Raw genomic sequence first — 72,089 nt, forward strand, 5'->3', positions numbered from 1 at the left:
GTTTACGCAGTGCCAGAGGAGATCTGGGATGGGTGACTCCCGGGAAGTCCTAGTTACCGAGTGCAAGCCCTGGAAGTGATGATTGACGCTATGTGATTCATTTCACTAGTTTCAATCCCACTTCTTCACCCCTGTGAGCATCACCCGATGCAATGAGTGCTAAGTGAACAATTCAAAAATCATGAGAAATTAGTCATTACGACTACCTCTCATGGAAATGGTCATACGTTAATGACTTACTTAACGCAGTTGAATCCCAAAATGATATCTAAAATAATTATCTTGTTATTTTATTTATATTAGATGTTGTATATTCTACTTTGATGGATATTTAATAAGTATAATAACGTTCTTAATTTGTATGGATGTATGTTTCACTAAAAATTCTTTATAAATGTTATCCTATAAAATATTTTAAATTCATTGATATTATGTATAATCATATAACTTATTTAAGATACATGATATATTTAACTGATTAAATTGAAATAAAACATATTAATTTAACTGTGTGCAAAACAATAATAATTTTTTGGAAGAAAAACTAGAAGCCAAATAAGAATCCAAACTGGACATATATCTTGGTGCTAAACCGGGAGTTATTCCTACGATTGGAAGCAAAAAAAGAAGAAACAATTGAAGCCAAATTGGAACCCACACTAGAAGCAAAACTAGAAGCAAAATTGGATGCCACGCTAGAAGCAAAATTGGAAGCCACATTGGAAGCAAAATTGGAAGCCACACTAGAAGCAAAATTGGAAGCCACACTGGAAGAAAAATTGGAAGCCATACTAGAAGCAAAATGGGAAGCCACACTAGAAGCAAAATTAGAAGCCACACTAGAAGCAAATGAGAAGCAAAATTGGACATTAAACTGGAAGCCAAACCAGGAGCCAAATTGGAAGCAAGTCTTGGTGCTATTTTTGATGCTCAAATGGCATTATTCCAATCCTATCTATTTACAGTTTTATTCCTAGTACTACTGACGACATTATTTCTAGTGCCACATACAACGCAACTCCAAGAAAATTGTGGGGCACTATTTCGGGAGTTATTTATGGTGCTATTTTTTCAACGCTATTCCCAACACAATTTATATGTTGTTTCTGGAGAAATTTATGGCGCAAAATTTGGCTTTATGATAAGCATACTTGGTCGCACCCATTTTTGTGCCGGGAAAGGTGTCCAGTTTGTGAACTGAAAAACACTAAATTTTAGTGATAATTCCTTGTTCTATTATAGTGATAGGTGACTATTATTAAATAAAGACATGTTTTGGCTTTATACTGCACATGCTTGGATTTCCATATAGAAATCTTCATTGACAAATTTTGTGTTGCACAATAGAAGAAGTTATGTAATCATAGAGAAACCATGTAATTTATAATGCAAATGGCTCTCTTCTAGTAAACTTTACCCACATTTGAAGAACATTTTTAAACAATTTTGTTAATCTAGCATAAAAATGACATATAATTGGGTTTTCTTTATATTTGCATGGAATTTATCACACTTGTTGAATGTCTTTATGTAGTTTGAAATTACAGTTCTTAATCCATTTTCTTTCAAATACAATTTCGATTTGACAGATTTTGAAGTTGCTTACGAATCACTATAACCTCCATAATGGCCTCCTTGGAAACTTATCTTAGATAGATATTTTATTGACTAATTATTAAGAATCCTCCTAGGAGCCAATCTTCCCACATAAAGAGGCACAAAGAAATGGAATTCCAAATTTGTAGGTACAGTCATAATGTGTTGAAATTTATGAAGTCTCTTTATTCTTTGGATCATTAAACCTAACACAACCAATGCAAAGATAACACATATCCTAGCATGAATAAAGCTTATATGCAAAAAAGAAATTATCTATACAAATGTAAAGAGAAAAATGTTCCCATGAATCCCAAAAAAATATAGGAGGATTGTTTATGAAGCCATGAAGGGATTTCCTCCACATCCTTGGTGCACCTATTAATTTGTGACCACCTCTTAATCACAAAAGGACCAATATTGTGACCCGTCAACTGCTATATAATATTCATAAAAATTTAGGCCAAGATTGACACTTATCGAGCAATTTCACTCCTTGTATTTCACTTTGACCAATACGAATGTGTTAGAGTCATGATTGAGTATGCACTAAGAAGCATATGTTTATTTATTTTTTTCCACCATCTTGGCTAATTAGCTAAAACATTGATATAAGCCTATGATTCTACAAGTATTTTCTCTAGATTACATGGTATATGAAATTTAGATAGAAAAAATCATCGATGTTTAGATAGGAAGCAAAGATAGATATAAGAGATATAACTAAATTTTGGCCAATGCTCTTCCATTCCAAAATATTTAAATAATGTGTGGGAGGTTAGATCCATGAGGCACCCATTTCGTGCTTTTTCTATTCTTATCACATGAAGGAGAATCTACTCTCTTAGTTTGTCTTTGCTTATTTTTCTCAGTAAACCCAATGATTCCATGAACACAAATCCACTAGAAATTTCCTTTTTTTTTTCCCTATCAAGTCTAGATTGAATACAAGATTACCCCAAGAGTAAAGAGTGGTAAAATTCATGTCAGTGAGATGTTTTTTTCCACAAAGAAAGGTTGTTGAAATTAGTAAAATATGTGGCTTCACACAGTTTTCCCAAAGAGTAAGGAAGCCCTTACCTTGTTTACCAAAAATTCCTTTAAGTGTTTTAGTTGTCTTACCAAACTTTGATGTGCACTTACATGTGAATAAAATTTTAATAGAAAGTAACAAAAAATAAAAGATGGAATTTAGTTAAAAATAAAAACATATACAACCTAAATCAAATAGTAGATGTGTGTAGGGAGCAATAATTTTACTCTTTGCAAAATTTGCAAACATCAAAATATATTCTTGTTAGGCCCTAGAATTGTCATCAAGGAAAATTTTAGGGGCTAATATTCGCAAATGGGCTAATTTTACATGATTTTTCCAAAAAAAAGATTTGCGAATTCCCAATTTTTCCTAAAAATGATTATCCAAAATTTTATAAGAGAAAAAAAAATTATCTTAAAAATCGTCAAAACTTTATATATACTATATAAAATCATTAGAAGTTTGAATATTTTTACTAAAATATCACCAAGCATTTTATAGTTTGCATATTATGGATTAGTAAGATTCGCCAAGGTTTCTAATCTTTAAGATAAATTTCCATTCTTAAAATTTTCCATGATTGTCATTTTTAATTCACATTCTCACCATATGCTTAGTTATGGTTTTCATTGTTATTACTATCATTTTGCACAATTGTTGGGCTAGTAACTTAAACTTGGAGCACGATCACATAAGTGTTCATTATTTAATCTATTTCTTTTATTTCAATAAGGTTTGCATCCAAATGATTATTGATGATGGTGCTTGTGTTGCTTCAGGAGTGCATATGAAATAACGATCAAAGATAGACATGCATCAACAATTAATTGCACTTAGTTCTGTTCATGCACCAACACTCCTACACTAGTATTCCTACATTAGAGAGCAACCAATTTGGGGCTTCGATATTTCAGCACGCTTCCGAGGAAAACCAAGGAATTTTATTGTCCAAAATGATGTTCTAACACCTTCCCATGAGTTGGATTGCACCCAGGTCGCACATGTGGGTCTCTAGAAGAAAATCAACAAATCTGCTCAAGATCCGCACAGTTTTCAAACTGCCAAGTTTGACCTCGATTTGCATGCAACTGGAGGTGAATCTGGAAAATTTGAGCAAATGGGTTTTTTAAAAAATATAAAATATTATCTATAACTGAAACTGTTTCTCAATATTCGTTTTTTTCTCAAAAATTAGACGTGGGTCTTTAGGGAGTTTCATAAAAAAACAATGTTTTTCCAAAATTCTAGAATCTTGTAAAAAGAGCCAAACAGCCAACTTCAGGCATGTTTCCTAGGATATGGAGTTGAATGAGACAAATATAAGAGAGTTTTTTATTGAAAATATGACAAATTAGGTTGCTTCCAAACCGTTTTCCAAAAGAATCCATGGTTATGAAGATATGCAAATATCTTTGAGGCCAATTTGTTAAAAATATGCAATTTTCCAGAATTAAGGAAAATCATTGTTAGAGTCAAAATTCGCCTTGTAAATTTTATAAATGGATTAGCCATGGTCTGTGTGAAGGGAGGATATGTTAGTATAGCTTCATATTGTTGGTTTGGAGTTGGAGCATATGGCTTGGGATGTAAAGAACTGATTCAATTTTAATAAAAGACTTCTAATGCCAAGTTTCTTTCTCTAAATCTATTGTTTTTAATGATCATTTTCATTTTGTAATTTGATTTGATTTTAAGAGAGTGAGAGTTGGATGGTTTGGGCCCAACCAACCAAGCTCAACATCCCTCACTTTAGATTAGTTTTCAATTGTTAGAAATTAGCAAAAGTTGTGTTGAATGATGATTTTTCGTGTATGAATAGTTTCTTTGATATACTTGCATGACTCAGAACATTCAAAGATTGTTTCCTTTTAGATTTGAGTAATGATCTCATCATGAATCGTTAAGGACTACATTAATGAAGCATAAAGGATGTTTGAATGTGAATTCTTAAACCAATTTTATTTAAATTGTATAATCTTGCATTTCGTAATTATGCAGAGTTATTATGTACTTAGATAGGTTTTATAATATCATGTTTTATATGAATGTCCAGCAATAATATGACGAGATGTTAATGGTTGTAGCTTAGTTAGAGTTGAAGTATGGTTGGATTGAGAGTTGTAGGTTAATGTTTTTCATGGAATATGCTTTCTAAGTTTATTTGTTGTTGTTTTAAATTAGAATAAAGTTTGATTTTTAAATGTGTGAGAACATTAATTTGAAGTTTTTAGTTTCCTTTTGAGTGTTTGAGAGTTTAATGTTAGGAAAGATAAAAGACTAGTTTGAATTCTTGTTGGATTGCATCCTCAGACTTAGACTTGGTGATTAGATTTGGTTTTGTTGGATTGTTTATTTTCCTTAAGTCTAGAATCTCTTGAATTAGAATTAGTTTTGTTTAAGATTGAATTTAGAATAATCTTGATATTGAATGATAATTAGTTTTGTTTGATTTCAGATTTCTAAAGTTTATTGTTTGAATTGTAGTTAAGTTTTACTTGCATTGAGATTAAGTTTGATTGATTTACTTTACTTAGATTGAGATTAAAATTGTTTATTTGCATTTTGTACTTAATTTAGAAATATGAATTTGATTTTAATTTAGGTTAGATGTTTTGATTCTGCATTACCTACGCTTGTGCCTCTAAGTCTTACGACCTCAGATTGATAATTTAATGTTGGAATTATAACACATATATGATTTTCCCAACAATTATATGAGTGAAATGTTATTAATATCTAGGACTCAAACACAATAGACTCGATTTTATTCAAAAAAATCTTTGTTAGTTTTTTTAAGACTGCATTTTGTAGATAGTAGTTTTCCTGTTTGATATGTATCCACTTCCACATTAATTAAATTTTGTCCTCATAACAACCTCAAATGCAATTATTGTTGAGTTTTTTTTTCATTTCTATATGGTCTATTAATCTCTTTTAATTGTTTAGCTATAAAAACGTTTAGAAGTAATTTGAATATCCCCCAACTACATTGAAAAATTTATGAAATTATGTTCCAACATTTACATTTCCTCTTTTTCATATTTTTTTATAATATATTAAATAATATAGACTAAGACCAATGATAGAAACAAATCAATTCTCTCTCTCCCCTTTTGTCTTGCAATTAATATACATAACTTTCGGTTCACTGTTAATTTTCATCATATCCAAATTATCAATGTTCTTCCTTCTAGTAAAATTTCATAACATGCATGATAATGATGTTCTTCATTCTAGTAAAATTTCATAACATGCATGATAATGGTACAATTTAGTAGAGACAATATCGTTTCAACTCTTTCATGTTGCATTATTATTACGTCGGTTTTGATTTGCATTTTCCAATTTATTATTAACACCTCAATTATAATTTTTGTTTTATTATGCTTGTGGTTAAGTTTTTTTTGTTTTAGTTAAAGCAAAGCTTTCTTAAATATAAATATGAAAAATATTTCAATAAAATTAAATTAATCACTTAATTAAATAATGTATTTAATTTATACAAATTTTGTAACATTGCAACATAAATAATAATTAAATTTAAAAATATGTTATTTTTGTAAAAAATAAAGATTATATATACATTATCAAAATAAATAAGACATTTATAATAGAAAACATAAAATGATTATGACATTACTCACTTTCAAACTGAAATCACATATTTATAAGTAGTATGCAATTACTCTAAAAATATTCATATTTATTAGTGTGCAATTACTCTAAAAATATTCATAACAAAATATTTTTTTTCCGTAAAAATTTCAAAAACCCCTTTTCATCCCCTTAAAAATATGCTAAGCTTACTCTTTAATTAAATTTAAAAATATAGTATTTTTATAAAAAACAAAAAATTATATATACATTATCAAAATAAATAAAAAATTTATAGTACAAAACATAATATAATATATTATGACATTACTTACTTTCAAACAAAATTCACATATTTATAAGTAATGTGCAATTACTCTAAAAATATTCATAACAAAATATTTTTTATTTTCTCTGTAAAAACTTTAAAAACCCCTTTTCATCACCCTTAAAAATGTGCTAAGCTTATTCTTAAAGCTTTCGGCACTCCCTCTCCTTATACATTTCTTACTTTGTAATTTTCCACTGGACATAATGGGCTAAGCTTATTTTTAAAGCTTTCAGCACCCCCTCTCTCTTTACAATATATTTTAAATTAAAAGTGTTAAATAATTTATGATATGTAATTGAAACTTTAATTTTCTCATTCATATATAATATTATTATTATTATTATTTACAATAATTTTATTTTTATTTTTTTAAATTGATATGCGTTGGTATTATGATATAGTAAAAATTTGATATGTATTTCTGATTGTTTATGATAATGTTTATTATTTAGTTTTTATTATGTATTTTCTAATTTAATATAGAAGAAATGTTGTAATGTTTTAGTATGTTATATAATGTTATCCACTGTGATGTCGAAAATTAAAATTATTAAAATAAAATTAGTAATATTAGTTATTAATTATTAATGTATAAAAATAAAAATCCTACATTATGTAATGTTATATATTATTTTTGAATGTATATGAATTCATTTTTGAATTTATATGATGTTTCATTAATATTTGTTGAGTAGTTTAGGTAAATTTGACTCTTTCAAGTTACCTATTGTTTTTTAGCTCCAGGTTTTTAAGAAACCATGGTATTCATCTAGAATGTAACTAATTTAGACTGGAAAAGACTCCAAATAAATGTGTCATTTGGTGTCTTTTGGTAAAAAAATCAAAATTTATAAAAAAAAATTATGTTTTGGTGGGTAATCTTTTAAAACTCATGATAATAATTTTTTTCATATTATATATTTAAAAATGAAAATTATATCATTTTAATTTTACACTTTATTTACAGAAATTAAACCACTCCATATCCATTAAGTTTGAATCTATCAAGAACGAGAGGGAACAAATCTGTCCAGGTACAAACCTTTCCTTAAATTTTACAATCAAAATAGAGATTTGCACTTCATGAAATTTGATCTCTCTTGGCTCTCGATAGATCAAAAATTAAAATGAATCTAGACTGATTTATTTTTATTTATCAAAAATTATTTATACACAAAAGAATGTTGTAAATACATAAAAATAAAATTGATATCCTATATATAAATTTTAAGTATAATATTTGTATATTTACGATTTCTTTATATAAATATCAAAACTTGATGCCTACTACTTGTATTTGTATGTATGTTATGTTGACATTTACTTTGAAAAGTGCATGAATTTCCTATGCCAATACTTAGTATTTATGTATATCAATATCGTTATACATTTTTTTTAATTGTAATTGGTATATTTATGTGTTTGCATGTTTGCAAAATTATAAGGTCTTAATAAATATTTAAATATAATAATTAATATTTGATATATTGTATTTGTATGCTTATATTTGTGTATTGCAATATTTTTTTTTGTGTAATGATAAAAATTAAAGTGTATTTATAATTATAAGTAACAATATTTATTTTTATATATTATTTTATGTGTATTTTTAATGAATGCGTATGACATATTTCTATATAGTACGAGTTAAAATGGCTAAAATTATTCAATTATATTTTTATAATATACTGTTTATTTGAAATATTTGTACATGTACAAATTTTGTATTATCTATGTATTCATAAAAAAATTTTAGGTTGTATTCAAATTTGATATTTATTTGTAGTTGTACATAACAATATTTGTTGTTTAGGTTTTATTGTTATGTATGTATTTACAATGAATGATTATGACATGTTGATTTACACTTTAAAATCAAATAGAAAGACAAAGTTGAGGAAGTAATGAGTGTAGAGTATTTATAATTAGGAGTATAATTATAAGTTGGAAGTGAAAGGGAGAAGTCAAATAAGGTTTTACCTTAGAAAATATATGATTCTTGAAATTAAGGAAAACATTTTTAAATAAAAATATTAATTTATTCAATTAATTATTAATTTATTTATTTTTACATTATATTTATTTTTTCAATATATAAATTAAAATCAACAAATTATGAATCTAATACATCAATATTAAAACTCCAAACTCCTACTCGTTAATGGTCAATAACCATAAAACAATATATAACATACAGAGTTTTTATTTTCAATTAACAAATATTTATATTTAAATTGAACATCATAACTTAATTTATGGAGAGAAAGAGGGAGCTATTTTGTTGAAACTATTAAAATTTAATTTAATTTAATAGATCTTAAAAAAAAAAAATCTACTATCACATTATAGATTTATTAAATTTATTTATTAATTAAAATAGGTTGTTATAATATCTATGAAAATGAAAGATGTATAGAAAATCATGTGTTGCAATTCTTATTCATATGAGATTCACAAATACATAAATTCATGATCCTTGGTTTAATCTTCCAAGAGGTCTTTTGTACTTTTCATGACTATCGAAATTCATTTACAGATTTTTTCCTTCTTCTCAAGTGAATAATACAATTTATATAATCCCTAAGGATTACATTTCCAACATTCCCTCCTTAATCCAAAGGGGTGTATGCTAGTCCAAGAGAGCTTAAATATAGAGGTGTATAGTAGCCAATGGTTAGATGTGCTCTTTGAATATGGTGGCTTAAGGAAGACCACAACCAAATAGGTATTAGAAGTCGAAGTCTTCTACTAGAGATGGTTTAGGGATGACTACCATGTCTAGAAATTGACTCAAAGTAGTTCCTAGAACAATTTCAAATTTGTCTAGAATTGATGTATTTTGCTAAATGGAAGTACTCCTTGAGGATGGTTTAAATATGCCCACAAATTTTTGAAATGGTGGCTTAAAGATGACCACAAACTGTTGTCTAGAAAAAACGTAAATCTTCTACTAAGTGGCGATTTAAGGACATCCACAAATGGAATGATGCTCATGGAATATGAATCTTGCTATATTTAAAGTATTGAGTCTAGCTCGAAGTTTTGGCTACTAGCTCTAGTTTGTGTTATGGCTCAGGGTATCTTGAGACGACTTCGAAATTAGTAGTTGACTATCCACACCCCCATTATCAAATACAATTTGAGAATACGAATGTCTTCATTACAAGATGTGTCAATACTTAAGAATTAATTCTATGGTATGATCGATATATCTTCTTGGTTGTTGAAGACCATTTCCAATCCAAAATGATTTTTTTCTATTGCAAGGTTCTTGTGATTGGAACATTGATGTGAATAATGATTTTTTTTTTTTTTTTTTTACAATGCTCACAAGGGTGAAGATCCAAACACTAAGATTTCATGTGGCCGACTCAATGACAATGTTGGAATTTGATAATTTGATGTAGATGTGGACCGGGTGAATTTGAGCATCTTGAAGAAACCCAACATTGAAACTACATTGATTTTGAATTGTATGGTAGGTGAAAGTTCACTTCCTTTTCATATCCAAGATCATTTTTTTGCTTGTTGTTGATGACTTCTTCCCAAAGATTGATGATGGGCTTGGGAAGTGCAGGAAGAAATTCTTCTTCATCTTCATTTGAATCTACTTTTGTGTGTTGAAATGTGTAACAAGTTCTGGTCTTCATAGTGTCTAATGTAATCATGATTTGATTAAAATAGAAAAAGAACTTTTATTATTATTATTTTGAAGCATGGGTTTCATGCTAAAGGTTATTTTATTTATAGGTCAAGCACCCATTGAGTGCTTCTATGGTTTTGTCATAAAGTCTAGGAGTCAATTGAGTCATTGTAATATGTAAGACCCCTTTAGGTATCTTTTATTATGTAAAAGAAATTTATTTGAGTCATAAGAGACCTTCCAAGATAAGTCAACCTAGCTACAACAAGTTGGCCTAGATGAAAGATCAAGTCGACCTCATGGAGGAAATTCATACCCTTGGAAAGCCTATATATAAGAGGCATTCAATTTGAAGGACACATTCAAGACATTCGAAGAAGAAAAAGAAGTTCGATCTCAAAAAGAACTCCTAAGGTAAGTGAAGTTTAAGGAGGAAGCTAGAACCGAAGTTCTTGGGTCTCTCTCTCTCTCATGTGCAACTAAATTATGAAATTGTTGGGGTCGAAGTTAGAATTTGTTGGAATCGAAGTTGTTGGGATCGAAGTTACTGGAAAAGTTGTTGGGGTCAAAGTTGTTGGAGATGTTGTTGGGGTAAAAGTTGTTGGAAAATTTGTTGGGATCGAAGTTGGTGGAAAATATGTTGGGGTCGAAGTTGTTGGAAAAGTTGTTGGGGTCAAAGTTGTTGGAAATTTTTTCAGGGTGGACGTTACTAGAAAATTTTTTGGGGTTGAAATTGCTGGAGAAGTTGTTAAAAGTTCGAAGTTTGTTGTTGCAAGAGGAAATCTCATCAAGAAGGAAGGCTTACTTGGTCTTGGATGGGCCTTGGTCAAGGGTAATAGGTCCTAGAATTCATCATTTGAAGTTATATAAGAAGAGAAGACATATTGTGGCTTTTCCTCTCAAGAGGAGAGGTTTTATAGCATGTATCTTGTTTCCTCTTTGTTGAATAATGTGTAGCTAGGTTTGGTCTTCATAAATATGAAATGTAATTTTAATTCTTGTATATTGTAAAATGAAAGGAAAAATATTATTATTGTTTTTGGAGCATGAATTTACATTTTCATTGTCTTTTATTTTAGAGGTCAAGCATCCATTGAGTGCTTTTAGGGTTCATCCTAGACCAGGAAGTCAAAAGAGTCATTTTCATAAGTTGAATACCCCATAGAGCACATTGTAACTTGTATATACAATTATTATTATCATTAAAAGTATCAAAATATCCTTCAATACCAAGTTGGCTTGGAAGCTGGAAAGTAGGCCTAAATTGAGGAGCCACATCCACATTAAGAAGCCTATATAAAGGAGGGAACTCGACCTCCTTGGAAGACATTTTTTTCACTCACTCATCCAAGTGAAGAAGAAGATAAAGAAATGCAGTGAAGAAGGAAGAGGATGAATAAATATTGTTCTGGGCTATTTCTCTCACACACATGCAAAGGAAGGTTAGGGTTTCTATTGCTAGACTAGGGTTTTTCTTCTGCATGTTTGATCTTGAAGAAGGAAGAGAAAGAAGGTCCGCAAAGGTCACATTGAGTCATCCTAAAGCACTAGAAAAAAGGAGAAAATCCAATTGAATGTATGAGGATGCCTTGGAAGGAAAGAACAAGATCACACGTCTGGCAACAACTGCTGTTGAGGGGGTGAAATTTCAGACTTGCAATAGAGGCCGAAATTATGAAGCTGGAGGTTGAAGTTGTGTTGGTTGAAGAGATTTGACTAGGTTTTACTTGATATAAGGAAGAACATCATCTGAAAGGGTTGGACTTGGTCTTGCAGTGTATTGGTCTTGGTCTAGAGGTTGTGGAATTTTTCAATTGAATAATATATAAGAAGAGAAGGGATTTACAAGTTTTCCTCTCAAGTGGAGAGGTTTTGGCCCTGGCTTGCAGTCTATATTCTGTGTTCTTGTGTACTATTATTCTTATTGTTTTGGATGTTTGATGATACAAAAACATAATAATAAGTGAAAAAGCTAATAAGTAATAAAAATTGAAAGGAAATCACAAGCAGCTATCAAGAGAATATAAATCACTCTAATCATTACCCTCTAGATTTCTCAACATGGTATCAGGGCTAAGGTTGGCTAAGGGCATTATGAAGATCTCTACCACACTAAAGAAGGTTCTAAAGAAGTGTTCAAAGGTAGCAAGCCGTATCAATAACAGCTTAAAAGAAGTATGGAATATTCTATTTACTCCAAAGAAGGAAGTAATCAAGACAAAGGGTGAAGGATTGTTCTCAACACTCACTGGCACATTTCAAGATGAGAGAATTTGGGTGCTCGATAGTGGTGCATCAAGACATATGACCGTCCATCAAAAGAAACTAAAAATACTATCAAAAGGAAATTCCTCTTACTTTGTAGATCTCGGTGATAATAAGAGCTATCATGTGAGAGGAATTGGATCAACCTCACTAGAGTTGGAGAATGGAGGAAATATTCATCTCAACAACATCCTATTTATTCTAGGTTTGCATAAGAATTTACTTTCCATTTCAAGTCTAGAAGATAACGGTGATAGAGTGGATTTCATTGATGGAAAAGTTATACTATGGGGTAAAAACTCAAGCATAGAAAATGCAAGAATGATTGGGATTCGTGGTGGATTCGTGAAGGAAGACTTTACAGGCTACTAACTTCCCTTGTTCAAGCATTAGTTCACATTGAAATCAGCCCATGTGAACTTTGGCATAGAAGGTTCGTTCATCTCCACTTAAAAATCCATCCAACCCTACATTCAGTAGTAGATGGAATCCCCGAACTAAAAGAAGAAAGGAGTATGGTGTTGATTTTGGGGTAGCATTGGATGTGCTCTAGTTCTGAAATTTTGTGGAGGGGCTAGAATACATGAGATCTCCAAAACCCAGAAATTGTTTGGAGAAATTCCACTCGAATTGAGAGTTATTGAAATAATTAATATTTTTAATAAGGTTCCTAAGTTTAAACTTAGGAAAATAAAAATATTAATGGGTATTAGTAAAAATATGGGTGAGAATATTCTAAGAGGAGAGGATCAAGTCTATTTTAATATTAGCCATTAATTAGGGACTTAATCTAGGTCATTGATTCATCAACAAGAAAAGTATAAGAGTAGGTTTGAGGGTCAATTGGAGATACACCATATTGATCAGTCAGTTCGATTGTTTTGGGGTGAGGTTTGCTGAGAAAGTCGAACAGGTGATCTAAGTTGCAGTAGAGGGGCAGGGATATTTGGGGTTGGAGGATCTTCTCCGAGAACCAAAATACTCAACAAAGAGAGGTATAGATATGCTAGAGGAGGTAGCGCATACCAAGGGAGGCTAATGTTGGGCTAGGAGGGCCCACGCATTGCTTGATGCAGTGCTAGCGTAGGGGGAGATTTGCCCTCCTGCAGAAGTATGAATTCAGTCGGGAAGCAGCAGGATGAACCAAGAAGGCTGGTGTCAGAGCTCCAGGAGGTAGAGGAGGCAGCGCAGAGCTGACGCGGAGTCTCAGAGTGCTCCACACGAGCCCATGCAGCTACTACGAAGGGGCAGCATAGTTATAGCCAGGGATAATCAATCCAGTTGTCGGATCAAAGGGATTTTTCTGGGTGAAGTGAGGTAATCTCACTTAGGTTTCTACTAGTATATTTTATCTCTATAACTAGATAGTTGAGAGGGCATCAAGAGTTATATTCGGAACCACTGCTTAATAATAGAAAACCCTTAGAGTTGTTGCACCGGTTTTCCCGCATTGAGTTTTTCCAAGGACTTTTATCCAAAAATAATGGTGTCCCTTGTGTGTTTGTCTCATGTCTATTTCATTTTATGATCTGTATGTTAGTGTAGTCTGCTGTAGTATTTTTCATCAGTGTTTAAATAATTAAATAGCTTGTTGAATGTAAAAACAAGTAGGAGATGATAAACTAGTGATTACAGTAGGATTTCTGATGTGTAGATTAAGAAATTTTCACATGGTATCAGAGCATTGCATATCATAGGACACTGAAGCCATCATCTAGGAGATCCAATGAAAATTGTTGCAGAGAAGTAGTTGTCCTGAGTGACAGCATTGTTTCAAAGCCATAGGAGTAGCTGAAGGAGTGACGCAGAGGCTGACGCAGTGCTTGTATCAGCATTTCGATCATGTAGAGGGTGACGCAGTACTCGAGAGGATCTCACGTAGTGACTACATCAGCTCTCTGGGCCAATGCAAAGCCTGAGAGGCTCAGGTCAGTTAGTTGTTGGGGTAGGAGAAGTAGTGTAGTTTCGATCTGTAGTGTTGGTGGGACGTTATTGTTATTGGTGAAAAATAGTGTCTGAGGAGATAGATCCGAGGTAGAGGGATTCACTGCCTTGACATATTTCTGGCCAAAGAAATCTAGATTTGAGTTGATGAGCAGCAACAAAGGAGGATTGGAGACGAGTGATTCGACATTTGGCGGGAGGATTTCTGTGAAGGAAATCAAGACTCAGAGGGATTCTTGAAAGAACTTGTTCCTTAGAGGATTTCTAGCACCAAAGAAATTCAGATCTGAGTCTTGTTGGGGTAGGAGTAAGAGAGGGAGAAGAGAACCTATTTTGTCATCTAGAAGGTCAAGATCCTAGCAATTCTAGACAAGAATCACATCAAGGACTATGTTTTGAAGGTAGTTTTTGTTCCACTCAATGTTGAACCATTGAAGAAGTACGAGGAGCCCCAGGCGAAGGAAAAATGCATGATTCTAGACGAGGTCAAAGATCATGTGGTCCCACATATTGCTGAGAAGGAAATAATAAGGGAGATGTGGGAGACGTTGACCACCTTGTACCAGGGGACTTCCATTCAATGGAAGATGTTATTGGAGAATTAACTGAGATAGTACCCGATGTAGAAGGGAGAAGAGATTGAGCCCTTCCTCCTCAGGTTGCAAGGGATTTGAGACCAGCTGACTTCCGTGGGCTCTACACCAGATCCTAATTTCATGGTTACAACTACCCTAAATGTAGTCACCAAATACTAGGAGACATTTTTCCAGAGTATCTTAGGCAAAGCTTCTAACCCGAGTTGGGAGGAGATGTGGGCATCTCTTCGACAGGAATAGATCAAGAGCTTGACGAAGGCAGTGAGTAGCAGTAGAGGAGCTTGGTAAAAGAAGGAGGAGGAGGAGGATGCATCTCTCGCATCATCGGGATAGCATGGACAAAAAAAAAAGGAAGAAAAAGGATATATCCAAAGTCAAATTCTTCAGGTGTGGGGAACTAAAACATTTTTCCACTAAGTGCCACCAGAAGAAGGGCAAGGAAGATACTTCTGACTCAAAAGTTTCTCGAACAAAAGCTGATAAGGAGGATGATGACAAAGATTGTGCCATGAGTGCTCATGCACCTATGGAGGAGAGGTGCAACGACATCAAGCTATGGTCAGGAGGAATACACAAATGGGGAAGGATCCTTGAGGTGCCCAAACTCTTGGATCACATACGGCTATGGGAGCCCTTAATGACAATAGCATAATGATGGGAGTCGGTTGGTACAAGGGATGATGGAGAAACAATGGTAGAGCTAGAGTGCTAGAGTCTGAAGCAGCGCAGTGGAGGTTGCAATGGTGCGGGAGGCACAAAGAATATTGCAGCAGCGCGGTAATAGCAGAGGGTCAGCACAGATTAGCAGTAGAGGTAGCTTCAGCATCACGAGGTAGCCAAATTGACCAGTATGTTAGATTTTGGGTGGATTTTTAGTTACTTACTTCTTAGCAACTGAGTTGCAGTGCAATAGTTAGCAGTGGCAATGTTATGGGTAGCATGATGCAACATTTTGAGAGGGAGTTGTGGTACATATGCAGTAGTGGAAGTGGCAGTGTCATGGGTAGTAGTACAGGTTGCAATAGTGCAGTGGATGAAGGGAAGTAGGCCAAGCATCAGCAACACAGAGGATCGATGACGTGGATTAGTGTGATGCTTCTATTGGAAGTATTTCTAGAGCACATTCCTCGCTAAGAGGGTGTGTTGATTTTGGCATAGCATCGGATGTGCTCTAGCTCCGAAATTTTGTGGAGGGGCTAGAACACATGATATCTCCAGAACCCATAAATCATTTGGAGAAATTCCACTCAGATTGAGAGTTATTAAAATAATTAATATTTTTAATGGGGTTCCTAAGTCTAAACTTAGGAAAATAAAAATATTAATGGGTATTAATAAAAATATGGGTGAGAATCTTCTAAGAGACAAGGATAAAGTCTGTTTTAATCTTAGCCATTGATTAGGGACTTAATATCGGTTGACTGGATAGTCGAGAGGGAATCCAGAGTTGTATTCAGAACTACTGCTTAATAATAGAAAACCCTCAGAGTTGTTGCACCGATTTTCCTGCATTGGGTTTTTCCAAGGACGTTTGTCCAAAAATAATGGTGTCCCTTGTGTGTTTGTCTCATGTCTATTTTAGTTTATGATCTATATGTCAGTGTTGTCTGTAGTAGTGTTTTTCATCAATGTTTAAATAATTAAATAACTTGTTGAATTTAAAAACAAGCAAGAGATGATAAACCAGTGACTACAGTAGGATTTTTGATGTGTATATTCAGAAATTTTCACATATGGAAGGGATGTGCATTGTGTAAGAAAACCAAGAGACCATTTGTAAGTAGTTCTTCAAGGTTAAAAGAAATATTGGATCTGACTCATTCTGATGCATGTGGTCATATGACTCCTAAATCACTTGGAGGTCAATATATATTATGTCATATTTACAGATGACCATTCAAGGAAAACTTGGGTTTACTTAATGAAATCCAAGGATGAAGTATTTACAAAATTTCTAGAATTCAAAATTGAAGTAAAGAACCTTACAAAAATAAAGATCAAGATATTAAGATCTAATAATGGAGGAGAAGACACATCCAAGGAAATTATAGCCTTCTATAAAGAGTCTGGGATTAAGAGGGAGTTGATAGTCCCATATAATACCAAACAAAATGGAGTTGCAGAACGAAAGAAGTGTCCATTGAAGAAATTTCAAAATAGTATGCTACATGATCAATATTTACCGAAATTTTTGTGGGATGAAGCTAAAAAGACATTTGTATACATACAAAATTGAAGTCCCCACAGGTCACTAGATAATAGGACTCCCAAGAAGTATGTGCTAGAAATAAACCAACCATGGGTCATCTCTAAATTTTTTATTGTCATTTCTATATTCATATACCTAAGGACAAAAGAAATAAGTTTGATCCATCAGGCATGACGAGAACATTTTTTGGATACAGTAACTCTTCTAAGGCCTATAATATACATAAAGGAAGGACGTCGAATAGACGTCAGCCGAGATTTGACGAAAGTATTGCATTCAAGAAATCAAAGGATCTCCCTATGGACTCTAATGATGAATAAATTCCAGTATTTGAAGAGGAAGTTACTAGGGAGGAAGAAGAATCAAATCATGAAGATGAAGGTCCTAGTGAACCTATACAACTTGTGGTAATCCCCAAAATTATAAAGAGACCTAACTGGTTGAATTCTACACTACTTGATGTAGAAGGTCATGGAGAAGTTCAAGGCACATTCAAGGAAAGGAAGAAGCCCAAACGATATTTTGGGTATGTTGCTTATATGATGAAATTGATAGAAGTAGATCCATCCACCTTTGAAGAAGTTTTCACGCACCAAGAATGGAAGGATGCCATGAATGAAGAGAATGAATTGATAATGAAAAATGGAGTTTGTGAGATCATACCTAGGTCTGAAGACAAATCCGTGGTAACTTCCAAATGGCTCTACAAGACTAAACATGCAGCAGATGGAAGTATTGATAAATATAAGGCAAGATTTGTGGCTAGGCACTTCTCTTAGCAAGAAGGCATCGATTATGAAGAGACATTTGTTCCGATAGCAAGGAATACAACTATAGGTTCATTGGTCTCTTTGGTAGCACCGATGTGATGGAACATCCACCAAATCGATGTCAAGACTACATTCCTGAATAACACAATTGATGAGGAAGTCTATATAGAGAAACCATTAGGATTTGAATTTAAATACAAAGAGGCATATATTTGCATATTGAAGAAGGCATTATATGGCCTCAAGCAAGCACCAAGGGCATGGTATGATAGAATGGATTCATGCCTACATAGATTAGGCTTCACAAAGAGTTTTTTTATCCAAACCTTTACATTAATGTTGTGAAGGAAAAGTCGGTAATCATTCTTTTGTATGTGGATGATCTTATCTTGACAGGTTTGGAAGGTCAAATTGAAGAATTTAAGAAGCATCTAGCAACATAATTTGGCATGAGGGATCTAGGGCTGATGCACTACTATTTGGGATTGGAAGCCTAGCAAGGACCTGATGATATGTTAGGTCCCTATACTACTAGTGTAACCCCTTATTATTATTAGTGTAACCCCTTATTGTTATTATTGCAACCCCCTTATTGTATTATTGTGCCCATATAGTCCCCATGTTGGTATTATTATGCCCCATAGAAACCCACTATTGTTACTGTTGTGCCCCTACAATATTATTGCTATGTAGGCTCTGATTGTATTAGGACCCCTTAGAATCCTATATATAGAAAGGAGGCCTTGTCATTTATATCATCCAATAAATTGTTCATTCATGTAATTTAAATGAGGTTGCCCCCTCGAAGAGGCTGATTTTTAAGTCGTTGATCTATCTTTTCTATCTTTTGTGAGTTGGTTTCATAACATTTGGTATCAGAGCTTTGGATTATAGGGTTTCGCTACTCCAAACAGGTCGTCGTGGAGTTTTCGATATAACGTTTTCTCTACTACATTTCAAAAGCTAAAAAAAACACTCATTTGAGCTGAAATTGTTCTGAACCTTGAGTCCTAATTTCAGATCTTGTTTCACTATATTTTCGGAGATATGATATGAGGAAGTTATGGTTTTTGCAAGCTCAAGAATTCCATCACAAACAGGTCATCGTGGAATTTTCTCTATAATTTTGTTTCTACAAAGGTTCAGACTCTGAAATTAAAACCCATTTGAGCCAAAATCTTGATGAAGGTTGGGCCCAAATTTCAGATCTTTTTTCTCTATATTTTTGGAGATATGGTCCAAGACATTTAGGGCTTTTGAAAGGCTCTCGAATTACATCCCAAACAGGTGACCTCGGGTAAATCGTCATAAATTTCTCTTTGAGCATCAGATTAAAATTTCATAAAAGTTACAAAAAGAGGATAGCCTATAGATGTCTTTGTACTAGTTTTAGGTCCTAAGGTCAAAACAATGACACGTGCCACTTCATACAAATTCGCTCTACGAAACTAGTCTACAATCAGGTAATTGTGTGCGATTTAGCATAACTCTTCCTTGGAGAATCCAATCTTGATCAGACTTGTGGGATTGGAAAGAGGAATCATAGGGCTACCATAGGACGTAATGTCAAAGCTTGGAGATCTGAAATTACAGAGATACAATAGATTCAATATCTATCTCCTACAAAGTGAAAAACAGTGTGTAGTTTTTTTTTAAGTTTTGCATAAGTTTGGTTGAAAAAATAGTTTGAAGGAATTCAAAGGGAATGGAAGCTAAGATGGATGGTATAGAATAAAAACTTAAAGAAAACATGAAAGACTTGAAGACAGATCTGACAAAGTTTCTACAAGAAATGTTTACTAATGGCAAAAGGGTAGTAAAGGAAACTCATGATGAGAACAAAAGAAATGGTAATCATGATTTCATAGACTCTAACATTGGATTGAAGAACCACCATGTTCCAAAGATCGATATGAGAAATTTTTATGGCAAGGATCCCGTAACATGGATACTACAAATGGAGCAATATTTCGATCTCCATAATGTGCAAAACACACAAAAGGTACACATTGCGACTTTATATTTAGAACCAAATTAGTTTGTATGGTATCGATAGATTTTCTCTCGTAAATAGTTTGTCACTTGGGAAATTTTTATGGAAGAAATGATAGCACATTATGAGGATACAAAAAGAAACACCTTTCTTAGCTAATTGATAAATCTCAAACAAAATGGTTCAATGATGGAGCACATTGACGACTTCTAAAAATTGAATATAAGGGTAAAATATATTCTGGAGGAGCATAGGATTGATGTGTTCATAGGGACTTTAAAGGATAAAATCCAACATGAGGTTCGCCTTTGGGAGTCTGATTCATTAGAGAATGCATTCAGGTTGACAAGAAAAATGGAAAGCAATATTATGGAAACAAGGAATCCTACCACTCACAACTATAAAGATGGAAGTGTTGTTTCTCCTAGCCTTTCACCACCTACAAGGTTGACACCACAACAATTGGAAGAAAAAAGAGCAAAATGTCTTTGTTACAATTTTGATAGAAAATACACTAAAGGTCATAAGTGTGCTTAGAAGATATTAATTTACATAGATTGGGAAGAGGAGCAAGAAAAGGAACAAGAAACGTCAAAAGAAGAGGATATACACTAGGAACCAATCCCAACGAAAGAAGAAATGAATCTGACCATATCTTGTAATGCATTGATAGGAATTACCACTCCTGCAACTCTCAAGATAGAAGGGAATAAGAAGAAGAAAAATGTAATAGTGTTGATTGATTCAGGTAGTACCCATAATTTTATTCATTGTAAGATAGCCAATGAATTGAATTGCTTCCTATATCTAGCACCAGAGTGTCAAGTAATGGTTGCAAATGGAGGAACCATAAATTGCTCTGGAAAGTGCTATAATATCAAGATATCCATGGGAGAATATGTCTTGAATATTCCAATGCTTTCCATTCCAATGGGTGGTGCAGATGTTGTACTAAGAGTCTAATGGCTACAATCTTTGGGTACGATAGCTTTTAATTTTCAAGACCTTTTCTTGAATTTTTTTGGGAAGGAAAGGAAGTTGAATTAAGGGGTATTGAAGGGAAACTGAGAAACATATCAACTCTAACAGCATGATAGAGCTTCTAAATAAAGAACAATGGGGCGTAATTGCACAATTATGTTCACTAGAGGTTCCCACATCGAAATCATCTATTTCTCCAGATCTCCAAAACGTTTTGGACAATCATTCCATGGTATTTGAGACTCCCAAAGGCCTCCCACCTATTCGTTATCATGATCATTCTATTCATTTGATACCAAGAAGTGTTCCCCCAAACATCAGGCCTTACATATATCCATATGCCGAAAAGAGTGAAATTGAACATATGGTTACAGAAATGCTAGAGTTTGGTATAATTCAACCTAGTCAAAGTTATCTCTCTGCTCCAGTGGTATTGGTAATCAGGAAGGATGGATCATGGCACATGTGTCTAGATTATAGGGAGCTCAAAAATCTTACTATTAAAGATAAATTTCCCATTCGTGTCATTGATGGATTATTGGATGAATTACATGGACCAAATTACTTCACCAAGTTGGATCTTCGTTTAGGATATCATCAAATCATAATGAAGATGGAAGGCATTCCAAAAGCAACATTTAGAACTCATGAGGATCATTATGAATTTTTGACCATGCCTTTTGGCCTTACCAATGCACCTTCTACATTTCAAGGTTTGATGAATTCCATTTTCAAACCCTTCCTTAGAAAATTTGTTTTAGTATTTTTTGATGATATACTAATCTACAACAAGTCTTGGAAGGGTCATGTTCAACATGTTGACAAGGTTCTTAAACTATTGGAGGAGAAACAATTATATGAAAAAAGTTCCAAATGTTTCTTTGGAGTACAAGAGGTGGAATATTTGGGTACTTAGTTAGCTCATAGCTCATCTTATCATCCTCAATTTGATGGGAAAACTGAGATAGTGAACAAATGTTTGGAAGGATATCTTTGTTTCTTTGTATCGGATAAACAGACACAATGGATCAAGTGGTTGCCTCTGGCTTAATGGTGGTATAACACTTCCTTCAATATTGCAGCGAAAATGACCCCATTTATGGCACTTTATGGATATCATCCATTGTCCATCACATCATCTTTAAAAGAAAATTCTAAGGTTCAAGCAATGGAATATCACATCGAGCATCAACAACAAGTTCTCAAACTATTAAAGGATAACCTCACTTTGGAGCAGAATAGAATGAAACAACAAGCAGATCAACATCACAGCGAAAGAAGTTTTGATGTAGGTGACTGGATATTTCTACGACTACAACCATACAAACAAACGTCCCTCGAGCAAGCTAAGAAGGATAATAAATTATCACCAAAGTACTATGGTCCATACAAGGTGTTACAAAATATTGGTACTATGGCATACAAATTGGAGCTTCCTGCATCTTCCCGATTGTACCCAGTTTTCCATGTTTCATGCTTAAATAAGGTTATAGGTGAGAAGATCCCAATTCAAATAATATTTCTAGAACTTGACGAGGAAGGAAAAATCATATTGGAACTGGAAGCATTCACAAAACAAGAAATTGATATCTATGAAATCAATCAATTTTAGTGTATCTCATCAAGTGGGAGAACTTACCCACTGAAGATTCCACATGGGAGGATGATAATTTTATACAAAAGCATCCAAAACTACTGAAGCATTGAGGATAACACTTTTTGAAAGAGAGGGTCATGTTAGGTCCCTATACTACTAGTGTAACCCCTTATTGTTATTATTGAAACCCCCTTATTGTATTATTGTGCCCATATAGTCCCCATGTTGTTATTATTAGGCCCCATATAAGCCCATTGTTGTTATTGTTGTGCCCCTACAATATTATCATTATGTAGGGTCTGATTGTATTGGGACCCCTTAGACTCCCATATATAGAAAGGAGGTCTTGTCACTTGTATCATCCAAGAAATTGTTCATTTGTGTAATGTAAAGGAGGTTGCCCTCTCAAAGAGGCTGATTTTTAAGTCATTGATCTATCTTTTCTATCTTTTTGTGATCTGGTTTCATAACATTATATCTATCTAGGTCAAGGTAAGTATGTGATCAAGATGTTGAAGAGGTTTTACGTGATGGATTGCAAACCAATGAAAACCTCGATGATCACAAACTTGAAAAGACTAAGGAGTTATGAATCGAGCCCTATGGATCCTTATATACAATTGATTGGTTCACTGATGTACTTGATGAATACATGACCAGACAAATGGTTTGCGGTAAATGTTCTCAGTCAATTCTAAGTGGATCAAGATCATTGTATATCAGAAAAACATATATTGATATATCTACAAGGAACCATCCACTATTGCCTGAAATATGATAGGACGAATGATGTCCATTTGATTGGATATACATATTCCAAATGGGGACGCAGTGAGAAGGATGGAAGGAGCACTATAGGAGGATGGTATAGTTTGGGATCCTCCATGATCTCATGGATGAGAGAAATCAAGATACGGTTGCTTTGATTAATGTTGAGGCTTAGTATATTTCAGCCTGTGAAGTAAGTAGAGAAGTAGTCTGGTTGAGGAAGTTGTTTTCCGACTTGTTTGAAGTAGCAATGGACCCTACAATGATACATTTTGATAACACCAGTTGTATAAGATTGTCTAAATACCCATTGTTTTATGGAAATCCAAAACATCTAAACAACAAGTATCACTACATCTGGAAGCTAATACAAGATGGTGTATTGCAACTACGGTATATCTCCACTGATGAATAGGTAAATGATATTTTGACAAAATATCTTCCTAACAAGAAGGTTGTGTATTTGAGAGACAAGCTTGGTTTAGTTGATATATCCTCCCTGGATGAGAGGGAGAGATAGGTGCATCATTCTTGTCTTCACTTGGGAAGAAAGAATGGAGGATTCGGTAAGCATTTGGAATCTGATACTATTTTTCGGATGAGGTAGGGCATCCAAGATAAGAGTAGTCGTAGGGAACCAAAATTCTTTGAGGATTAGCTATCCAAGATAAGAATAGTCCTTATGGAACATGCTCTGAGAGAACCTGGGTGGGGTATGTTGTGAGAGAGACAATGGTGATGGTGTCTATCAATCATTGGTCTAGCCAACATTGTTCTTTGATATTGTGGAGAGATAGAGTTGTTAGTCAAGACCTTGCTATATGACAATGTTGGTTGGTATGATGCTAAACAGATGGGTTACCAATCTGACTCTTCTTATGAGATCTCTTTAGATTGAGAATGTCCATGTCCCATTTATGAATACCTCCCTAGTCAAGAGGGAGTGTTGAAAAATGTGTAACTAGGTTCGATCTTCATAAATATGAAATGTACTTTTGATTCTTGTATATTGTAAAATGAAAGAAAAAGTATTAATATTATTATTGGAGCATGGGTTTCATGCTCAAGGTATTTTATTTTAGGGGTCAAAAACCCATTGAGTGCTTCTAGGTTTTTTACTAGGTCAAGAAGTCAAAAGAGTCATTGTCATAAGTTGAAGACCCCATCGAGCACATTGTAACTTGTAAAGAAAATTATTTTTGTCATTAAAAGTGTCAAAATACCCTTGAATATCAAGTCAGTCTAACATCTAGAAAGTCGGCCTAAATTGAGGAGCCACATCCACCTTAAGAAGCCTATATAAAGGACGAAACTCAACCTCCTTGGAAGACATTTTTTGCATTTTCTCATCTAAGTGAAGAATAAGAGAAAGAAAGGTAGCAAAGAAGGAAGAGGATGAATAAATATTTTTATGGGATATTTCTCTCACACAAGTGTGAAGGAAGGCTAGAGTTTTTGTTGTTGGACTAGGGTTTTTCTTCTACAAGTTCGATCTTGAATAAAGAAGAGAAAGAAGGCCAAAAAATCTCACATTAAGTCATCCTGAAGCACTAGAATAAGGATAAAATATAAGCAAAGTTTTGAGGAAGCCTTGGGAGGAATGACCAAGATCACACGTGTGGCATCAGCTACTACTGGGGGGCCCGAAATTTCAGACCTACAGTAGAGGCTAAAATTCTGAAGCTGGAGGTCGAAGTTGTGTTACTGGAAGAGATTTGAATGGGTTTGACTGATCTAAGGAAGCACATCATCCAAAAGGTTTGGACTTAGTCTTGGAGGGTATTGGTCTTGGTCTAGAGGTCGTGGAATTCATCAATGGAAGAATCTATAAGAAAAGAAGATATTTACGAGTTTTCCTCTCAAGTGGAAAGGTTTTGGCCTTGGCTTGCAGCCTACATTCTGTGTTCTTGTGTACTATTGTTCTTCTTTTTTTGGTATTTGTTTGATGATACACAAACATAATAATTAGTGAAGAAGCTAATAACTAAGAAAAAAGTAAAAATACATCACAAGCATTTATCAAGAAAAGAGAAATCACTCTAATCATTTCCCTCTAGATTTCTCAACACTCTTGTCTCATTGTTCCTCATTGTTTGGTAGTGTTTGCTGATAAAAAATGCCATAATAATCAATTTAAATAAGCTAATAAATTTAAGTAAAAATAAATCACAAGAATTTATCAAAAGTAATATAAATCACCCTAATATGGCTACCCTTCATTTCTCAACATGGTTTCAGAGCTAAGGTGACAAGACCAGAAGAAGCAGTATGAAGAAGATCATCCAATTGAAGAAGGATACATAAAGGGCCAAGAACAAGGATATCTTTAAGAAATAATTATCCACACATCATCTTGAAGGAAGGACTAAGAAACAGCAAGGTAGACTACCCTTCTCATCACAAGGATCATATCATCTAAAGGCCACAACACTTAAAGAAGAATACCTCAAAAATCCTACCTATATTTAGAGAATGACTCTACACTTGAAACATACCTAGGAAGTTCACACACTTCATCTAAAGGAAGTTATAAGTAGCATTTCCTTCATCATCAAAGAAATCAAGGCCATCTCCCTTGGAAAAGAGGTACTTCCATCTTTCAAGAAGGAAGACATCATCAAGGAAGGAATCATCATCAACACCATCAAGAAGGCATCAAGTTGAATATATCATCTAGAAAACGAGAAAAACAAACTTGTTGGGTTCATTGATTTTCCACAATCTTGGATCTAGGTTAGAATCTTAAAATCTCTGATGCTACCAAACCAATAATCTCAACAATACTACTTTGCACAACGGAATATAAACAACAGTAAATCATAGTTGCACAAAATATAGACAACTTTTTGCAATTTTAAACCCAAATTCGTTCTATTAATCCAACTAATATAATACAATAGTCTAGGGCTACCGTACTAGGGATAATGGCCCTCATAAATCCACTAGTACAAGATAAAAAAAACTAGAGCTTTGTGCCAGTCCATAGACAACCAGTCTACCCTCAACAAGATACTCTGACCATCTGGTTGTCGCATGCTCTCGCATCTCCTCTCGGTCATACCTTGTACCTTTCTGACCCTTCATCTCCCGCTCTACAGCTCCTACCTTTATCAAAGCTTCAATTCCATCAGGCCATTGAACCTCAGCTATCAATCTACTCACTATTTGTGCCTTATTCCATCAAGGGCACAACACATCGAGACTCATGTAGAGTTTTTCACAACTCCACTTGTGAACAACTCTCGATCTACCCACTATTGCTCCTCAGTTACTCAGGTACTTGTTGAAGGCTAGAAAATATATGCCTACAACATTATAAGGGAGACCACCCAGTCAGGAACTTAGAGCAGCTCCTTTTCCATTGAAATGGTGGTTTCAAGTGGTTAAACTAGGCTCAGTTACCTTCTCTCTATCTCCATTGGCTTATAATATGAATTTCACCTACCAATAGAGAAGAGACATCAAATCAATCCTCTTGTTGATCACGCAATAAAGTGATCCTTAAGATGATATGGGGCTTAGCCAAGCCACAACTAAAGTTTGCTTCTTTGATAGGAGGACTTCTAGAATGCAGAAAGTAGAACTAAATTCAAAGTATAATCTAAGATGCATCTAATCCTAGACCTATCTCGATTGAAGGAAGGATTAGTCCTTCTCTCAATCAAGAGAAAGCTAAAAGGATGGGAAAAGAAGTGTGTAGGAATTGAAATAAAATGAAGGAACTAGACCAGGGAAATAGTTCACAAGATCTAATCCTTGTTAAAACAATTATGAAAAACTAAATGCCTAATAAGTAGTTACTAGACCATTAACTGTAAATAACTCCAACTCCTAATAAAACATATGCATAAGGACCAAAATAGTCATGCCACACTACTGAAATAGTTCAAATACATGACATGTATGAAGCAGGACATCTATAAGATTAAATTGTTAAATAGCTAGCAGCTTAAGGAGATAAAGGTCTATCCTTATACAAGTTCTAGTTTCAAATCTCATTTCTGGTTAACCCTGCAAGATAGCCTGACCAGATTCTAAATGAGAATTTCAATAAACATTCAAAAGTAGTGTTGAAAAGCCACATACATACTCATGCACCAAAAATGATATCTAAAAACCAAAGCATTTACTTCCAATAACAAAGCAAGGAGTATTTCTATGCAACCAATTACATAAATAAATATTATTATAAAGATAAATCAAGTTTCATAAACAATAGAGAGTTATAGTATTGCAAGACGTCTACTTCTTCTAAACTTGATTCCCTGCATGCAAATCTAGATTGGCTCTCACTATAATAGTGTAAATGAAATACAAACTCCCTCCTTACAAACAGGTTGTAAGCCCAAGAATTACTCTGCCTCTTTTCTTTCGGATTTGAATCCTCTTTTGTTCCTATCTAGGAGATTGTATTTATACAGAGCTCAATGTGAAATCATGAAAATAACAGCAACTCCATGTATCTCTCAACAACCGAGATAATAATAAATGAAATTAAATTAGGTGTATGTTTCTTGTTGAATCACAGGCCAAATGTATATATCCTCTGTTTGATAAAGTGCCCATTTTAGCTTGTTGTTGAGTTTGATTTATTTTTTGTTGATAACCACCATGCATATTGCCCGACAAGATCATGCTCTTCACGGTATTAGTCTTCATTTAAGCTTTTGCTTTTATCTATTTTGATTTGGATTTCGACACGCGGTTGAGTGGTTGTTGATCGAATGATCTATTCGATTCATCTCAAGCGTTTCCATTACAACAATCTCCTCATTTTAGAACTGCATTGTGTCACGTGGTAGAGAATGTTAAAAAATCTCGGATCGAACTGTTACTTCCTCCTTATCGACCTTGGGTTCATCCCTGTTTCAGTCAAACATAGATTATTAGTTCTAATATTAAACTTAGCCAAAAACCAAATCGAAAACTAAACACAACAAACTTCTCGCAAAACCATTGAAAATAGACTTTTCAATTATTATAACAACGTCCCCATATGGAAGTGAAAAGTGGCAAGAACCAAGTGGGATCAGAGAAAATCTCTTTGCAACTTTTGAAATGAGACAACATGAGAAAATTCTAACATAGTAAAGTTTTGATGCAACGGACACGAAATTATATTAAAATGTTATGATAAATCCAATCAGATCCACAACAATATTAGCGATCAGATATTAGGTCTTATCAGAGGTGCTACTTTAAAAGTTTTGATAATGTAGTAGATGTGATTTGATAATTAAATCATAACTTAAATTAAAATCAGGTCCATGTATCGGAGATTGGAGCTTATCGAAGGTCAAAAGCAATGTGATATCGCATATCGGAGATCGGAGATGAATGGTTATCAGAATTCAGAGGTCAGAGGTGCATTGGAATATCGGCGATCGAAGGGAGTGATATATCAGTTTGGAGATTATATCAGTTTTTTTTTTAAATGTGTTTCGCAACAAAACCTTGATATGGTATTCTCTGATAAGAGGGAGTGGAGGAGGGTTATGTAGTATATGAGTCTTTTATCCAATAAACTACAGCCACTTTATAAATAGGCCTAGGACATATGATACTGGGGATTTATAAAGGGATCTTCCTATATCATTCTCATATGTTACAACTAAAGCCACTAATAATAATAATGAAGATCTTGGTATCGGGAGCTATGTTATATTCATTAATCTAAGATGTTTAGAAAAACTTATTTATAAAGTTTATTAACAAACAAACTTAATCAAACTTAGGAAAACTATAAAAATAATACAAATGTAAATAAAAGGCACACTAGACTTGAAATGAAGTAAACACACTCAAATCTTACATGCAATACAAAAAGGGTCCTTATAATTTTATTATATGGCTAAAATAAAAAATAAAATGAGGGGTTGTTGAGTACTATGACAATTGGAAACACACTGGGTGAAACAATTATCTCTGGGTAAATACCAAGGAAGTTCAAAGAAAAATGAATAAATATAAGATGATATGACTCAACTTTTCCTTTTGAAAATATCTTTGTAAAAACCATTTAGAATTCAACATCTACATAAAATCTCTTGTATTAGATATAAGATTATAATCATACTTTAGACAGCTATGTAAATATGTTAGATTCAACTAAAGAAAACAAAGTTTATTTATGAATTTTGCTTAAAGATATACCCGAATTTCATAGGTGGTGCCATTGTTGCTAGCAGGTGTCCATAGCCTTGACAAGGTCACCTTTTAACCCTTTGACGTATCAGTATCCCATCCATTAGTTTATACTTTTAGAGGAATAAGTAATAATTATTTTATTTCTTTTTTGTTACTCTAAAAGCCACTGTCCTAACTTGGTGACCAAATATTGTCAATTCCATACACTAGTACAAATAATAGTGAACAGGTGGCTCGTGATGAGACCTCATGTCTTATAACAATTTGGCTACAAGCCATTATCTTGGCTTGGTAACCAGCTATGATAATGTCACTACTATCAGTGCCTATGATCATGGTAGGTTGGCTCTTGGTGAGACCCCCTATCTTTCAAATCTTTTATTATTTTTGAATTACACTCTAAAAATATTTTATTAATGGATGGGGAGACAACTCCACTCCTGAAGAGATCAACATGACAATAAGAGTCATAAGATGCTAAAATTTTCTTGATGAACTTTGTTAAATATGTTATATCTTATCATATGATAGAATTAACTCTTAAAGTGTTAAGTTCAGAGATCATTAGTAGAATGATGATTAAGTAATTAGAGATTAAGTGAAGTGAAAATCTGAAAGATAGCATAATGATTTTTCTTTTAATCTTCCTTTTGGAATGAACTTTGTTGGATCACACAGATGGAAGTATAGCCCAAGTATAAAATCAAAAGGAATGGTACTTCAACAAAGAGAAAACACTCTGGTATATACATATGATTATGTGAAAATGAAATAAAAAGGTAAGCACCAAATGTTAGAAAATCAACAAGGAAGCCAATTGGGAGAATGAGCTCTAAATAAAAAATTTACATGATATAAAAAGTATGTCAAAATTAGAGCTTTTATCTTGTAGATAATTTTGTTAATTGAGGCTTATTAAATGATAACTCATTGATGTGCATTTATGGGGACTTGCTCATTTTACAAATCCTATTCTAGAAATTTATATTACAAGTCTTTAAATATTGTTTTGTTTTAAGAAAAATACCATTAATCAGAATGAAAATTAGAAACAAGAAAGGGAAGAGGAAACTTGTTGAAACTCCTTGATTGTTCTTCATAGTTGTTTTAACATAAATTTTCAAAATAAATCCTCAAACTAATGAAACTCTGCAAAACAAAGGAGACAAGGATAAGGGAATAAGCATAAGCAAGGAATTCAAGTAAAAGGAAAAAATGTAGAAAATAAAAGGATGATAATGGGCATATGAAGCTTACCACTAGAGAATTTTGTTTGTTCTTACCTGGGAAAAATGTTTTTTTTCCATCCAAAGTAACCTCTCTTTTTTAATTGGAAGTAAAAGCATGAAGAATTGGCTTTGAATGTAATTCTCATTGGCCCAAAATCATAATTTATTCAATTCAAAATGATAAGTAATGAATTATTAATCATATCCACTTCAAATTTCCATCGGAGGATCAAGTTATAAAATAAGCCTTTGAGATACTTGTGAATCCAAAATTTCCAAGTCATATTAATTCCTTGGAACTTCTTGATACATGTTTTCATCACAAAAATAATGCAATGAGGTTTTGCAAAAGCAATGCAATTAAGCACATCACAAGTATATATGATCTAACTATATAATAACTCTGACATGTTGCAAGACATTTTTCCAGAAAATGAAAGGAGATGCCAAGAAAAACTTGGATTCATTACCTAATTATTGAAAATATGAAATAATGAAATAAATGCAAACATAAAAGGAATCTAATCTAAATTAATATATTCCTATTGCTAACTGAATGAAAGAAAACATGATTAGGTATAGTCATACTTCCAATGTAACCATTTTCTAATTTTAATTAATGCATGTATGTACAGGGCAAACAACAAGAGTAAAACTGAAATTAAATTATAAAAAGAAAATTTTAGCCTATTATGCACAATAAAAAAATTTAGCGAAAAAAATAAAAAAATAATAATAAAATAAAATTATTTACAAAATTCTTACCTTGAAATTCTTCCAACCAAATATTTACAGGATCATAAAAAATAGCATGACTTTTAGTGAATGATTGGAAGAAGTTCGAAGGAAGAGAAAACACCATGCTAGGCTTGAATGGCACATTTTTAATTGTTGAACCCTGTCAAACACTAGCAAAGTTAGAAATATTCTGATGCACTGGAATTTCCAGATATCTTTCAAATGGACCAATAACTAATGGATGAACATTTAAAAGGTTTCTAGAAGTGTCCCATTACTGGTCAGAATGAAATGGTGCACTCTTAGGTGCTAGAATTTGTGATGAACTTATTTGAAAATCATAAATAAATTGGTCAAGCTTGAACAAATAAAAATTGAAAATAAAAGTAGTTGATGTCTTTGCTTGAAACTCTTGAATTGATTCTCATATATGATTATTAATGCACCTAATGAGTGTCTAGAGTTTGAATGTTCAAAATACCAATACAATGTGCTCAGAAATTAAAAAATGAGATTCAAAAGAAAAACAAATTCAAACTGAGGGAACTGAAAACGAAGCAGATTCAAGTTTACATTAATGTTACAAGTAATGGTACAACATGGCTGGGATTCATTTGCAAAGATTTCTTTCCCACGAGCATCAATAGAAATTATAAAATTAAACTCATTATTTTCTTTCTTTTGTGGGAATGGGAAGATTTCAAGCTTATGATCCAAAAAGGGCATTTCATCATCACAGGAAAAAATTGGGATAAGTTCTTGAATACAAAAATTAATAGGATGATTGAATTTTTGAAAATTAGAATAGACCAAAATAAATCCTTGATTAAAATTCTCTTTATCTTCAAAAATAGATTCACTTAAGGAATTAGACAAAATCATTTCTGAAGAGAAAAGAGGTTGAGTGTTTTCATTTTCCAAGTCATCCTCATAAGTAACTTCATAAGTGTTGTTTTCCTCTAAATTAAATAAATCAGAACTGGGTAAGTGATTGACTATCAAGTTAAGAGAATCTTCATTTTTATTGATTGAACTACCGATTAAATTTTCTCTACCAATATGAGAAATTAATAATTCATTATTAAAATCATTTCCTCTATTTTCTAATATTAAATCTGTATTTAAAGGAACTGTTGATTGATTATGAATTAAACTAATATTGTTAAATATGTCAAGGTAGAGAGAAAAACAGGAATTTGAAGATATATACATGAAGGTTTCTCTATGCATAGATGATTTTTTATTTTCCAAAATAAGCAATTCAAATTTTCATATATTTGATCGATTTGCAAATTGTTGTTGAGTTGCTCCATCATTTGCAATTTATTATTAGCAGATTGTGAATTAATTTCAGTAGTAGACTGTGCGTTGCCGACATTCTATGGTTGATTTAATTGTTATTGATTTAGTTGTTACCGATTGCTACTAATATATTGTGCATTTTGTTGAAATTATACTTGATCAACATTATGTAAATTTGGAGCATTTCTAGCATTATCATTTGTAATTTCAATTTGCGAAGAATCAAAATTGTCATTTTGAGCAAGTGTATCACTATCAACAAAGGCTATACTTTCTAGTTCTTGATAGTTATCACAGGATAGAGACACTAAATTCCTAAACCATCCAATCAATTGGAATTGAGGAGGAAAATCTTTGGACCAAAACTGCATCAAAAATATTTTAAATCTAACATAAAACACATCCAAAGTCTCACCTTCCATTCTACGAAATGCTTCTAACTGATCACACGCCTTTTCGTAGTCATATTCCTGAAATGCGTTAGAAAAATCATTGAAAAAATTCGTCCCAACTACATACAGATGCAACTAGAAGTGACAAGCAACCGTTTTTGGCTTTTCCTGTCAAAGTTAGAGTAAATATTTTGCAAATAATATCTTCTTCAATATTGAAATTATTGAAACTTAAGATAAATTGAAGGATATGATTAAAAGAAGATGTCTTACCATTATATTTTACCTGAGACAGGATCTTGACTACCTTTACTGGAGTGGTTTTTGGATGAGGTCCAAAAAAGCAACTCCAAGGAAATATTTTACATGGGGCCATATTAAATAGAAAAAAAAATATTCAAAGAAAACAATTCATTGGCCCTCTTTTTAGCGCCAAAATTTTTTAAGCCTAGAAAATATTTTCCTACAACATTATAAGAGAGACAACCTGGTTGGGAACTTAGAGAAGCTCCTCTTCCATTGAAATGGTGGTTCTGACTAGTTAAACTAGGCCTTGTTACCTTCTCTCTATCTCCACTGGCTTAAAATATGACTTTCACCTACCAATAGAGAAGAGACATCAGATCATTCATCTTACTGATCATGCCAGAAAGTGATCCTTACGCTGATTTGGGGCTCATCCAAGCCACAACTGAAGTTTGCCTCTTTGATAGGAGGACTTCTAGAATGCAAAAAGTAGAACTAAATGCAAAGTATAATCTAAGATGAATCTAATCCTAGACTTATCTCGATTGAAGGAAGGATTAGTCGTTCTCTAAATCAAGAGCAAGCTAAAAGGATGGGAAAATAAGCGTGTAGGAATTGAAATAAAATGAACGAACTAGACCAAGGAAATAGTTCATAAGATCTAATCCTTGTTAAAATAATTATGAACAAATAAACGCCTAATAAGTAGTTACTACACACTTAACTGTAAATAACTCCAACTCCTAATACAACATATGCATAAGGACCAAAACATTCATCCCACAACTCTGAAATAGTTCAAATACATGACATGTATGATGTAGGACATTTATAAGGTTAAATTGTTAGATAGCTAGCAGCTTAAGGAGATAAAGGTATGTCCTTTATAAAATTTCTAGTTTCGAATCTCATTTCTGGTTAACCCTGCAAGATAGCTTTACCAGATTCTAAATGAGCATTTCAATAAACATTCAATAGTAGTGTTGAAAATCCACATACATACTCATACACCAGAAATGATATATGAAAACTGAAGCATTTACTTCCAATAATAGAGAAATCAATAGTGTTATGCAACCAATTACATAAATAAATAGTATTATAAAGATAAATCAAGTTATAGAAAACAATAGAGGGTTATAGTAGCACAAGTCATCTGCTGCTTCTAAACTTGATTCCTTGCCTGCAAAGTTGGATCGTCTCTCACTACAATAGTGTACATGAGATATAAACTACCTCCTTACAAATAGGTTGTAAGACCAAGAATTACTTTGCCTCTTTTCTTTTGGATTCGAATCCTCTTTTGTTCTTTTCCAAGAGATTGTATGTATACAGAGCTTAAGGTGAAATCATGAAAATAACAATAGCTCCATGTATCTCTCAACAATCGAGATTATAATAAAAGAAATTAAATTAGGTGTCTGCTTCTTGTTGAATCATAGGCCAAATGTAGATCTCCTCTGTTTGATAAAGTGCCCAGTTTAGCTTGTTATTGAGTTCAATTTATTTTCTGTTTATAACCACTAAGCAGATTTCCTGACAAGATCACGCTCTTCGCGATATTATTATTCGTTTAATCTTTTGCTTATGTCTATTTTGATTTGGATCTCAACACGTGGTTGAGTGGTTGTTTATTGAATGATCTATTTGATTCAAACCAAGTGTTTCTGTTACAATAATCTCCTCATTTTAGAACTGCATTGGGTCACATGGCAAAGAGTGTTCAGAAATCCTGGATTAAACTATTACTTCCTCCTTATCGACCCTGGGTTCATCCTTGTTTCAATCAAACATAGCTTATTAGTTCTAATATTAAACTTAACCAAAAACCAAATCAAAAACTAAACACAACAAAATTCCCACAAAACAATTGAAAATAGACTTTTCAATTATTATAACAGCGACCCCATATGGAAGTTACAAGTAGCAAGAACCAAGTGGGAACAAGAAAAGCTCATCGCAACTTTTGAAATGAGACAACATGAAAAACCTGTGATATAGGAAATTTTCGATGCAATAGACACGAAATTATATTAAAATGTTATGATAAATCCAATTGGATCTGCAACAATATCGGTGATTGAATATTAGGTCTTATCAGAGGTGTTATTTTAAAAGTTCTGATAAATTAGCAGATGTGATTTAATAGTTAAAATGTAACTTAAATCAAAATTGGGTTCGTGTATTGGAGATTGGAGCATATCAGAGATCAAAAGCAATGTGATACCGCATATCGGAGATCGGTGATCAGAGGGAGCAATACATCGAAGTTCAGAGATTAGAGATGAATGTTATATCAAAGGTTTTTAAAATGTGTTTCGAAACAAAACACCGATATGGAATTCTCCGATAAGAGGGATCAAAGGAGGGTTACATAGTATATGATTCTTTCGTCCAATAAACTACAACCACTTTATAAATAGGCCTAGGAATTATGATATCGGGGATTTAGAAAGGGATATTTCGATATCAGTCTGATATGTTACAGCTAAAGCCACTATTTGGAAAATAAAACCACTAATAATAATAGCGAAGATCTTGGTCTCGGGGGCTATGTTTTATACATAAATCTAATATGTTTAGAAAAACTTATTTATAAATTTTATTAACAAACAAACTTAATCAAACTTAGGAGAACTATAAAAATAATACAATTGTAAATAAAAGGCACATTAGACTTGGAATGAAGTAAACACACTCAAAGCCTACATGAAATGCAAAAATGGTCCCCATAATTTTATTATATGGCTAAAATAAAAAATTAAATGGGGAGGTTGTTGAGTACTACAACAGGGGTATTAAAAAGTAAACGAAAAATGTCATCATATTTGGATAAACACTTTAGGAATCTTGGGAGAGTTCAGGAGGTTTAAGAGGAGCTAGGGTTCAACAAAGGAAGCAACAAAGGTAAATAGATAACCATGGAAGTGCAGGGAGGAGGGAGCTCCACTCCCTCCTACAGTAAGGTGGTTTCAAGCAGAGGCAGAGAAGGGAATAAGAGCAAGCCTCCACACTCCTTGGAGGACAAGACAAAAATTCTTGAAACCCAGAAGGAGGAAGGCTACAAAACCCATGTAGAGGATGAGACCCACGAGGAAGACCGACGGGAGGGGAAAGCAGAAGACAAAGGTTAGAGAGCAGAGAACAGAACTAAGATGAGGCCCTGTAAGCCAAAGTCTAGCAATAAACCACGGGTAATTCTGAATTATCCAGCACTGCAAGAGCACAAGGATCACATGAAAAACTATGCTATAATATGCAAGTTTATGGGAATCTGGCCGATGGAGAAAGTGTTGTACACTTGGATAAAATACAACTGGAAACCAAAAGGGGAGTTAAAGATACATCTAGGATCCAAAGGTTTTTTTATAGTGGTGTTTACGAACTTGGAGGACAGAGACAGGATTTTTGAAGGAGGACCATACTTCTATGCGGTTGCTGGTCTCTATATGCGTCTGTGGACGATGAACTTTGTGCCGGAGTGAGAAACCTTCACATCGGTTCCAGTATGGATTAGAATCTACTCCTTACCTTTGGATTATTGGATTCCAGAATCTTTAAAAGCTATAGGCAACAAATTAGGTCATTTTTTAAAGATTTCAGAGGCAACACTACGAGGAAAGTATACCTCCTATGCACGCATATGTGTTGAGATGGACTTATCAAGAGCTCATCTGGATGAGGTCATTCTAGAAGTCTATGATGATGAATGGGTTCAAGCAGTTGACTATGAGCACATTCCTTTTTGATGTCGTAAATGTCACGAGCATGGCCACCTATTTAGAGATTTCCCTCTTAATAAGAAGGTGGAATACCAAAACACCAACAAAGGGCAAGACCCAACAGGTTTTATTAAAGTGGGAGGAAAAGGGAAAGGAGGGGGAAGAAAGATACAGAAGAACCCTAATGACGATAGAACAAGAAGTCACAATAGTTTTGAGATCTTAGAAGAAAGAGAAGAAGATGAAGGAACTCCAAAGAAAACAGAAAATAAGGCAGCAAGGGGGAAAGGAAAAGAGACAAGCATGGAGTTCACACAGGAATAGAACGAACACACAACAAACCCATTGAGTAACATGGAAGTAGAAAAAGACCATGATATGACTCAAAGTGAAAGTGGCACAGAGGACCAAGACTTACAGGAGATCCTGGACATGGAGAACCTAGAGCTAGAAAAGTTTCTAGAGCAAGGAGGCAACCAGGGAATAAACTCCATACCACAGGAGGAAGTTGACAAAATACAACAGATATTCCTTAACAAGTCACACCAAAAAGCTTTAGGAGTCAAAAGAGGACACGACAACCAGGATAAAAAAGGGGTTTCCTCAATGGGGTTAATAACAGGAAAATTGGCTAAAAACCCAGGAAGGAGAAGAGGAAGAAAGAGACAGAAAGAATTGTTGCTTGAATGTGGCAAACTCATGATTGACTCAGGTAGGATGAAAGACCTATCCAGTTACTCCTTCACTACCCCCCCCAATGAATATCACAACCTGGAACATTAGAGGACTAGGGAGTAGGAGAAAACAGAGAAATCTAAGCAACAGAATCAGAGAGGAAAAACTAGACATAGTGTTCATTCAGGAAACAAAATGCTTAGTTGAGAAGGTCAGAGAAAAACATAGCAAATGGTTAAATAGATATGAATATCTTGAGGTCAAGGCAAATAACTCTGCTGGTGGCATTCTCACTCTTTGGGATCCTCAAAAATTTGGATTGCAGGATGCAGAGGCGTCCAGAAACCACCTTTCTTTGATTATCCAACCTATGGGTGACAGGCAGTGTTACATGATCACCAATGTCTATGGCCCTCAACCACTAGAAGATAAACTTCAGCTCCTCACTTCTCTGGAAGAAATGAAAAAGAGATACCCTGCTTTACCCTGGATTCTAGGGGGAGATTTTAACATGATAAAATCTCTCACGAAAAAAATGGGGGAACTAGAACACTTGGAAGGGATTCAGTTGCCTTCCAGAACTTCCTCACCAATATGAAACTGGTGGATATGGACACTGGAAATGGGATTTTCACATGGAATAACAAAAGAGGGGGCTCTACCCAAGTAGCCTCAAAATTAGACAAATTTATCATCTCAAAGGAACTTCTACTCACAGGGAGGAGCCTGACAGCGTTCATCCTACCTTTTGGTGGTTCTGACCACTGGCCCATCCAATTGGAGACTTCTCTAATCGATAAACCAAGGAACAGCCCCTTTAGGTTTGAGAATGTATGACTCATGCACTCAGATTTCCTCACAAACATAGATAAATGGTGGAAAGAAGAGCTTCACCTACAAGGTACAAAGATGTTCCTTCTACATCACAGGCTCAAACACATTAAATGTAGACTCAAAGAGTGGAATAAGAATGAATTTGGAAACATCTTCAAAGCTAAAAGAGAAGTGGAAGGGAAACTAAAGGAAATAAAACAAATTCTCATCACAGAAGGATACTCAGAGGAAAGGAAAAATCTTGCAAACTCACTTTAGCATGAATGGGAGAACAGATGTCTACAAGAGGAAATATTCTGGAGACAAAAATCCAGAGTCCAATGGATTAAGGAAGGGGAGAGAAACACCAAATTCTTTCACAAATCCACCATTGCACACAGAAACAGCAATAGAATTGTGAAACTCACAGATCAACATGGAATAGAGAAAAATACTCATGAGGAGATGGAAGAGGTTCTGGTCCAGCATTTTCAGGAAATTGCTAAGGAAACCACAGCAAATAGATCACAGTTTATGAGAAGATTTACTCAGTATATTCCTAAACTGGTCTCCAAGGAAGACAATCACAATCTCAACAGACCAGTAACAGGGAAGGAACTTGAGGAAGTCATCACAAAGATGCATAATGGGAAAGCTCCAGGCCCAGATGGCTTCAATGTGGAATTTTTCAAAACATGTTGGAGGATTGTAAAGCATGATATACTAGAGGTAGTGGAAGACTCGCGAAGATCGAAATCTATCTTGAAGGCACTCAATGAATCTTTCATAGCCCTAATCCCCAAATAGGAAAGGACCAACTCTCCAGACAGATTTAGACCTATAGCATTATGCAATGTGGTGTACAAAATTATATCCAAAGTAATTGCCAACCGACTCAAACCCCTCCTCCCAACCCTAGTGTCAGAGGAGAAAACAGGTCATGTGGAAGGGAGACAAATTCTCAATAACATAATTCAAGCCCATGAAGTGGTTCATTTACTCAACACCAATAAGCAAGTAGGGATGATAATTCAGCTGGACATAGTGAAAGCTTATGATAAACTTAGCTGGACTTACATAAGAGAGGTGTTAAAAGCCTATGGCTTCGACTACAATTGGATTAGGTGGGTCATGGCTCTTGTAACCACTGTCAGCTATTCAATTCTTCTCAATGGCTCTCCTTCCAGAACCTTCAAGCCTACAAGGGGTCTTAGGCAAGGTGATCCTATTTCCCCTTTCCTTTTTATTCTAATGATGGAAGGGTTAGGTAGAGAAATCAAAGTTACCAAGGAGGAAGGAAGCATTCAAGGACTGAGACCCACTCGAGATGGAGACATGGTGACACATCAGCAATTTGTGGATGATACTATATTTCAAGGCATACCTACAGTCAAAGAAGCCAAAGCATTCAAGCAAATTTTGCATGAGTTTGCAATGGCTGCAGGCACTGAGGTAAGTCTTACAAAATCAAAAATCTTCTTTTTCAATATTGATATTTCGATTCAGAGAAACCTATCTCGAATTTTAGGCTTTCATTCATTTCCCTCGAAGTATTTGGGAATTCCTCTCTTTGACAAACTGTTGTACAAACACATCTGGGAGCCTGTTTTGAATAAATTGAAAGACAAAATCAGCAAGTGGACAAACAAAGCCCTAAATTTAGCAGGGAGGCTGATTCTCACTAAGGCAATCCTCCAAACCATCCCTATTTTTATGCTATCTGCCATTCCAGCACCAATTGGAGTCATTAATCAAATTAGAAACATTCAAAGAGATTTTCTCTAGGGAAAAGGTGAAGAGAAGAAGAAATGGGTCTAGTGGCTTGGGATAGGATATGAAAACCTAAATCCCATGGTGGTTTGGGTTTACATGACCCAAAAATTCTAAACAGAGTTCTGGGTGCTAAAGTTTGGTGGAGATGGCTGAAGGAAATACAAGCCCCCTGGGCTAAACTATGGAAACAAAAGTATGCAATGAATTGGCAGGAAATGAACCTTATAAGAATGACAGGACAAGTGAAAGGTTCACAAGTATGGAATAGGGCCTAGGAGAACAAAGCCTTAGTTAAAAAACATAGTTTCTGGGAGATCAGAAGTGGAAAATGGGCCAGATTCTTGGAGGACGATTGGCAGCAGGAAGGAAATCTCAGCAGTGAGGAATTAGCAAGTATCCAGGCAGATACCATAAACAAAGGATTAATTAGGGTGAGTGACTATTGGGATCAGTCAAGGAACAATGGAAAATGGAGAATATGGAAACTCCCAGTTTACAATGAGATGAACACGCTAAAAACCCAAGCTAAAGCCCTTGAAGATATTTTGGACAAAAGGTAGATTCTAACCTCAACTTCAGATGATAAATTAAGATGGGGAAGTAATAAGGTAGGTATCTTCAACCTTAAAGAAGCCAAAAGAATAACTACAGGGCTTAACTTCCCAAGCACTGATAAGACCTAGAAAAACCTTTGGACTAACACTCATTGGATGAAGATCAAACTGTTCAAGTGGTTGGTTCAACAAGGCAAGAGTCTCACTTGGGAAAATCTAAGAAAGAGAGGCTTCATTGGCCCCTCTAGATTTCACCTGTGTGGACATCAGGAAGAAACCTCAAATCATCTCCTCAATGTATGCTCCTTCATTACCACATTATGGAACTAGGCTAGATATGTCTTTGAGCAGACAGACAGGTAGGAAAATGATATCATTGCTACGCTAAAGAATTGGAGACAAGATTTCTTAGACAATGAGACAATAAACATAGCCTGGGCTTTGACTCCAGGGTTCATAATCTGGAATGTATGGAAGGAGCGCAACAACAGGATTTTCAAAGACAAAACAAGCCCGGTGAGCAGCATCATCAAGCTAATTCTTATTTAACTCAAGGAAACAGTCAACACCCTTGGGATTTTCTCTGTAGATAAACCCATAGGTCATAGAGAGGCAAGCATCCTGGAAAAGTTGGAGCTTCAGGCGCATCTCCCTCAAAGCCCTCTGCATATCAACAAGCATACCTCAGAAGGAGAGGCTTTTTGGCACCCCCCTTCTCGAGGTTTTTTAAAATTTAACATAGATGGAGCCTCTAAAGGAAATCCTGGAGATGTTGGGTATGGAGGAGTCATGAGAGACAAGGGCAACATACATGTAATTTTCTACAATTATCTTGGAAAAGCTACCAACAATATGGTTGAACTCATGGCAATGGAACTATGCTTGGAAATACTGATCAAGTACAACATGCATAATGTCATCATTAAGGCTGACTCGGAATTAGTCATTAATTCAGTCAAGCAAATAAGTGTAGGATCTGCACCAGAGAAAATTTCAGGTCACTGGCGACTTCTGCAAGTCTATCAAAAAATTCAAGCACACCTAAGAACTCTAAGAACTCTCAGATTTGTGCATGTTCGCAAGGAAGCCAACAAAGTAGTGAACTGGCTGGCCAATGAGGGGGTTAGAAGAAACTGAACCGACATGTGTTACAAGTGGGACGAGGTAACAGATAATAGGCTACAGGATGAATGCTCATCTCGGGCTCTCATGGACAGACAACAATATCAGAACAGACCAAGAGACAGTGTTTTACCTTTCGTTAATGAGGAATAAGAACACAGTAGAAAGTTTTAAAAAGGAGGAGCACTTTAGGACCTCTCAGAAAGTTAGCATAGTCTACATTAGACTAGGAGCTACAAGGAGGAAAATCTTGGAGGAGATGTGCCACCAAGAAAAACGTCAACGGGAAACAACAAGCTAGAAGATCAACATAGGGATTCCAGGCAGGAGGCAGCCCTTCCAGGTGCGTCTTCCTTGAGCAGTGTAGTGGGGGCAAGGAGAAAAGAAAACCAAAGTCCAAACCTGCTTGGGATAAACCACCCTCATCGGGCGCCCTATAACCCGAAAGTAGTTTTCCTGAAAGTCAAGCGATGCCACTCAGCGACCAATGCATGGCGGGGGAAGGAGAGAGCTTACCGCCCTCATCGCGTGGTATTCCTCGGGCTTATGTGCTACGTGACTTTGATTTTGGCCATTGGATCAGAAGGGCACAGATCTACTGCCACAGTTTTTCGTGCAGGTTTGTGGGTCGAGATGGTCAAAACTGCTTACAGTTTACCACTCTTATCGGGAGCCCTTGAACCCAAAAGTGGATTTTCGGAAAATCTGGCGATGCCACTCAGCGAGCAACACATGGCGGGGGAGGGTGAGAGAATATCGCCCTCATCACGTGGTATTAATCGAGCTTTTTAGGCTGTGCGATATGGATAATAGCCATTGGATCAGAAGGGGAAGATCGACGGCTATAGTTGGTCGAGCAGTTTAGTGGGTTTTCTGCGCGCTATCGCTCCGCGTGATACAAAGTTAAACCGTCGGATTAAAAGGAGATAGATCAACGGCTATGAACAAGCGTTTAGACTCGGGGGTCCATGCCTTTGCTTGTGGGTCCATGGCAGTTTAGACTTTGGTTTTTGGTTTTCTTTGGGGGTTTTCCCCTCTTCCCTTTGTGGGGTTTAGCGCCTCTAAGCACTTGTTGTAAACTTTGTACATTATTTGCTTTCCTAAGTCAATAGAAGGTTTGTCTCTTGCTTCAGCAAAAAAAAAAAAAAATAAGAGTACTATAACAGGACTTTAGCCAACTATTGATCAGAATCGGATCCATAAATGACTGTCATAGAACCATGATTGTATCGGGACAAAACAAATCCTCGAAGAATCGAAAATAGCAATCAAAAACACCCTGAACTAGTGGCCATGGTAGCCGGGGTGGAACGACAAGGACCTCAATCAAAGCGCGTTGACCGAGGCCCATGGAGATTTCGCAGGAGGTCGATGTAGCCCCTGGGAGCTTCGAAATGGGAAAAGGCGATGATTTTCGATGGGCGAACAGGGTTGAAATGGTAGAGCCTTAAGAACTCAGTCACGTTCGGAGCCAGAGGACCGTGGGCAGAGAAACAAAAAGTGCCATCGTACAAAGGTGGGACCCACAACCTGGAAATCGGCGGTTTGATCGGAGCGCCCTTGAATGGTAAGCGGTTTTGGAGAAAACGGAGCGATCACACTCAACGATCGACGCGTGGCAACGGAGGTGAGAGAAAAACTGTCGTGATCGCGCGTTATCGGTCGAGCAAGTCAACCGTGCTCGGTGTGCGTATGACGTTGGATCTGGAGGAGCCCAGATCGGATGGCTGAGATTGCGTCTGATAGACAAAGCGGAATTGACAGGGAATTAAGCCACGATTTAAGGGGATTTGGAATCCGTTGACCGCCACGATGGAGAAAGAAACGAATCGACGAACAGGCTGGCGTTGTTCCGATAGAGATGCGTGGCTACTTCTCGAGCGTTCATGCTGACGCCAAATAGGGAACTTCAAGCACACAGGCAGTAGGCGAATTGACGTAGGTGGGAGAGGAACCAAATAGGCATGGAGGTCGAATGGCTAAAGCCATGAACAAAGATAGTTGAAGAAAGATTAAAAAAAGAGAGAGCGAAGAGTCCAAGCGACCAAGAGAGACAGTGAACAGTAAACCCTGAGAGGAGGACTGAGCACAGAGAGCAGTAAAGCCAAGCAGAGGAGACAGAGGGCGGAGCTGACCACAAGTATCATCAAGCACCAAAGCTTGAAGAATTAAGCCTTCCCATAGAGGAATCTGTCTGGATTGAGCACCATAGTTGGCTCTTTCCACTGTAGACCGAGGGTCATAGAGCTGGTAGGAAGAACAATAGTTTGTGTACTCCAAGTGGCTTGGGCAATCCAAGAACCACCCTGCCAAGCAAAATCTGCTTCAGGAGAACTCATATTTAGTCCCTGCATTGTAATTTCTCTGCTCAAAGACACAATAAAACAAGGCCACCACTGAAGCTGGACCGGAGACGTAGCCCTAGAGAATAGGGTGAACTCCTTATTAAAAAGTGTTTGTGTCTTTGTGTTTCTTACTGTATTTCTCTGTTGTCTTTCCATTTATTTTCTGTGTATTGGAAATCTGATCAATCCGTTGTTTCAATAACACAGAACACACACACCAGCACATGGGTCTGTAATACCTTTTTGTTTAATAAATCTTCAACTGAGGTCACTCATAGGGTGATTATCAGACAAGTGGTATCAGAGCTATAGGCTGTAAGGTTAGACAAGCTTGTGTTGGTTTAGCTATGAATGCTCACTAGATCAAAGCTCAAATTAGGAGAAGGAGAATTGGTGGAAACTAATCCTGAAATTGGGAGAGTCTATTCTCAGAAGACAATGTCAGAAGAAGGTTCTACAGGGCCAGACTCTCAATTCATAGAAAATTTCCTAGCTATAAAGTCTATGGTAGAAGAAATGTATAGGGACTTTAGAAAGCATAAGGGTGAAGATTCATCAAGCTCTAAGCAAGATAAAGAAGAAGATGAATCTCATTCCCATTACCACTCCAAAGGAAAGGGGAAAGAAGAAAGCTTCCCTACACCTCCTAGTAGCCCTGTGAATAATAAGAAAGCATCTTTGATTAAGTTAGATGTTAAATTTGATTTGCCTATATATGATGGAGAGCTAAATGCTGAAAAGTTGGACAATTGGATTAGACAAATTGATGTGTATTGCAGAGTACAAAATATAGACTCAGACAAGAGCAAGATTCAACTGGCAAGCCTTCGCCTAGGAGGCACTGCCTTGGTATAGTGAGAAGGCAGAACCCAAGCTGATATGAGGAAGCATGGTAAGACCATCTCTGTCTGGAGTGAATTTGTTACTGCAATTAAAAAGTAGTTCTATCCATTGGCCTACATGCAACAAGCCATGATGACTTGGCAAACTCTTCGGCAGTTGAAAGGGAAAAGTGTACAAGGGTATACTCAAGAGTTCCGAAAGAGAGCATTGATGTTGGGTATTTCATTAGACTCACCAGAAACTCTTTTGAAGTACATTGGTGGTCTACAAAGCTACATGAGGCATACCATCCTCATGTTTAATCCCACTAGTATAGATGAGGTATCTGTACAAGCTACTAATCTAGAAGCCAGAGGAACGAATGGAAATCCAGAAGTTGGGGGACCATCCCAACCCACTATAAGCAAGTGCAAGGAGAAAAGAAAGCATAAGTGGAAAGCAAGGAAGGCTAACACTGCACAGAAAGGCAAAGCTTCATGCACTCACTGTAAAAAGGAGGGGCATGATGATGAGCACTGTTGGATTCTGCATCCAGAGCTGAGACCTAAGAAGTCCGAGGGAAAGAAGAAGAAGACTGTTGCAGCTATTCAAAAATATTTGGGGTCAGACTCGGGAGATGAAACAATCATTGTAGCCACAGGTATAAAAGGTAAGAATTCTGAAGCATCTACTAGTAATTATGCTCAATCTGTTATTGATGAAGAACATGAGAGAAAAAGGCATGAGCTTTTCCATATTCAAGTTATTTCCAAAAATCAAAAGATTGATACTTTGTTTGATAGTGGCTCACAAGTAAATCTGATTTCTGAAGCAATTGTAAAGAAATTGGGATTGGCAACTACACCTCATAAGAAGCTATACCCATTAGGATGGTTGAATGATAAAGCACAACTACAAGTGACTAGATAGTGCAAACTCAAGTTTTCTTTTGGGTCAGCATTTGTAGATGAGGTTGAGTTAGATTTAATTCCTTTGGATATATGTGGAATTGTTTTAGGAAGTCCTTACTTGTATGATATAAAGGCTATTTTTTATAGAGCTGAGAACAAGTATCTACTTGTTAAAGATGGAATCGAATACTTTGTAAGAGCTCATAAGCTCAAGAATAATTATACTCTCATAAACTCAGGACAGATGAAAAGAATGATAAATTCATGCAAACAATTCTTACTAATGGTTGTAAAGGAAAAGAAAACTGATAAAGCCAATGTATTTGAGGGCTGTAATTCTGATCAGCAAGCTGATATAGAAAAGATTGTTTCAGAGTATGATGTCTTGTTTCAAGAACCTCAAGGTCTGCCACCCAAAAAGGGAATAGTACATGATATTATTTTGCCGCAAGATGTTCCTTTGCCTAACATTGGGATGTACAGGTTATCTTCTTTAGAGAATGCTGAAATCAAGAAGCAGGTGCAGGAATTGCTCGAGAAAGGGTTCATCAGGCCTATCACATCACCATGTGGGTCACCAATCATTTTGGTGAGAAAGAAAGATGGCTCATGGATAATGTGCATTGATTACTGAGCACTGAATAAAATAATGATCAAGAATCGTTATCCCCTTCCTCGCATAGATGATCTTTTAGATCAATTGAAGGAAGTTGTTTATTTCACCAAGCTGGATTTGCACAGTGGATACCATCAGGTCAAAGTTGCAGAGCAAGATGCATGGAAGACTACTTTCAAAACAAAGCAGGGATTGTATGAATGGCTGGTTATGCCTTTTGGCTTGACCAATGCCCCTGCTACTTTCATGAGATTAATGAATGATGTACTCAGACCTTTTCTTGATGATTTTGTTATTGTGTATCTGGATGACATTCTGATTTTTAGTAAAATGTGGGAAGAACATTTAAAGCATGTTAAGCAGACATTAGATGTTTTGAAAAGAGAAAAACTTTATGTTAAACTCTCCAAATGTGAATTTTGCAAAACCTCTCTAAATTATTTGGGTCATATAGTAAGGGGAGGCGAATTGAAAATAGATCCCTCTAAAGTGGCAGTCATTGTAAACTTGCCTAAACCCAAGGTTGCTATAGAAGTGAGAAGCTTCTTAGGAGCAGCACAGTATTGGAGGAAGTTCATTTCAAATTTCTCCTCAATTGCAGCTCCCTTACATGCTTTGACAGGATTGAACAAGGTGTTTCAGTGGGGAGGCAAATAGCAGAAAGCCTTCAACACCTTGAAAGAAAAAATTAGTACAGCACCTGTACTAGCACTGCCAGATCTACAAAGACCATTTGAGATCCAAATTGATGCCAGTGACTATGCCATGGGAGCAGTGTTGACACAATACGGTAAACCCATATGTTATCATTTTGAGACTTTTAATCCTACAGTAGTCAACTATCCTACCTATGATAAAGAATTGTATGCATTAGTTTAGAGTGTGAAAAAGTGGAAACATTACTTAATGGGCAAAGAAACAGTAATACATATTGATCATCAGCCACTTCAATATCTACACTCCCAAACTAAGTTGCAACAATCAAGACATTACAGATGGATGGGTTTTCTACAACAGTCTCATTTAGTCATCAGATATAAAAAGGGCATACATAACAAGATTGCAGACATGTTATCTAGACCCATTATAAATGCATCTACCATACTTAAGCATAATTTTGTGCTACATGAAAGCTACATAGAACATTATGCTCACAATATGGACTTTAAAGATGTATATGCAACTTTGAGTCAAGGAAAAAGAGTAGAAGAATTGGACTATCATGTGAAGGACCAACTCTTAGATCATTGTGGAAAACTCTGCATTCCACAAACTAAGAGAGCAAAAATAATTAGGGAAGCACACACTTCTCTGATATCAGGTCACTTTGGGGTAAGTAAAACAGTTACACAGCTGCAAATGTTCTGCTATTGGCCAAGAATGAATGAGACAGATTCTAGATATGTAAAGGGGTGTGCTATGTGTGCTAAAAGCAAGCCCAGTAACAGAAAACTAGGCTTATACACTCCATTTCCAGTCCCTTCTCACCCTTGGGAAAGATTCTCCATGGATTTTGTTGGAGGACTGCCTAAATCTAGGAAAGGTCATGATTATCTATATGTTGTTGTGGATAGGTTCAGCAAAATGTGTATTTTGATACCCTGTAGTAAACAGATTACAATTGAACAAACTGCAAAATTATTCTTTGAACATGTATGGGTTCATTTTGGATTACCCACTTCCATTATATCTGATCGAGACACCCGATTTGTGGGAAATTTTTGGTCCAGTCTGTGGGAACTAATGGACACCAAATTAAAGAAAAGCACAGCTTTTCATCCACAAACAGATGGCCAGACAGAAGTAGTTAACAGGACAGTGATCCAGTTATTGAGAGGATATTGCAGCAAACACCTTAAGCTTTGGGATGAACACTTGTGTTATGTGCAGCATGCTTACAATAGAGCCAAACACTCTTCTACCCAGAGATCTCCTTTTGAGACCTGCTTTGGTTTCATACCAAGGTCTCCCTTGGATTTTGTCTTTGGTAAAGATACCATGGTTGATGGACACAGTGATGTGGACAAAGCAACTAGGTTCATTGAACAGATCCAGGAGATCCACCAGGCAGTACAGGAACAGCTGGAAAAGAGCTAGGCCAAGTACAAGGCTAGGCATGATAAGCATCGGATGGAGCATAGTTTTCAAGTTGGAGACCAAGTCTGGCTGTATATCAGCAAGGACAGGATGCAAGGTGAAGGCAAGAAGCTAAAACCTATTAGGTATGGACCCTTCAGGATACTTGAGAAGATTGGTGAGAGTGCTTTTCACCTTGATATGCCAGCTTACATGTACATCTACTCAATCATGAACGCAGATTGCTTGAGGTTGTTTGAACCTTCAATGATTGAGGACCCTGAAGAGTAGAGTCAATTTCCTTCTGTTGATGACCTGCTACCTTAATATCTTAATGAGTTGCAGGAAGATACAATGTTGGACAGGAAAGTAAGGACAATGCGCAGTGGACAGGTGGAATACCTCAGAATTGGGCTTAAGGGTTCGTAGCCGAGTAGTGCGAAGTGGATTGAGATTGGACAAGTGAGACAGCAGTTTCCTCACTTAGTCGATGCTTGAAAAAAACCAACTTTTGGTGGTCCAAAATCTTTTCAGTTGGGAGGTCGTGATCCGAATCAGATCCATAAACGACTGTCATAGAACCATGATTGTATCAGGACAAAACAAATCCTCGAAGAATCCAAAACAGAAATCGAAAACACCCTGAACCAGTGGCCATGGCAGTTGACACGGAACGACGAGGGCCTTAGTCAAAGCGCGCTGACCGAGGCCCATGGAGACTACGCAGGAGGTCGATGTAGCCCCTGGGAGCCTCGGAATGGGAAAAGGAGTTGATTTTCGATGGGCGAACAGGGCTGAAATGGTAGAGCCTTAAGCACTCAGTCACATTGGGAGCTAGAGGACCATGGGCGCAGAAACGAAAGCGCCATCGTACGAAGGTGGGACCCACAACCTGGAAACCAGTGGTTTCATCGGGGTGCCCTTGAACGGTAAGCGGTTTTGGAGAAAATGGAGTGATCACACTCAGCGATTGACGCATGGCAGTAGAGGTGAGAGAAAAACCACTATGATCACGTGTTATCGGTCGAGAAAGTCAACGCTCTCGACATGCGTATGATGTTGGATCTGGAGGAGCCCAGATTGGACGGCTAAGATAGCGTCCGATAGACAGAGTGGAATTGACAGGGAATTAAGCCACTATTTAAGGGGATTTGGAATTCGTTGACCGCCACGATGGAGAAAGAAACGAATCGACGAACAGGCTGGCGTTATTCCGATGGAGACACGTGGCTACTTCTCGAGAGTTCATGCTGACGCCGAACAAGGAACTCCAAGCACACAAGCGGTAGGCGAATCGACGTAGGCGGGAGAGGAACCGAACAGGCATGGAGGTCGAATGGCTAAAGCCATGAACAGATATAGTTGAACAAAGATTAAAAAAAGAGAGAGCGAAGAGTCCAAGAGACCAAGAGAGACAGTGAATAGTGAACCTTGAGAGGAGGACTGAGCATAGATAGCAGTAAAGCCAAGCAGAGGAGACAAAGGGTCGAACTGACCACAGGCAGCATCGAGCACCAGAGAGCTTGAAGAATCAAACCTTCCCATAGAGGAATCTGTCCGGATTGAGCACCATAGTTGGCTCTTTCCACTTGTAGACCGAGGGTCATAGAGCTGGTAGGAAGAACAAGAGTTTGTGTACTCCAAGTGGCTTGGGGAATCCAAGAACCACCCTGCCAAGCAAAATCTGCTTCAGGAGAACTCATATTGAGTCCCTGCATTGTAATTTCTCTTCTGAAAGACACAATAAAACAAGGCCACCACTGAAGCTGGACCGGAGACATAGCCGTGGGGAATAGGGTGAACTCCTTATTAAAAAGTGTTTGTGTCTTTGTGTTGCTTACTGTATTTCTTTGTTGTCTTTCCATTTATTTTCTGTGTATTGGCAATCTGATCGATCCGTTGTTTCAATAACACAGAACACACACACCAGCACATGGGTCTGTAATACCTTTTTGTTTAATAAATCTTCAACTGAGGTCACTCATAGAGTGATTATCAAATCAACTATGGTCTTCCTGCGCTGCTCCGATGAAGACCAACATAGGGCATGGAGGGCCACCACCTATCACTGCAAGATTTTTGTCTCCCACAATGAATAAGGGCTGGGAGTACTGCCCATCATCTGATGTAAAATTCCTTCTCCACACACAAGTATAGGGTTCCACAAACTACTCCTGGTTGATCAAAACCTTGAGTTCCTTTGCCCATCAAGGTGTTGCTCACCGGGCTCAAACTTGGGCACTATCATGTTGCCCTCCAGTAGACCATAAGTGCCCAATCACATTCACAATTGGTCCACTATCACGCTACCCTCCAACAGTCCACAAGTGACCAAGTCCACGTTGTAGCTTCTACACATATCTAGGGAATCCTCATGTCTAGGATACCCCTACACATGGCTGCCAATAGACTTATCTACATCTGCCCTTTTCTCTGCAATAGATGAGTTATTTTACAAATCTTGGCACCAATCTATCTATAAATCATCAACTCAAGAGGATGACCAAACTGCCTTGCATCATTTTGGTTCTCCTCTTGACATGACATATACCAAACTGTTGATGTAATTTCCCTTAATATGCCCTTTAAATGTCTTAATCTAGGACTGTCAAGTGTGCCCTCCTTTTGCTTTACAAGTTCCTTTATGACAGCATGTCTAGGTCACCTTGTAACCTTACTGCCATCCTTACTAACAATCCTCAAACATGACAAGAGAATCTGTCCATATTAGGACTCCATCCCTTACATAAATTCAACACTAAAACAACATAACATACCTTGAGATCTGAAGCTTATCTGTTGTAGGTGACGTTGACTGGTTAGGGAAACTATCAGCTCATAGTTGATCCATCATTTCACCTCCTAACTATCCCTTACAACTACAACATGCTCATCATGTAACCTTGTTTTTCTACGCTAGTGTATAGGCATGTTTCAAGCCCTCTCGAATATTATGCGTCCTTCTTACCACTGAAATTTAAGGTTTCATATTACCCTCACCACAGAAAAAACCTACATCTACCCTCACAAGACATAACAGCCACCAAAACCCGTGCTTATCCACCCATAATTACTCCCTAAAGCAACGACATCCTTCCTTGAAATTTTGGCCCAGCAAATAGTCCAAACATTGCCCTAACTCAGACTTGTTTCTCCCTTCAAGGTTGCGGCTAAGCTTCTATTATGGTTCTCTATGAAATGTGCATTATTATATCTCAAATGACTATACAACACCTCCTATATATACACTATTGGAGGGCTCCAACGAATTCCTTAAAGAGACATGTCTCTTGGACCAAGCCTACATGACTTGAGTGTCCATAATTAACTGTTAACTTCAAAAATTCATATATCGAGCTCTAGATCTCTAATTTGGGTTATTTTCAAAGCGATGGAATCGACACGCCAAGCTCTATCACCTCAAATTCCCTCATGCTTAAATTATTCATGGTATTGGCCCAAATCCTGATGGGTGAAAACCCCATGCTTGGGCTCCCAACCCACAAGCATACTTGTGACACTTTTCCCACCAAAACCCGAACACTAGGGCTTGGATTACATCCCAAGATACATAAAAATCAACACTCCCACTTAGAAAGGGACGTACTTCAAAGACTAGGAAGTAACCATCATCATCCGAAGACACTAGCCCATCTGGCATCAATCACTGTAGCATACCCTATAGAATGAATCCAACAATCTCGGTAGTGCCTTTGCCTCATCACATCTGAACCCAAAGATCCCAAACCTCCATAGGGCTTCTCCCTTTGAGGCTAAACTCTCTCTGAGCCTACATGATCTCCACTAGCTCATCCCTACAAGTACTCATCCTCCTGGATCAAATACCACTCATGGAAATCCCACCAATCTCAAATATGCAACATCACAATCTGATGAAGATTATAGCCTACAAATATCTAGTCCGTCACATGAATCCATCTCAATCAACCTGATCTCGTCCAAGCCAAAGAAACCCTCGAGTTGTCTCAATCATCCATGGAAAGTCAACGGAATTCCATGATAAAAATCCTTCCCTACAACAAAATGTTGTTCAACGAGCTCACTAGTAATCCACCAGAACTCCCAGCTAATCTCGATGCCAAGTCAGTCAAGATCACATCTCCATGTCTTCAGCTGAATCCTCTGCTCCATGATCTAGACACTGACAACTCCCTCTGAGTTGATTCATTGTGCACACTTTGATCATTATACCTCAAAGTAGCTCAGATATGCTCTGAAACCATGTTTACTTTCCACGATCTTGGATCTAGGTTAGAATCTTAAAATCTATGATGCTACCAAAACAAGAATCTCAACGATACTATTTTTCATCGCGGAATACAAACATTAGAAAATCACACATGCGCAAAATATAGACAACTTTTTACAATTTTTTAACCCAACTTTGTTATATTAATCCAACTGATATAATACAATAGTCTAGGGCTACCGTACCAAGGATAATGGCCCTCATACATCCACTAGTGCAACATACAAAACTAGGTCTTGGTGTCGGTCCATCGACAACCAATCTACCCTCAACAAGATACTTTGACCATATGGTTGTCGCATTCTCTCTCAGCTCCTCTCATTCGTACCCTATACCTGCCCGGTCCTTCATCTCCTGATCTATAACTCCTACCGCTATCAAGGTTCCAAGTTCATCTGGCCACTGAACCTTAGCTATCAATCTACTCACTAGTTATGCCTTAGCCCATCAAGGGCACAACACATCGAGACTCCTATCAAGTTGTTCACAGCTCCACTTGTGAACAACACTCGATCTTCCCACTGCTTCTCCTCAGCTACTCAGGGACTTCAACCCACTATGGTCTTCCTACACTGCTCCAATAAAGACAAACATAGGGCATGAAGGGATGCCACTTATCCCTACAAGATGTCCATCTCCCACAATGAACATGGGCTAGGAGTATTTCCCATCATCTGTTGTAGAATTCATTCTCCACACACAAGTATAGGGCTCGACAAACTACTCCTGGTTGATCAAAGCCTTGAGTTCAACAACTACCTCTCTCGCAACTACCTTTGTCCATCAAGGTATTGCTCATTGGGCTCCAACTTGGACATTATCACGTTGTCCTCTAGTAGACCATAAGTGCCCAATCACATTCAAACTTGGTCCACTCTCATGCTTCCCTCCAATAGTCCATGAGTGACCAAGTCCACATTGTAGCATCTGCACCTAGCTAGGGCATCCTCATGCCTAGGAGACCCCTACACACAGTTACTAACAGACTTCTATGTGTCTACTCTTTGCTTTGTAATAGAGGAGCTATTGCACAAATATAGGCACCAAGCTATCTGCAAATCATCAACTCAAGAGGATGACCAAACTTCCCTGCATCATTATGTTTCTCCTCTTCACATGACACATACCAAACTACTGATGTAATTTCCCTTAAGATGTCCTCCAATTGTCCTAATCTAGGACTTCCAAGTGTGCCCTCCTTCTTCTGTACAAGGTCCTTTATGACAACATGTCTAGGGCACCTTGTCACCTTACTATTATCCTTACTAACAATTCTCAAATATGACAAGAAAATATGTCCATACTAGGACTCCATCCCTTACACAAATTCAACACTAAAACAACATAACATACCTTGAGATCTGAAGCTTCTCTGTTGTAGGTGATGTTGATTGGTTAGGGAAACTATTAGCTCACAGTTGATCCATCATCTGACCTCCTAACTATCCCTTATAGCTACGACATGTTCATCTTGTGACCCTGTTATTCTACGCTGGTGTATAGGCCTGTTTCCAGCCCTCTGGTATATTATGCAACCTTCTTACCATTGTAATTTAGGGCTACATATTATCCTCACCACATAACAAACACGTGGGTTCCCTCAAAAGACCTAACAACCACCAAAACCCATGCTTATCCACCCACAATTACTCCCTAAAGCAACAACACCCTTCCCTGAACTTTTGGCCCAGCAAACAGTCCAAACGATTCCCTAACTCAGACCTATTTCTCCCTTCAAGGCTGCGCCTAAGATTTTGTTATGTTTCTCTATGAAATGTGCACTTGGGATATCTCAAATGACTCCACAACACCTCCTATATATACACTAATGGAGGGCTCCAACGAATTCCTTGAAGAGACATGTCTCTTGGACCAAGTCTACATGACTTGATTGTCCATAATTAATTTTCAACTTAAAAAATTAATATCTCAAGTTCTAGAGCTCTGATTTGGGTGATTTTGAAGCATTGGAATCATCACGCCAAGATATATCACCTCAAATTTTCTCATTCACAAATTCTTCATGGTTTTGGCCCAAATATTGATGGATGAAAAACCCCATGCTTGGGCTCCAAGCCCACAAGCCTACTTGTGGCACATTTCCCTCCAAACCCCAAACACTAGGGCTTGGAGTACCTCCCAAGCTACACAAAAATCAATAAGGTCATCAAATTTCCTTCCATGGAAGAAGAGGATAGATTTGATCCTCATAGAGAATGAATTTATTGAATATGTTAAGGGTTCAATCTCCAAACGATCTAAAGATAAATCTAAAACACTATCAAAGTACATGAAAGGGGAAGTAAGGGATCAAATAATCCTCATAGAATCAATCAAGGATTAATTCATCCCTTATGTAGAAAATACAGATACATCAAGATAAATCTAAGAAAAGTTGGTAGAATTGTTTTTCGTAAGCACTGCAAGAGAAGTTATATCATTGAGAATTGAGCTATACAAGATGAAGGTATCAAAGGAAGAAGGTGTAACCTCATACCTTGTGAGGGTACCTCAAATAAGAGGTTAAATACAAGATCTAGGGGAAATAATGTCTCATAAATAAATGACCATCATTGTGCTCAATGCACTACCTAATGAATGGGGCGACTTTGTATCAAGCATCTATGGAAAGAAGGAAGCCACTCCATTCAATGAACTTTGGTCATTATGAAAAATTTAAGAAACTAAGTTAAATACAAATAGCAATGTTGTATCAAATGAACAAGTTCAATCATAGGTTGTCATGGCTAGGAGGAAAGGGAAGTTTGGAAAGTTGGATCCTCAGAAATGGAAGAAGATAGACATGTCAAAGATCCAATTCTATGAGTGTAATGAATATGGGCACTTTATGAGGAATTTTCCTAAACTCAAGAAGCATAACAAGAAGAGAAAAGAAACAAATGAATCCCATATAACCAAATAAATAGAAGAACCTAAAAAATAATAAGTCAAAGAAAGAAGAAGTGGTATACCTCCACTATTAGAAAGTGTCTCACTCACCTAGCCTATTGATCAAGTTACAAAATCAAGAAGGAAGCATCACAATTATAATAGGATGCATTGTTGCATAAAGAAATATGACATCATCATATAAGCATGACATAGCCAAATTATAAGTCTATGTGGTTAAAGAAGTCATCATGATAGAAAGGAAGTAACTCATGGCCTCTTCATTGAAAGCATAAAAGGATATCTAAAGTGGTTGAACATATGGTTGGACAAAGTCATCTATAAATATAGAAGATAAATAAAGGCCATCATACATCATCGTTATTAGAAATAAGCATTTGTAGAATAAGGATCATCGAGATCCTCCATGATAATCTTTAGAAGAAGGTCCACCCCTACTATGAAGAAAGAAAGTGCCTCGCAGATAGTCCACATTCCTCCTTGTGTGGGATCCATTGGTAAGGTATGATCACAAAGATGTGTAGCATGTTAATTTGTTTGAAGTACTTTCATCTTCAAGAAAGGAAAGGAAGTTTCTAGAAGGAAGTTTAGATGACCAAAAAGGAGGACGAGGTATGTATATATTTGATATATAAAATCATGTCATCACATAGTTTCAAATGAAATAGGTAGAATGCTCTAATTCATGAGCGTGATAAAATAAAAAGGGACTCTTCCTTAGGAATGATATATGAAGTTATGAAGGCAATGTACCTTGAACTATTCCACATATTGACAAAGATGAAATCAACATGATATGACCTCATGAACAATAAGAGGTGGTGGATGACTATGGTTTCTATAATAAATGAACTATTTGTAGAAGATCTTGAGGAAGAAATATGTGTAAAAGAAGAGTAAGATGTATCTATAGTCACATGAGATAAGATAAGGAATCAACATCTGATATTGATTGGAAAGTTTATTTATGATATATCTATGGAAAAGGTATGAAGAACCTGATAATTCTGAAAACGAAGGAAACCCTTAATAATGAATTTCTTGGAGATAGATTCATACATGTGCAAGATGTTGATGTTATAAGAAGTTGATGTCATGATGAAAGGTCGTCTTAAAAAGGTAACTTTTATTTATTGTTCATTTTGATTTTTGAGAAATCATCTGGTTGGGTTGAAACATGGCTACTGAAAGAGAGTTGTAGAAGTCACCTACAATTAATACTCATTTGATTAGATGGAATATCCTAAAAGAAACATGATTTGGAAAAGGTGGTTGTATGAAGGATAGTCATATGTGGGCTAGAATATCACTTTCCAATGAAGAGAAGGATTACATGATTATTGGTTAAACACTATGGTTTGTTGAATAGAAAGTGATGTAGAAGATGGTCAATGAACTATAAATAAGCTATGAGAAAGAATGACCCATGATGAAGAAGTTGAAGTTCATGACATGATGCAGAAAGAGGAGCCCTACAAGTATTAGATAGTACCATGATCTCCACCAAAGAATAGATAGTTGATGTTGGAAACTAGTCTCTAATTAAAAGAGAGCTTGGGAAATTCCATGGTTAAGATGAAGCTTGGGTATATTCCTTTTATAGGAATGAGTATCTCCTCCCTAGTTGAGAGGGAGAGATAGATGCATCATTATTTTCTTCATGTTATGAATAAAGAATAGAGGATTAGGTAAGCATCTGAGATTGATTCTGATACTCTTTGAGGATGTGGTAGGGCATTCAATAGGCAAGAGTAGTTGAAGAGGAAATTTCTTTAGGATGTGTTATTCCAAGATAGGAATGGTCCTAAAAGGACATACCTTTTGAACATCCAAATGGGGTATATTCCTTAAGAGACAATGAAGATGGTGTCTATCAGTCATTGGCTCGTCAACATTGTGCTCTGATCTTGTGGAGAGATAGAGTTATTAGTTAAGGCCTTTTTATGTGACAATGTTGGTTGGTATGATGGGATGCTATAAGATAAGTTGAAATAATAGCTTATGATATGGCTTACCAATATGACTCTTCTAATGAGAATTCTAAAGCATGAGAATGTCCAAGTACCTTATATAGATTATGAATACCTCGCTAGTTAAGAGGGAGTGTTGAAATGTGTAACTAGGTTCGGTCTTCATAATGTCTAATGTAATCATGATTTGATGAAAATAGAAAAAAAAACTTATATTATTATTATTTTGAAGCATGGGTTTCATGCTCAAGATCATTTTATTTATAGGTCAAGCACCCATTGTGTGATTCTAGGGATTTTTCATAAAGTCTAGGAGTCAATTGAGTCATTGTAATATGTAAGACCCCTTTGGGCATCTCGTATCATGTAAAAGAAATTTATTTGAGTCATAAAATACCTCCAAGAAAATTCAACCTAGCTACAACAAGTTGGCCTACATGAAATATCAAGTCAGCCCCATGGACGAAATTTGTACCCCTGGAAATCCTATATATATGCGGCATTCTACTTCATTTGAAGGACACTTTCAATACATATGAAGAGGCAAAAGAAGAATTTAAATCTAAAAAGGAAGAAGTTATAAGGAAATAAAAGTTTAAGGAGGAAGCTAGAATAGAATTTCTTGGGTCTCTCTTTCTCTCTCATGTGCAATGAAATTCTGAAATTGTTGGGGTCGAAGTTATAAGTTTCTAGAAAAGTTGTTGGGATAAAAGTTGTTGGAAAATTTATTGGGATCAAAGTTGTTGGAAAATTTGTTTGGGTCGAAGTTGTTGGAAAATTTGTTGGGGTTAAAGTTACTGGAAATTTGTTGGGGTCAAAATTGCTGGAGAAGTTGCTAGAAGGTCGAAGTTTGTTGCGGCAAGAGGAAAGCTCATTAAGAAGGAAGGTTAACTTGGTATTGGAGGGGTCTTGGTCAAGGGTAATAGGTCTTGGAATTCATCATTTGAATTTCTATAAGAGAAGAGTTCTTGTGGGATTTCCTCTCAAGAGGAGATGTTTTAGCCCTCACTTATAGCCTATATCTCATGTCCTCTTGTCTCATTGTTCTTCATTATTTGGTAGTTTTTTTATGATAGAAAACACCATAATAAACAAGTGAAATAGGAAGCTAATCCATTTAAGTAAAAAAACATCACAAGAAATTATCAAAAGCAAGAGAAATCACCCTAATTTTGCTTCCCTTCAGTTCTCAACATTGATATGGCATCATGTGCTGGCTATTGATAAGTATTTCTCAAAGTAAAAAAGAGAATTGTTTGAAACAAGGACTAGTTTAGAGTGTTGACTATTTTGTTGTAGTTCATCTCATTGAACCTGAGATTCAAGTTAGAGAAATTTAGTTTTATCTCATGATCTTGTAAGAAAGTTAGACATTAGTAAGAGTTACTTTGTCTATAGTGACTATTATCGACAATTTAAAGTAGTAAGAGTATTAACTAACTTTAATAACTCATCAATTTGAGCCATTTTTTAAACAATTAAAACTTAATAAATGAAGGACGTTCATTGTTGGTGTTTAGATATGGGCTATATATTCAATCCCTTCCACATTTACTGTCAATCTGGGGTTTGTTAATTATTTCAAGGTTATTGTGCAAAATATATGTCGGCCACAGGTTCCCTAACCAGTATTGAGAATTTACAAAATACAAGGCCCAACAAATGCTACAAATTGAGTAACAACAAAGTAAATAGCATTAAAATCAACCTAGAGTATCAACAATTAGAAATCACAGCAAGATTATAAAACAATAAAGAAAGAACAATAATTACAAAGCATTAATAGCATAACCAAAACGCATACTTATTCACACGATTAAATCCAACAACACCTCATCAAGAGAGTGGGCCCAACTCTCTGATCAGGGTTGTGGCGAAGAGTTAGAAATCACACGAGATTATAGAAGATTGGAATTCGCATTAACCAAAAGGAATTATGATTAAAGTTCTATTGCTACACGTTCCAAAGGAAAAAAATCCGTTCTTCTCCTCTAAGCCTTACCTATAAATTTTATCGTTACATGAATAGAAATTAACAAACTCAGAAATTATGGCAATCATGCCTTCCACAAATATACAATGATTGTTTAGATAGAAACAGAATGCAAAGATAGCAGTGAGAGTCAATTTATCATCTCCTCATAAGTTGAGCAATTTTATCAATCGCATCCTTGAAAAACATTTCCAACCCATTAACAACATCACACTGACTTGTATTTCGCTAAGAATCACCCGACGTGATTTTGCAAGAGAATTCAGTCAACAATCCATCTAATCATCATTCCCCTAGGACTATGCTTCATTAATTAACATTTCAACAAGACATTCCAATTTAATATACCTTGGTTGATTTGAGATATAAATCGACCTCATACAAGTTATGAAATGGATAAAAAGTAACAGGTAAAGGTGAGTAAAAAATAGGTAATTTTATCAGCCAACATCTCCCCCCAACTGGCTTGGTTGCATGTCCTCATGAAAATTGTTTCCTGCGCAGATCAGGTCTATACCCACTATGACTGGCATGAAGCTAAATAAGATCATATTTTTTTTCCATATCAGTCCCAGGGAGCTTAAACCCATATGTATGAATGACATCATTCCACCAGTCTTCATCCACAACATAAGCTAGTCCATGATCAAAAGGCTGCCAAATAATAGGAAATTGGAACCTTAACCCCAGCCAACAAACTCCACAATGATTTATGCAAGCAATGTAGCGTGGAATTCTCCCCAATTCTCTAACAAAATTGGGTGCCCTAAAGGGTTCTTGTACCCGCACTACTGACAATGAGAGAATCCAACGCTTTTGACAAGCATGTTATGGAACCAGCTCAAGAAAAGATAGAAAAGAAAGATCAACGCCTTAGAATTCAGCCTCTTCGAGGGGGCAACCTCCTTTACATTACATAAATGAACAATTCTTGGATGATACAAATGACAAAACCTCCTTTCTATATATAGGAGTCTAAGGAGTCACAATATAATCCAGCCGACCTAACAATAATAATATAAAGCCACAAAAATAACAATAGAGGGATTCTAAGGGGCACAGAAATAACAATATGGGGGTAATAGGGGCACAACAATATAAATAAGGGGTATAACTACAATAGTAATGGGGTAATCACTAGTATTATAGGGACCCAACATGCCCCTCTCCTTCAAAAAGTGTTGTCCTCAACGCTTGAGCAGTTCTGGATACTTCTGCATAAAATTATCATCCTCCCATGTGGAATCTTCAGCGGATAAGTTCTTCCACTTGATAAGATACTCTGAAATTGATCGATTTCGTAGCTGTCGAGTTCTTGTTTCTGTGACTGCTTCCGGTTCCAATATAATTTTTCCTTCCTCTTCAATTTCTGGCAATATTGTTTGAACTGGGAGCTTGTCGCCTATAACCTTCTTTAAACATGAAACATGGAAAACTGGGTGCAATCGAGAAGCTGCAGGAAGCTCCAATTTGTATGCCATAGTACCAATCTTTTCAACACCTTGTACGGACCATAATACTTTGGTGATAATTTATTATCCTTCTTAGCTTGCTTTAGGGACATTTGCTTATATGGTTGTAGCCGTAGGAATACCCAATCACCTACATCAAAACTTCTTTCACTGCGATGTTGATCTGCCTGTTGTTTCATTCTATTTTGTGCCAACACGAGGTTATCCTTTAAGAGTTGGAGGACTTGTTGTTGATGTTCGATGTGATGTTCCACTGCCTGAACCTTAGAATTTTCTCTTAAATATGATGTGATTGATGGTGGTTGATACCCATAAAGTGCCATAAATGGGGTCATTTTTGTTGCTGTATGGAAGGAAGTGTTATACCACCATTCAGCCAGAGGCAACCATTTGACCCATTGTGTCTGTTTATCAGATACAAAGCAACGAAGATATCCTTCCAAACATTTGTTTACTATCTCAGTTTGCCCATCAGATTGAGGATGATAAGATGAGCTATGAGCTAACTGAGTACCAAGACAAGAAAATAATTCTGTCCAAAAATTTCCAGTGAAAATGGGATCTCTGTCACTTACAATAATCTTTGGGTTTCCATGTAGCTTTTGAACTGTTTCCATAAATGCAGTAGAAACTGTACTGGCTTTAAATGGATGTGATAATGCACAAAAGTGTGCATACTTGGTAAGTCTGTCAACTACCACCATGATGACACTCTTTCCCTCAGACTTGGGTAAACCTGTGATAAAATCCATTGAAACCTCCTCCCAACGTTTGCTTGGAATGGATAAAGGTTGTAATAGACCCGGTGTCTTAATTGTTTCAACTTTATTTTGTTGGCAAACCAAACATTCCGCCACAAACTTTTGAATATCTGATTTAAGGCCATCCCAAAAAAATTCCTTCTTAACCCTGTGGTAAGTTTTTAAAAATCCTGAGTGCCCTCCTAAGGGAGAAGTGTGCAATTCCATAAGAATCTTTTGTTTTAGCTGGGAATTCTTACAGAGGTATAAGCGATCTTTGTACCATAACGAATCATTTTGCCAGCTAAATGTATCAGAAGTACTGGAATCTTGTTGTAGCTTTCGAATAAGTGCCCACACTTCTTCGTCATTCTTCCATTCCTCCTTTGCTTCGTTTATCCAATCTGGTTGGATAATAGAAATGGCACACAACAATGCTTCCACATCCTCATCCTTTCTTGAGAGTGCATCTGCCACCACATTTTGCTTCCCTTTTTTGTAGATGATTTCAAAGTCATAACCCAACATCTTTGTGACCCACTTTTGTTGCTCTTCAGAGGATAATCTTTGTTCTAAAAAGTATTTAAGGCTATCATGATCCGTTTTTACCTTGAAGTGTCTTCCCATTAGGTAGGGTCGCCATTTCTTAAGTGCATGGAGTATTGCCAACATTTCCTTCTCATAAATAGCTTTGCTTAAAAACTTTCCCTTGATTGGACGACTTTCAAAAGCAATGGGTCTTTCATCTTGCATTAGAACAGCACCAATTCCATTTCCTGAAGCATCACATTCCACAATAAAGGTTTTTGTGAAGTCCGGTGTAGCTAAGACCGGTGCTTGGCACATTGCCTCTTTAAGATGTTCAAAGGCCTTTGTTGCTTCCGGAGTCCATGAAAATGAATCTTTCTTCAATAATGTTGTTAGAGGTGCTGCTATTCTCCCATAATTCTTAACAAACTTGCGATAATACCCTGTCAACCCAAGAAATCCTCGCAGATGCTTTATGGATGTGGGGATTTTCCATTCCTTAATGGCTTTAATTTTGCTAGGGTCTACCTTAACTCCTTCATGAGATACAATATGACCCAAATATTCCACCTCCTGGACTCCAAAGAAACATTTGGATCTTTTTGCATATAATTGTTTCTCCTCCAATAGTTGTAGCACCTTGTCAACATGTTCAACATGATCCTTCCAAGACTTGCTGTAGATTAGTATATCATCAAAAAATACTAACACAAATTTTCTAAGGAATGGTTTGAAAATTGAATTCATCAAACCTTGAAATGTTGAAGGTGCATTGGTAAGGCCAAAAGGCATGACCAAAAATTCATAATGACCCTCATGAGTTCTAAATGCCGTTTTCGGAATGTCTTCAATCTTCATTCTGATTTGATGATATCCCGAACGAAGATCCAACTTGGTGAAGTAAATTGATCCATGCAATTCATCCAGTAATTCATCAATGACAGGAATGGGGAACTTATCTTTAATAGTGAGCTTGTTGAGCTCCCTATAATCTGGACACATGCGCCATGATCCATCCTTCTTGTGCACCAATACTACTGGAGCTGAGAAAGAACTTTGACTCGGTTGAATTATACCAGCCTCTAGCATTTCTGCAACCATACGTTCAATTTCACTTTTTTGGACATATGGATATCTGTACGGCCTGATGTTTGGAGGAACACTTCCTGGAATCAGATGAATAGCATGATCATGATCACGCATAGGTGGGAGACCTTTGGGAGTCTCAAATACCTTGGAATGATTGTCCAGGACTTTTTGGAGATCTGGAGAAATAGATGATTCCAATGTGGAAACATCTAGCGAACATAATTGTGCAATTACACCTCTTTGCTCCTTTTTTAGAAGCTTTGTCATGCCATTAGAGCTGATTATCTTTCCTGGTTTCCCTGCAATACCCCTTAATTCAACTTCCTTTCCTTCCACAGAAAATTTCATGAAAAGTTCTTGAAAATTAAAAGCTATTGTACCCAAGGATTGTAGCCATTGGACTCCTAGTACAACATCAGCACCTCCCATTGGAATGGAAAGCATTGGGCTAGTCAATACATATTCTCCCATGGATAGCTTGATATTATGGCACTTTCCAGAACAATTTATTGTTCCTCCATTTGCAATCATCACTTGACACTCTGGTGCTGGATATAGGAAGCAATTCAATTCTTTTGCTACCCTACAATGAATAAAATTGTGGGTGCTTCCTGAATCAATCAACACTATTACCTTTTTCTTCTTGATTTGTCCTTCTATCTTGATGGTTTGAGGAGTGGTAATTCCCGCCAATGCATTACAAGATATGGTCGGATTTATTTGTTCTTCATCTAGGCTTTGTTCCTGGAATATATCCTCTTCTTTTGACCTTTCTTGCTCCTTTTCTTCTTCCTCTTCACAATCTATGTAGAATAATTTCTTCTCAGCACACTTATGACCTTTTGTGTATTTGCTATCACAATTGTAACAAAGCCCTTTTGCTCTTTTTTCTTCCAATTGTTGTGGTGTCAACCTTGTAGGTTGTGGAAGACTATGGGCAACAACACTTCCGTCTTTATAGTTGTGAATGGTATGCTTCCTAGTTGCCATAATTTTGCTTTCCATTTTTCTTGCTAACCTGAATGCCTTCTCTAATGAATCAGGTTCCCAAAGGCGCACATCATGTTGGATATTATCCTTTAAAGACCCTATGAACACATCAATCCTATGCTCCTCTGGAATATCTTTTACCCTTATGTTCAATTTTTGGAACTCCTCAATGTGCTCCATTATTGAACCCTTTTGTTTGAGACTTATCAATTGGCTAAAAAAAGTGTTGCTTTTTGTATCCTCATAATGTGCTATCAATTCTTCCGTAAAAATTGCCCAAGTGATAAATTGTTTACGAGAGCAAAGCCATTGATACCATACAAACTGATTTGGTTCCAAATATAAAGTTGCCATACGTACCTTTTGTGTGTTTTGCACATTATTGAGATCGAAGAATTGCTCCATCTGTAATATCCATGTGGCGGGATCCTTGCCATCAAACTTCCTCATATCGATTTTTGGAATATGGTGGGTCTTCGATCCAACATTAGAGTCTATGGAATCATGATTAACATTTCTTTTGTTCACATCATGAGTTTCCTTTACAACCTTTTCACCATTAGTAATTATTTCTTGTAGAAAATTTGTCAAATCTGTCTTCAAATCTGCCATGTCTGTCTTCAAATCTGTCCTCAAATCTGTCTTCAGATCATCCATCTTAGCTTCCATTCCCTTTATCTTAGATTCCACGCCATTTATCTTAGATTCCACGCCATTTATCTTAGCATCTGTTAGCTTTTGTGAGCGTGACATTTGTTGCACTTGTTCTTGTAATTTTGATATATCATGTAGCATTTCTTCCTCTTCTTCATGAGTCATGCTAGAGCTTTCAGGTTCCTTACTAGGTGTTTGCATTTTCTTTCCTCGGGGCATCAGTTACCGATAATAATGCTTTACTATGCCCTTTGAATTCCTTCAAACCAAGCTTATGCAAAAATTAAAAAAAAACTACACACATTTTTTTCACTTTGTAGAAGCCTGATATTGAATCTGATGTATCTCTGTAATTTTGAATCATCCAGTTCTGAAACTATGACCTGTAGTAGCCTTCTATGTCCTCTTTCCAATGCCACTAGTCTGATCCAAATTGGATTCTCCAAGAAAGAGTTATGCACAATCTCCCACAGTGACCTGATTATAGACTAGTTCAGTAGAGCGAACTTGTATGAAGTGCCACGTGTCACTGTTTCAACCTTTGACTCTGAAAAATATATACAAGAAAACTACAGTCCGTCCTCTTTCTGTACCTTCTTACGAAATTTCAATCCGATGCTCAGAAAGAAAGTTATGACGATTTTCCCTAGGTCACCTGTTTTGAATGTAATTCAGGAGTCTGCAAAAAGACCAACTTCCTCAGATCATATCTCCGAAAATATCGCGCGAAAAGCTCTGAAATTTGAATCCAAGGTTCAGCGCGATGTCTTCTCAAATGGGTTTTTTTTCGACTTCTGAAACGTCACAGAAAAAAAGTTATAGCGAAAATGCCACGATGACCTGTTTGGAGCAGCGAAACCCTAGAATCCAAAGCTCTGATACCAAATGTTATGAAACCAGCTCAAGAAAAGATAGAAAAGAAAGATCAACGCCTTAGAATTCAGCCTCTTCGAGGGGGCAACCTCCTTTACATTACATAAATGAACAATTCTTGGATGATACAAATGACAAAACCTCCTTTCTATATATAGGAGTCTAAGGAGTCACAATATAATCCAGCCGACCTAACAATAATAATATAAAGCCACAAAAATAACAATAGAGGGATTCTAAGGGGCACAGAAATAAAAATATGGGGGTAATAGGGGCACAACAATATAAATAAGGGGTATAACTACAATAGTAATGGGGTAATCACTAGTATTATAGGGACCCAACAAAGCATCCTTGGCTTCTTTCTGAAAAGTGAAAATATGTCTTGTGCACATGTCGACACACCATCATTGTGTCCTGATCATCCATTCTTTTCATCCTTCTAGTTTGAGAGACTGATGATGTTTAGTAAAAATGTTGCCAAATTGGAAATGCTCCATTTTTACCATTAATGGGCGATTTTCCTAGTTTTCCTCGAATGTATCATGGGCCTTTTTTTATTTGACTTGATTAATCACAAAAGATGTAAAATCTCTCAAATGAATATCTACTACAAATGGTACTAGATTGAATAACTGATCAGTTCTTAGGATATAATCATCCATGTATAATTCACATAGAAAATGTTCGTTAATATGATCGTTAACTCTCAGAATCCTCAGCAATTGCATGGGATATTCTATGTTGTGACTTTACTCCTGGTGATTACTTTTCCAAAACAAAAAAACAAAAAAAACCTTTCATGAAGGAAAAGGGCGTAACAGTTAGCAAGGGGCCTACATGGCATTATTTGTTGCGTTAAGGTGAACATCTCATCCTTATCAGTTGTCAGTAACTGAACTTGTCCCTACAACTCCTTGATTTTCTTATACATATTTTATTTTTGTTGTTTAGCCTTTTTTATCTGAGTTGTATAATCATAAACAACCCTAGCTGCATTCTCCCGAATATCCTTTATTTCTTTCCAATGGGCCTCCGTGGGAATTGACCCACACTGGAAACTGAAAGTATTCGCCTTCCATTTCTATACTTTTTCCGCTAAACTAAACTCCCGAGCTTCTTCAAGATAGAGTGTATTAGTTTTTTTAGATGCTGAGGTCACCTCCTTATACTTTGTCTGTACTGCAACTGAAAATGTCTCGTCGGTTTCAGGGGTTGTGGTTTCTCGGTTAGTATTAATTTTTCGCTTTCCTTTTTCCCATTTTCACAACCACATCACCCATTTCCTCAATTTGGTAATTTATATCTTCAACTGGATGGTTTCTTTGAACATTAGTCGGTACTGGCACTGAATGGGAGCTTTCCTTTCCGTCTATCTCGGGGCTGGTACTAGTCCTTATGGAGTAGTATCAGCAAACTCATCAACTGGCTCATGTTTTACCATGACTTTCTCCATTTGTTCAAATGTCGGTACTCGTGGGGCGGCATCGACACATTCTTCTATAGACTTTGGCACTACCAATTTCCTTCTATTTGTTCAAAAGTCAGTACTGGTTCTTTCTGAAGCTGATATTGGTTCTTGTGGAACAATATCAGCAATAATCTCCTCCTCCAATTGTTTTGAATTCAACACTGGTTCTTGTGGAGCGTGTCAACCACAACTTCTTCTCATATTCGCTCAAAAACTAATACTGGTTCTTGTGGAGCAGTATCAATGGCCACCTCTAATTCCATTTTCTCTGAGGCGTATAATGGTTCTTGTGGAGCAATATTAATCGAGACCTCTTCTTCCATTTTCTCAGGAGCTGATATTGGTTGTTGTGGAGAAGTATCAGCAAAAACCTCTTCCTCCATTTGTTTGGAAGCTGATATTGGTTCTTCTAGGGTAATATCAGCAACAACCTCTTCTTCCATTTGTTCAAAATCTTATACTAGTTGTTGTGGGGCACTATCATCAACAACCTCTTCTTCAATTTGTTCAGAATTTTATACTAGTTGTTGTGGGGTAGTATCAGCAACAACTTCTTCTTCAATTTGCTCTGACATCGATCTTCCATTTGCTATGACATCGATACTGGTTCTTGTGGAGCAATATGAATGGCAATCTCTTCTTCCACTTTCAAAATCTGATATTGGTTCTTGTGGAGAAGTATCAGCAACAACCCCTTCTTCTACTTGTCTTGAGGCCAACACTGGTTCTTGTGGACAACATCGACAGAAACCCCTTCTTCCACTTTTTTTGGCGTTGAAACTAGTTATTATGGAGCAGTGTCGACAAAATCTCCTTATTCTTCTACAATCACCTCTACGAACTTCAATTTGGGAGGAAATATTTCTTCTCTCATCACATGGGTAGGAGAACAGAATTTCCTCAATCCTCTCGACAGGGAGGCCATAAGTGGAGAACGAGGGGTAGCAGCTTCAGTTTCCATTCTACCAACATCCTCTGTTTTAGTCTCCTGAATTCCTACCCCATTTCCCAAATCATCTTGTTGGTCTCTCATTTCTTCATCCCCTTTTTCCTCTACCTCCTCTGGTATTTGCTCCATTACTTCCTGTTCAAGCAATTCCTCTTCTAACTTTACAGGCATCATGGCTACAAATTCTTGTTCTGATAGCTCAACCAGTTGTTGCCAAGTCACAGGAGTCTATAGCAAGGCATGAATTACCAGTAATCTGACGAGCCCATGATTCGTAAGGACAGCCAACACCTGGCGTGAATGACGCGCAGACCGGGCCATCAAATTGTAGATTATTCGAAAGGAAGAATGGAATATTTATGGAATGCATCGGGTGAAATCAGAGACAAACTAGGAGATTAAAATGATATTTAAATAGGGTAGAAAAATTACCTTCATAGGTGATATATCCCATTAAGAAGTATGCAACCTATGCCCAAGGCTGTGGCAGCGATTTTCGGCCATAACCGTTCCCTTTTTGCATCACATTCTTCCTGCCTATAGGAATAGCTCTACAAATTATGGCACGGGAACTCTTCTGGTAAACCACTTATGTTTGTCCTGTGGAAACCCATTGACAATCGTAATAACTTCCTCAGTTACTTTCATTTCCATTCCAAAGACCCTAGAGCAATTCCCTTCTAGATTTAGCGCAAACTCAATTGTCACCCCTTCATCAAACCCATGTAACCTCTCAAAGTAAGTATGCCAACCTGCATTTTGGAATATATGTCGTACTTTCGGTCGACGTTGAACCTGCTCTATGTTTTCTAGTTCATGTCTAATATCTTGGCCACCCATTATTCATGCCAGTTACTCTATATTAGCACTAAGAGTAGCAACAAGTCATTAAGGGGACGGTTAACCGATAAAATATGTGGTAACAGGGGTGATGGTAAAGGAGGTGAATCTGGGTAAAAGTTATGGTAAAATTAGCAATAAATATGATAATAATTATGGTAATTATTCCAATACATTGGAAATGCCCGCATTTTAATGCTGGCGTGCATATTCGTACATAATGCAATTTCCAATGAACATGGGTATATGTGAAGGGTACGGGTAAGGATACGATCTGAGTGCGTAATGATGCCATATTAATGGTATGATTGGATGATTTAAATGAGGTATGATAATAATGATAAATGGTATCGTTATTATTAAATACGATAATCTCACGCCACCCCACCCGGCACCAACTAAGGTATGGTTGTCTTCAACCCTGATTGGTCATGTCATTAATGAAATGTCAATTAAATTCACAGATTCATTTGGGGACGTACCTAATGACTTACCTTAGTGGAGTATTAGCATTGGTGGAGTAATAGCACCAGTGGAGTATCAGCGTCAGTGAAGTATCAGCGCAAATGGAGTATTAGCATCAATGGAGTAACAACACCAGTGGAGTATCAACATCAGTGAAGTATCAGCGCCAGTGGAGTATCACCATTGATGGAGTAACAGCACCAATGGAGTATCAGTAAGGGAAAAAGAGTTTCAAGTGGAGTAGCAACAGGGGAAAGGGAAAAGTGTTGTATAAGGGAAAAAGAGAGCTAAAAATGGAATAGCAGTAGGGGAAAGGGAAAAGTGTTGTATAAGGGAAGAAAAGAGAGTTTCAAATGGAGTAGCAGTAGGGAAAGGGAAAAGTGGTGTATAAGAGAAAAAGAGAGAACTACAAATGGAGTAGAAAAAGAACTCAACTTCATTTTATGTGTGTGTGTGTGTGTGTGTGTGTGTGTGTTTATTTATTTATTATCTCTTCTTCTTTTTTATATTCAATATGAGGTGGAGAGGAAGAATTTTCTGCACAAATGATTTCAAAACTAGAATCATCATAAATTTGTCTAATAAAGGAGTCCCTAGAGGTCAGACGGTGATACAACCTAAGGCGATGTTCGTTTGCAAGTAAAGGAGTATGTGCATCATCTATTGTTATAATTTTAATAGTTCCATCATCAAACATTGTGTCAACCTCATATGGACCCATCCATCTTGAGCAAATCTTTCCTTTAAAATCCTTGAATCGGGAATCAGAGTAGTGCTTGTTGACGGTGCTGGACCTGCCAACATGTAAGGGGATCTCCCCGGTAATAAGTCCCAATGAGACCTCAGACCGTTTGGTGTAGGAGTCCCAACAGTGGGTCGTATAGCAATGCCTTGACCACAATTTCGCACAGAGACAAGTAAGATAACTTTGTTAGTAGCAAGGGTGCGATCGTTGCGGTGAGTCAAGGAAGGTGCATGAGAGGTTCTAACACATGTGCGTTGAGATGAGTGCGCCTTGTTATCACCCAGAATTTTTCCCTAGAAGTTATAAGAAGAAGGAAAAGATCGAGGTAACCACAAACCAATCTTTTAAGTATAGGCTCTAGCCAACCTATGACTCAGAGAGGGCTCTCTCTATATGTTTTAGCTTTGTTTGTTAATATTTTAGGCTAGTTCCTAAAGTTCAGGGGGTTTTGGATTTATATTGGAAGTTGGATGGTGGAATCCTTAAACAGATGGAAAGAATGATGTCTCTGGCTATTGGGCTATGGAGTCAAAGAAGGGAAGCAGAACTAGAATTATATCATTAAAGGGAGTATTCAATGGGCAAGCTAGTAGAGTGAAGCACAAACTTTCAGGTGGAATGGATGCGATGGTCTTAACCAGGGTGAGAGGGCACTTAAGAATCCTCAAACCGGGATTAAAAGGAAGAACAGAGAATGATCTTGAGTAAAGGGCAGTTAAGAGTCCTTCACTATAGATTGGGAAAACTACCTAAATTAAGGAGCAATCAAGAATTCCTTAACTTAGATAATTTAGCAGAAAACATAGAAAGTGCATAATAGTCAAAACAGAGTGCAGTAAGGAAAGTTCTGAGATATCATTCCATATTAAGCATTTTATATTTGAGATACATTTAGGGTTATGAAAAAAATTGTTAAAGAAAGTAACCACAAAGAATATAATTGTCTGTATTTTGCACTACACATGAATCTAGTGAAATGTCTTTGCTTTATTCAATTATCCAGCTTACTAGTCCCAAAGTGGTGCAATAGCTTACAGTCTTTGATCAAGAAAACTATAGAAATGTCTAAGAATCCACCCTACATACTTTGAATTGTGAAGTATTTATACAAAAACTATTTACAAAATATCTCAAACAACCTTGAGATTTAATCTAGGAAATACAAATATCTTCTTGCAAGAAGATAGAGACAGCTAATGAACTGTTTCATGCTGTCCCTTTTATTATGGTTGTATTGGCCTTTATTGTTGAAGTGTTAGCCTTTTAATCTGGCTTGCAGTTGTGGAGTCTCATGCTGGAATCTTCTTTACTTTCATCTTTCAAC

General features: G+C 36.3%; 1 protein-coding gene across 1 annotated transcript; it reads left to right on the forward strand.

Moving 5' to 3' along the window:
- The first annotated feature begins 39,610 nt into the window (after positions 1-39,610).
- Positions 39,611-49,235, forward strand: LOC149239963 (secreted RxLR effector protein 78-like). The gene is made up of 2 exons (XM_089370017.1): positions 39,611-40,039; positions 49,152-49,235. The coding sequence occupies exons 1-2, from the start codon at positions 39,611-39,613 to the stop codon at positions 49,233-49,235; spliced, it is 513 nt and encodes a 170-aa protein (XP_089226143.1).
- The last annotated feature ends 22,854 nt before the right edge of the window (positions 49,236-72,089 follow it).

Source organism: Pinus tabuliformis, chromosome 8 (assembly GCF_031772625.1).
Source record: "Pinus tabuliformis cultivar Carrire ecotype Pingquan chromosome 8, CPIR1, whole genome shotgun sequence".
Taxonomy (NCBI): Eukaryota; Viridiplantae; Streptophyta; class Pinopsida; order Pinales; family Pinaceae; genus Pinus; species Pinus tabuliformis.

Bases quoted from the DNA above. Each gene is read 5' to 3' on its own strand.
- LOC149239963 (XM_089370017.1), top strand. From the start codon at position 39,611: ATGATAATTCAGCTGGACATAGTGAAAGCTTATGATAAACTTAGCTGG. The intron at 40,040-49,151 runs GTAAGTCTTACA...AATGAGTTGCAG, and splicing joins CAATGGCTGCAGGCACTGAG to GAAGATACAATGTTGGACAG.